The sequence below is a fragment of the Neofelis nebulosa genome, chromosome 10, assembly GCF_028018385.1.
Source record: "Neofelis nebulosa isolate mNeoNeb1 chromosome 10, mNeoNeb1.pri, whole genome shotgun sequence".
In the NCBI taxonomy this organism is placed as follows: domain Eukaryota; kingdom Metazoa; phylum Chordata; class Mammalia; order Carnivora; family Felidae; genus Neofelis; species Neofelis nebulosa.
In genome coordinates, this window is record NC_080791.1 from 22,506,531 (window position 1) to 22,576,404 (window position 69,874).

The 69,874-nt window shown below is 48.6% G+C and overlaps 3 protein-coding genes across 7 annotated transcripts; 1 reads left to right on the top strand and 2 right to left on the bottom strand.

The window, feature by feature from the left end:
- Positions 1 to 2,363: 2,363 nt before the first annotated feature.
- Positions 2,364 to 8,995, bottom strand: ACRV1 (acrosomal vesicle protein 1). Of its 2 annotated transcripts, XM_058687228.1 has the most exons (5): positions 8,854 to 8,995; positions 5,781 to 6,119; positions 5,544 to 5,705; positions 3,500 to 3,619; positions 2,364 to 2,747 (listed from the first exon to the last, which is right to left on the bottom strand). In XM_058687228.1, exons 1-5 carry the CDS (start codon positions 8,903 to 8,905, stop codon positions 2,623 to 2,625), a joined length of 798 nt encoding a protein of 265 aa, XP_058543211.1. In that variant the 5' UTR covers positions 8,906 to 8,995; the 3' UTR covers positions 2,364 to 2,622. The 2 variants fall into 2 exon arrangements, with proteins under 2 accessions (XP_058543211.1, XP_058543210.1); XM_058687227.1 differs by having other exon boundaries at positions 5,544 to 6,119.
- Positions 8,996 to 10,857: 1,862 nt separating this feature from the next.
- Positions 10,858 to 18,574, top strand: LOC131488534 (protein PIP-1-like). Of its 4 annotated transcripts, XR_009250237.1 has the most exons (4): positions 10,858 to 11,051; positions 13,687 to 13,963; positions 14,882 to 14,995; positions 15,558 to 16,075. XR_009250237.1 is itself a non-coding variant. In XM_058690414.1 (3 exons), exons 1-3 carry the CDS (start codon positions 10,859 to 10,861, stop codon positions 18,195 to 18,197), a joined length of 396 nt encoding a protein of 131 aa, XP_058546397.1. In that variant the 5' UTR covers position 10,858; the 3' UTR covers positions 18,198 to 18,574. The 4 variants fall into 4 exon arrangements, 3 of the variants coding, with proteins under 3 accessions (XP_058546397.1, XP_058546396.1, XP_058546398.1); XM_058690414.1 differs by lacking the exons at positions 13,687 to 13,963; positions 15,558 to 16,075 and adding an exon at positions 18,109 to 18,574; XM_058690413.1 differs by lacking the exon at positions 13,687 to 13,963.
- A 27,092-nt stretch (positions 18,575 to 45,666) lies between these two features.
- LOC131487017 (secreted protein of Ly-6 domain 1-like) lies at positions 45,667 to 51,689 on the bottom strand. Its single transcript, XM_058687229.1, has 3 exons — positions 51,548 to 51,689; positions 47,010 to 47,123; positions 45,667 to 46,258 (listed from the first exon to the last, which is right to left on the bottom strand). Exons 1-3 carry the CDS (start codon positions 51,672 to 51,674, stop codon positions 46,134 to 46,136), a joined length of 366 nt encoding a protein of 121 aa, XP_058543212.1. The 5' UTR covers positions 51,675 to 51,689; the 3' UTR covers positions 45,667 to 46,133.
- Between the last annotated feature and the right edge of the window lie 18,185 nt (positions 51,690 to 69,874).

Sequence of the window (69,874 nt, forward strand, 5' to 3'; positions counted from 1 at the left end):
CTAAAATTTGTATGGAACCAGAAAAGACCCTGAATAGCCAAAGCAATCCTGAAAAAGAAAACCAAAGCTGGAGGCATCACAGTCCTGGACTTCAAGATGTATTTCAAAGCTGTAATCATCAAGACGGTATGGTACTGGCACAAGAACAGACACTCAGATCTATGGAACAGAATAGAGAACCCAGAAATGGACCCACAAACGTATGGCCAACTAATCTTTGATAAAGCAGGAAAGAATATTCAATGGATTAAAGACAGTCTTTTCAGCTAATAGTGCGGGGAAAAGTGGATGACGACATGCAGAAAAATGAACCTGAACCACTTTCTTCCACCATACACAAAAAGAAACTCAAAATGGATGAAAGACCTAAACATAAGACAGGAAGCTATCAAAATTCTAGAGGAGAAAGCAGACAAAAACCTCTTAATCCTTAGCTGCAGCAACTTCTTACTCAACACATCTCTGGAGGCAAGGGAAACCAAAGCAAAAATGAACTATTGGGACCTCATCAAAATAAAAATTTTTTGCACAGCGAAGGAAACAATCAACAAAACTAAAAGGCAACCGGCAGAATGGGAGAAGATATTTGCAAATGACATATCAGATAAAGGGTTAGTATCCAAAATCTATAAAGGACTTATCAAACTTAACACCCAAAAAACAAACAATCCAGTGAAGAAATGGGCAAAAGACACGAACAGATACTTCTCCAAAGAAGACATCCAGATGGCTAACAGACACATGAAAAAATGCTCAATGTCACTCATCATCAGGGAAATGCGAATTAAAGCCACAGTGAGATACCATCTCACACCAATCAGAATGGCTAAAATAAACAACTCAGTCAACAACAGATGTTGGCAAGGATGCAGAGAAAGAGTATCCCTTTCGCACTGCTGGTGGGAATGTAAACTGGTGCAGCCACTCTGGAAAACAGTATGGAGGTTCCTCAAAAAATTAAAAAGAGAACTACCCTACAAATTGCACTACCAGGTATTTATCCAAGGGACACAGGTGTGCTGTTTCAAAGGGGTACTCCAGTGTTTATAGCAGTGCTATCAACAATAGCCAAAGTATGGAAAGAGCCCAAATGTCCATGGACGGATGAATGGATAAAGAAGATGTAGTATATATATACGATAGAGTATTACTCGGCAATCAAAAAGAATGAAATCTTGCCATTTGCAGCTACGTGGATGGAACTAGAGGGTATTATGCTAAATGAAATTAGTCAATCAGAGAAAGACAAATATATGACTTTACTCATATGAGGACTTTAAGATATAAAACAGATGAACATAAGGGAAGGGAAGCAAAAATAATATAAAAACAAGGAGGGGGACAAAACATGAGAGACTCTTAAATACAGAGAACAAATTGAGGGTTGCTGGAGGGGTTGTGGGTGGGGGGATGGGCTAAGTGGGTAAGGTGCATTAAGGAAGACACTTAGGATGAGCACTGGGTGTTATATATAGGGGATGAATCGCGGGAATCTACTCCTGAAATCATTATTGAACTATATGCTAACAAACTTGGATGTAAAATTAAAAAAAAAAAAAAAAAAAAAGACCACTCAGCTGATCTCAGGAGTTTTAAACAGAGGTTTGGGGGAGCAGTGGCTGAAAGGAGATGGGCTTGTGTAGGAAGAGAGGATTGATTTTGGTCTTGAAAGAACCATTCTGGCTAATATTTATAGTGTAGTGGAAACAACTCAAATTGACATCATGCAGATTTGGTTTTGAAATCTGGCCCTGGCTCACTGTAGCTCTGTAACCATGGCAAGTTTGGAACAACATGAAATATGAATAAATTCTGTTTGTACACTAAGGATGATGCTATCTTTTTTGTCTACCTTTCTGGGCTCTTTTCTGAGGATCAGATGAAACCATGTATGTGAAAACACACGGAAGAATATAACACTGATACAGGTAGGTGAGGGACTATTAATAGTTATTTCCACTCGCCCCTGTATGCTGATATGATCCCGTAACATTGTGTGAGAAAAATATTTAAGCGGTATGGCCTACTACATATTTATATAGCAAATTTTTAAAAAGAGTCATTTTATTGTTAAAATCAAGAGTAGACTCTTGAATACTGAAAATTCTCCAGAGCCAAAGAAGGTGAGTTTTAGACATCCTGACAAGTAGACAGGGGTGGGGTTCCTATTGAGATGGAAAGGTAGGGGGTTCAGAGAAGGTTCCACAGTGTTGTTTAAGCTACTTTGCATTTCTCTTTGTGGTCTCTGCCCTGGGGGACCCCTCCACTTTGAGGAAGGTGGAGTGATTTAAAATGCATCCACTTTAAGCTCTGGCTGACCCTGCAACTGGCTAATGGGAAAAGAAGTCTGTCGCCAGCCTATATTCTTTACCATACGGAATTTATTGAGAAAGAAAAGAATGTTGAGAGATGGGGTAAGGGAAGGCAGATGACCGAGAAGAATGGCTTACAGGGCATGGATAGGAGAGGAAAGGTGAGGGATTTGAACATCCTGTCTGACACTCAGGCGGAGACAGATGTGGTTAGTTATAGACTGGGGGAGAAACAATATAACTTGAGCCCAGTAGGGTAATGGAGAATTTTCGCTGCCTGAGTCAGAGCGGGAAGCAAGGGCACAGGCTTCTAGATCTTGTTGCAGAAAGATTGATTCTGACAGCATATAATTTGCATCCTGGTTCCATGGGAGAAGAGGTTCATTGATGGGCACATATTCTCACAACCCTGAACCATGAATTGGAGTTTTCCACCTGAAAGAAGTAGAGATAGACTATAGTGAGCAGAAGGCTTCCTTCTCCCACCTTAGCCTTCATCCATGGTCCCCAGTGTCTCCATACAGGCACGACCAAGGTCTCCAGCTTGTATATTCTTCCACCCCTTCTCTTTCCATCCGCCTTTTCTGGGCCCTTCCCCATATCTGTTGCCCACTGCCTCTATTGAGGGACTAGACAAACCACAAGGGAAATCAGGCAGTGTGGTTCACGGGAAATCAGGCAGTTTTGGTGATGAGGAGTGAGTATAAGAGTAGAGAGGTATGAGAATATACTAAGATAGTTCTGGCAACCTATGAACACTGACTGATAGACAATTCTTTATTCATTTATTCAATATTCACTAAATGCCTTCCATGAACTAAACATTGTGCTAAGTGCTAGGAATATATAGCCATGAACAAGACAGACATAGTCCTGAGCTTATGGTCAATGTGTCAACATCTCAAAGTGCAACTCACACATTTCTTTAATACAAAGAGATAGACAGTCTCCCTGTCTCCTTTTAAGACATCATAGGCTTGCTCTATGGAGGGCCTCTACCTCTCCATCAGTAGCTGGAATGCTGCTCTTAATTCTTGAAAGGATAAGGGTCTTCTGAATCTCCAAGTTTCTGGGGAATCACAGCTTGACCCCTCCTCAGACTCCCACCACTGCAACTACTCCCAAGAGTACTCAAGTTAGTGGATGTGTTTCCCTGGCAAAGATTGTATCATGAAATCCCCACATACCTTCAAAGATCTTCTTTAACATGCACTGCTGGGAATTCTGAGTGGAGCAGACTCCCTCTCCACGAAGACATTTTCCTTGATCATTCATATATGAGCATGTGTGGCAATTTAATATCGGGCCTGCCAATTTAAGATAAGCCTAATGAAATTCCCTGAGGTTCCTCAGAAAATTAAAAATAGACCTACCCTATGACCCAGCAACAGCACTGCTAGGAATTTATCCAAGGGATACAGGAGTACTGATGCATAGGGGCACTTGTACCCCAATGTTTATAGCAGCACTCTCAACAATAGCCAAATTATGGAAAGAGCCTAAATGTCCATCGACTGATGAATGGATAAAGAAATTGTGGTTTATATACACAATGGAATACTACGTGGCAATGAGAAAGAACGAAATATGGCCTTTTGTAGCAACGTGGATGGAACTGGAGAGTGTGATGCTAAGTGAAATAAGCCATACAGAGAAAGACAGATACCATATGGTTTCACTCTTATGTGGATCCTGAGAAACTTAACAGAAACCCATGGGGGAGGGGAAGGAAAAAAAAAAAAAGAGAGGTTAGAGTGGGAGGGAGGGGAGGGTGGGTGATGGGTATTGAGGAGGGCACCTTTTGGGATGAGCACTGGGTGTTGTATGGAAACCAATTTGACAATAAATTTCATATATTAAAAAAAAAAAAAATTCCCTGATGGTCCAGGTGTATAGCTCTGAGTCACAAGGGGTGGGATGATGGGTAGCAAGGAGCCTGGATACCACACATTTCATTGCTTGGCTCTCACTGAGCATCTGAGGGCCCTGCGTCTGATAGAGCATAGTCTCTGTTCTGTACCTGAGGAAGTGCCTTCATTCTTACTGCTTCATCTATGATTTTCAGTGCTGAAGAATCCCACACTGCTCCCTGTATTACTGATGTTTGCTCCATACCCCCACTGGCTTCCTGGATATTTAGTTAAATGCCCTTCTGCCACATCTGACTCCATAGGAGCAAAGTAGAACTTTTGTCACTTGACTGGCTCCCCTTTGTACTCCCCTGTCATGCTCTTACCCATACGGGACAAATGGAGTAAAAACTGATTAATAAGCTATGTTAGAATACTCTAATGTTGCAAACTCGGTAAAGGGTGATCAGTCTCCAATTTCAAACTGACCTTCAACAATGTCAATTTGTCACAAAGGGCATTATTTTCGAAATGCTTCCATTTTGCCTCTTTTGCTATCTCCATTCCCAATTCCCTAGTTGAGGAAGCACAAAGAAATCGGAAGGATGTGGGCTGAAGAGTCAGGCTGACCCAAGTTTGAATCCAAGGATTGCTCCTCTCTAGCGATGTGATGTTAGCCTTACTTCTTAGAAGATTTGGAATACTACTACTTATGCAATGGGAGGAAATATGAAGTACTTATATTTGGTAATATCTTGAGACATTAAACTCTGGGTCTTGTTTTCCTTCCTTGGACAACCCTTTTTAGTAAGAGTTAAAATATTGCAGTTTTACTGGGAACTTATTTGTGGATCTAACAGACAAAAGTGTGCTCATGCTTTATTGTCCATGTTCAAACAAAACAGAGCCACCTAGCCAGGGCTAGATATCCACTTACAGAGTTTGCAAAGCATTCTAACATAGTTTGTTGGGGCAGATTTAGCATGAAGGTCATGGAGCCTAGTCTTCCACGAGCCCCTTCCAAGGGAGTGTATTCATAGTTTCTTATGTAGAATAAAGATGGAGGGACTGCTGGCATTTTGTATTTGTGTGTGTGTGTGTGTGTGTGTGTGTGTGTGTGTGTGTGTGTGTGTGTTTTAAAGAGGGCCCTCAAAACTGCTTAGCTCTCAGGGCCCCACAAAACCTGTATCCTGCCTCCTGGTATTATTATCAAGAGACGTAAAGAGCGTCTTTGAGAGAGCTCTTCGTGAAGTGTTTGTGAATTAGTCTCTCTTCCATACCCTCTCCTTAAAGTTGGCTTTCTTGATGTTCTGCCTAGGTCACACCTGAAGTCAAGGACTAGTACCCATCCAGATGTGCCTCACCTGAAAAGGGGCCTCACCTGAAAGTGTGCTTGAAGGTGGAATGCCTGAAGGCTGTTCACCCGGTGGCTTTTCACCTGAAGCTTGTTCACCTGAAGCTTGTTCACCTGAAGCTTGTTCACCGGAAGCCTGTTCACCTGAAGGCTTCTCACTCAAAACTTGTTCACCTGAAGGCTTTTCAGCTGAAACCTGTTCACCTGAAGGCTTTTCAGCCAAAACTTGTTCACCTGAAGGCTTTTCACTGGAAGACTGTTCACCAGAAGTCTGTTCACCAGAAGTCTGTTCACCAGAAGTCTGTTCACCTGAAGGCTTTTCACCAGAAGTCTGTTCACCTGAAGGTTGTTCACCAGAAGTGTGCTCCCCTGTGGTGTGTTCACCTGACATGTGTTCACCCGCAGCATGCTCACCTGAAGTGTGCTCAACTGAAGCGTGCCCACCTGAGGTGTGCTCACTTAAACTGCTCTCGTCTGAAGAAGTTTCATACAAAGCCTCACCATCTGAAGGGTTTCCAAGTGAAAAGTACCCACCTGAAAATTGCTGAACGGAAGCTTGATGATCCATAGAACCAGGAGGTTCATCAGGCTGACCTGATGCTCCTGGGGTGGAGAAGGAACAGAAGAGAGAGTGAAGGTGAGAGAAAGAATGTCTGGGATAAAGACTGCTTTTCGTATGCAGTAAGGCAATGTTGTGGGATTCCTGGGTTTCCTGTGGGCCAGATCAGGCACCTGAAGATATTACAGATGTTGGGGGAACTCAGTGAATTACCCAAGAGACCATGAAGGTCAGAGGCGTTAGTAATGAAACACACAGAGACCAACCCTGGCATTTAAAGGAAGAATTTTAAGATCTGCGTTGTTAAGAAATGCACAGGGGGGCCCACTTGCCCATGTACCAAAAGCACCTAAAGGGAAAATAACATGCTCCCCCTGACAAAGCCAGCATTTGGAAATCAAAGTACCATCATCACTCACATAACCAGAAGTCCACCCCCAGCCCTCCCTCCAGTGTCTTTGTGGGTGAAAGGCAAGAAGGATGAAGATATGAAAGGGAAAGAGAAGCTAAGTAGTTCTGGCTGGAATTTAACGTGGGAGGTTTTAACCTTTAGACAGGATAAATTTTAAATTAGAGATGACAAATATCTAAGGAACCCACAAAAATTATGAGACAGGATTTAAGACACTTTTATTTGGCAAATTCAGGTTCTTGCTCACACTCAGTCACCAATCCATGTGGGTTGGAGACTCAAAGTTGCCATCAATTATTGAGGTAAGGGACACCTGGGGGGCTCAGTTGGTTGGGCATCCGACTTCAGCTCGGGTCATGATCTCACACTCTGTGAGTTTGAGCCCTGTGTTGGGCTCTGTGCTAACAGCTCAGAGCCTGGAATCTGCTTCACATTCTGTCTCCCTTTTTCTCTGCCCTCCCCCGCTCATGCTCTGTGTCTCTCTCTCTCTCCTTGAAAAATAAACATTAAAAAATTATTAAGATAAAAACATTCTTTGCTTATTTATTTCTGAATTGATACTCCTTGTGACATATACCATTTATATCCACTTCACTTCATGTAGTTGCCACGAGTCTTCAATAAGATAAATTGTGAAGTTCCTAGTTTATTCCTTAGGTGCTCAACTTATTTTTCTCTCCTTCCCACTTTACACTGGGACTTAACAAAACTCTTAACTGGTCATTCTCTTCTGGCCAATTTCTTCTATCTTTAATCCATTTCACCAATGACTATCAGACAAACATTCTTTAAGTATGATTTTCATTTTGTTGGAATGTAGCACCAAACAATTTGATTATTACTCTTTGACTAGACTGAGTAACCCAGAGGAGAGTGGGTAGGCTACTGAGTTATTAATCCCAGCCAAAAGCTGAGAGGAATTACAAGATCTTTTGAGGCTAAGGTAGCCTAAGTCTCTAAAATACCCTTATTTCTGCAAGAGTTCTGCAATTATATATATATATATATATATATATATATATATATATATATTCTGGGTGATTTGCAGTCCTTATAATCAATGACTTTCTGAAAGACTAGGATTAGAATACATTGATAAAGCAATGATTTGTTAAGGCTTTTGGGAGGTTTTTATTTTTATTTTTTAATTTTTTTTAATGTTTATTTTTGAGAGAGAGACAGAGAGCAAGCAGGGGAGGGGCAGAGAGAGAGGGAGACACAGAATCCAAAGCAGGCTCTAGGTTCCACACTGTCAGCCCAGAGCCTGACGTGGGGCTTGAACCCACAAACCGCGAGGTCATGACCTGAGTCAAAGTCACACTTAACCAACTGAGCCACCCAGGCGCCCCTTGGGAGGCTTTTATTTTTAAAAGTTGTTACTGAAATATCTGCTTTGCTGATTCTTCAATATTTAAAAAAAATTTTTTTTAATATTTTTTAGAGAGGCAGAGCACAAGTCGGGGGAGAGGAGCAGAGGGAGAGAGAGAATCTTAAGCCGTCTGCATGCTCAGCACGGAGCCCGACAGGCAGGACTCAATCCCATAACCCTGGGATCCTGACCTGAGCTGAAATCAAGAGTCAGGCACTCAACCGATTTAGCCATGCAGGCACCCCTTATTCTTCAATAGTTAACAGAAGTTTTAGTACAGAGATTTCTGATACAGAAAGGTTGAAAAAGCACACTAATTTCTTAGTCATTCTTATAGTTGATGACTTAACTGTTTCACCACGTGGCTGACATTTCTGAGTCAATTTTTGAAAGTCTAAGAAAGTAAAAACCAAAATTCTTTGAGAACCAACATTACATTTGTCATTTAATTGACACCTCAGAGCTCATGGCCTCTCTCTTCTCCTCTAGGAGGAATGAGGGAGCACAGCCCTTCATGAATGAGGATCCTGAAAGAGGAAATACAGACAATTGGATAGATAGAACATGGCCATGAAGGAGAGGCTCGTGAGGTCTCTGGCCCATAGCTATGCTCTGAGATGGATTTCTAGGTACATCACATTCCCGTCTCCTTGTATCTTTCCTTGCTACATCAACTACATAAGGATCCCTTGCACTCAGTTAATTGGGACAAACCTTCAATGGACTTCCACAGAACCCCTAGACTTATCTTCTCATCTCACAGAGCAACAGGTTCAAATGGTGAGTGGTTGAAAGAAGTAGGAATGAGACTGTGCCAAGCCAGTGGGCTTCTCTGGTGGTAAAGCCATAACTAGGAGGAATCAACGGACTCAGGAGCTCTCAGAGTTGAACTCGTTTAGCTCTTCCTGATTCTGAGTCAGATTGGTTTGGGTAACTTTCTTCTTCAAGGGCTAAAAGACCTTAAAGAGGCCTCCTAGAGCCAATATAAGGGACTCACCTCTGGCAGATCCAACCAGATAAAGACTCATTAGTAAGAGAAACTTCTTCATCTGGATTTTGGGGAAGAGGGGACCCTGGTGTGGGGCACCCAAGACCTGTGAAGTAAACCTGTGAGCAGAAGCTCCCAATACTAGGTTACAGCTTCTGGGAATTCTAGAATCTCAGAGACCACCCGTGTTGCCTCACAATGGGTTTGAGCTTTGAGGTTCTCCTGTAGGCTGCTCAGGCAGGAAGGCCCTCTAACAACCCACGGCAAATTGTGCCAATGAAGACTAATTTGCCATGTGTCAGGTGGTGTCTTGGGGCTCAATCTCTCTGCCCTATCTTTTTTTAAAAAACATCTTATTACCAAAATAACATACTCTCTTTGAAATAAAATTTAGAAGTTATTTACTCTCTTTCAAAAGTGTTCTTGACAATGAATTGTGATTGGCTGATTATTGTCTATTTGGTTCTTTAAATCAGCCTTTTTTGGCCCTGTAGGCTGACCTCTATTGATTTGATCACCTGAATACTAGCTGGGTTTGGCTGCAGACTAGATTTAGCCTTTGGAAGATTGGAGGGGGAAATACACACACACACACACACACACACACACACACACACACACACACAGATTGAGATTGAAATATTTCTTCTTTTCCTGCCACAGTTTTTTAAATTTTTTTTTTCAACGTTTTTTATTTATTTTTGGGACAGAGAGAGACAGAGCATGAACGGGGGAGGGGCAGAGAGAGAGGGAGACACAGAATCGGAAACAGGCTCCAGGCTCCGAGCCATCAGCCCAGAGCCTGACGCGGGGCTCGAACTCACAGACCGCGAGATCGTGACCTGGCTGAAGTCGGACGCCCAACCGACTGCGCCACCCAGGCGCCCCTCCTGCCACAGTTTTGACACTGGTTCGATCTTGACATGGCAAAGCTTCTACAGCTCCTGCTGTTCACCAGGCAGTGGTAACATGTTGGTTTTGGCAAATACATGATATGGGCACAAATAGAGATTGACAAGGGATCATTGAGAGCTGTGCCTTGAGCTGTAATTTCTGTCAAGGGGGTAGAAGATGGATGCAATGAGGCCTCCACCCGGTATATTGGGGATTGGGTGGCAGAGATCCCCTGGCCCTCACCTCCTACTTCTTCCCTACCTTCCTCCCTTGTAGCACTTTGTTACATGTACTACTGGATGCTGGACCCAGAATAGACGTATTTGTCACTCATAATTATGTGTTTAATATATGTCTCCTCCATTTGACTCTAAACTCCTTGAAAGCAGGGTCCTTGTCTGTCTTGATCACTGTAGTATCCCCACTACCTAGCAGCAGTTTGCCACAGAATACATACTTAATAAATGCTTCCTGAATGAAGGAATGGATGAATTGTCTTTCTAGACAAGCTCTTCCTCTTCATCCTACATCCATCCCAAGCCCCACCCATAGCCAACTTCTAGCTCTTCCCTGAATATGCAATGCTCTCTGCCTTTTCCTAGTGCTCCTCTCCACTTTTCCTGAAATTGTACTTCTCCATCCCGTCTTCCTGATGAGAATTCTTACTCTTTACACACTCCCTAAGAAGCCTTATCATGTCCACCACCACCTACAAATTGAGGGCTCCTCATATCTGCAAGCTGGCCCACAGAGCCTTCTCTCCTTAGTTCAGATCCAGATTTCCAACTACCAGCTGGACGTTTCTATCCAAGTATTCCCACAACATCTCAAACTCAGCATTCGTAATACTGAATTCATCATTTGTACCCCAATTCCGTTCCTGGGACCTTTGGTTCAGTAACGGGCTCCTCCTTCTCCCACTCCTCACACAATACATCAATTTTACCTCTAACTACTTCTTCAGTTTATCAGCCCTTCTCTACTCCCACTGACACAACCCAAGTTCAGGCTCATCCCTCCCCTGCACCACTGAAACAGCTTCTTCTCGGTCTGTTGTCCTCATCAGAATTTTCCTTTGTTCTGTCGCCATAACTGACTTCTAAAACTAAAATCCTGAGCAATGAAGTTCTTCCTAACCTGCTGCAGAAACTCCAAACAAAGATGTCCAAGATCAGGCTTCTCCAGCTTCGGTTTCCACAGCCTTACAGCCCTGCCAGTCGCACAGCACACAAACAGATGGTTAGACTCAGTCCTTTCGAGACCACGCATTCTTGAATATGGCACGAACCTGAGAAGGAGAGGCCTGTTCAAAGGTGGGGACATCCTCTGTTTGGCTGTCTGTATAGATTTGTTCCTTCTGTGATATAACAACTCAAGTCAGGGATGGGCTGTGTGATATTATCACTGGGAATTGTGTGAGTAAAGGGATACAGCAATTTCTACCTTTCACTTTACCAGCTTCTTTGCATGATGGTGACTTAACCCGTGGTGTGCTGGGAGCTGGCTTGAACTGGCGGATGAGAGCTGATGGTGAAAGTTCAGGAATTTTATAAGCTACTTGTCGAACACAGCTATTATTATTTTTTTCAATGTTTATTTACTTATTTAGAGGGAAGAGCACACACGAGTGAGCACAAGCAGGGTAGGGGCAGTAAGGGAGGGAGAGAGGGAGAATCCCAAGCAGGCTCTGCACTGTCAGTGTAGAGCCTGATGCAGGGCTCGCTCTCATAATCCATGAGATCATGACCTGAACTGAAATCGGGAGTCAGACGCTCAACTGACTGACCCACCCAAGCACCCTAAACACAGATATTATTAAAGTTAACATATAAACTGAGAAATCATATTAGAAACAGGTAAAAAATACTGAAAACCTCATCAATTCTTTATTATTTTACATTTTGCTATTATCTGTGCTCATAATGTTATTTAGTACCCTTGTTTGCTGGAAATACTATATAATGGTGGGCACGTGTCTTCTCAACTTCCGATTCAGCGATGTCAGGATGGTAGCTGGTCATTGCCATTTGCACCGTGGAAATCTATAAATGCTACAAATCGGGACCTTTCCCACTAGCCTCACCCCACGAGCACCCAGCACACTAGGAGGCTGGATCCATGTACTGTAACCTGGGGAAGGTGGCCAACTTTTCAGGACATTGACACTTTTCAGAACTTTTCAAGACATTGAAACCTTGCAAATTCCTTCAGCATAGGAACTCATATCTAACAGGACAACTGATAAGTATTTTTAAAACTAAAAGCCAGGAATTCTGTGGTTGAAGCCAGATAAGGAATGATAGTTTGTGCTAATCGTTGCATCCAATGGATGCAGTCTTTTGTCCCCACTGGTTATTGATAAAGGTTATTAGTAGCCATTATACAAGGGCCTGCTCTTCCCAGCCTGGAAATTCTGCCACTTATGTGACAAACTTAGGTCTTGCCCTGGTATGTTTCCTGAGGCTAGGACCCTGATGCCCAGGACTTCACCTTCACTGTATGCATCCACAGCTATTCTTCTGATTCCTTGGGAACCAGGCCACCTAATTTTTTATTTTTTTTTTAAATTTTTTAATGTTTATTTTTGAGAGAGAGAGAAGGTGAGGGGCAGAGAAAGGGAGACACAGAATCCGAAGCAGGCTCCAGGCTCTGGGCTGTCAGCACAGAACCCGACACTAGGCTCGAACCCATGAGCCGTGGTGAGATCATGAGCTGAACCAAAGTTGGACCATTAACTGTTAACCAACTGAGCCACCCAGGCACCCTGTGGCCACCTTCTTTTTAAATGTTTATTTACTTTTGTGATAGAGGGAGTACAAGCCAGGAGGGACATTCCTTGACAGTGTTCAGAAGGGGGTAGACTGCTTTCTGATACCACCATGAGCTGTGATGACTTTGTCAAGCTTTATGTAGTTTGTATTAAGAAAGCAAAACTTTTTTTTTTTTCCAGATCAGTGTTCTTCTTCTTATTTTTTTTTTTTTAATTTTTTTTTCAACTTTTTTTTTTTTTTTTTTTTTTTGGGGACAGAGAGAGACAGAGCATGAACAGGGGAGGTGCAGATAGAGGGAGACACAGAATCGGAAACAGGCTCCAGGCTCCGAGCCATCAGCCCAGAGCCTGACGCGGGGCTCAAACTCACGGACCGCGAGATCGTGACCTGGCTGAAGTCGGACGCTTAACCGACTGCGCCACCCAGGCGCCCCGTTCTTCTTATTTTTTAAGTTTGTTTATTTTGAGAGAGAGAAAACATGAGCAGGGGAGTGGCAGAGAGAATCCCAAGCAGGCACCTTGCTCTCAGCCCCCACCAGGGCTTGAACTCCCGAATTGGGAGATCACAACCAAGCCCACGAAAGCTTGGAAGCTTGATCCACTCGAGTAACCCAGGCGCCCCTCCGCATCAGTGTTTTAAAATTACACTCAGCCGGGCACCTGGGTGGATCAGTCGGTTAAGCATCTGACTTCGGCTCAGGTCATGAGGTCCTGATCTCACGGTTTGTGAGTTCGAGCCCTTCGACTCTGTGCTGACAGCTTCTGTGTCTCCCTCTCTCTCTGCCCCTCCCTTGCTCACGCTCTGTCTCTCACTGTCTCAAAAATAAATAAATAAAAAACATTAGGGGTGCCTGGGTGGCTCAGTCGGTTAAGCGTCTGACTTCGGCTCAGGTCATGATCTCACAGTCCATGGGTTTGAGCCCCGCGTGGGGCTCTGTGCTCACAGCTCAGAGCCCGGAGCATGTTTCAGATTCTGTGTCTCCCTCTTTCTCTGACCCTCCCCTGTTCATGCTCTCTCTCTCTCTGTCTCAAAAATAAATAAATGTTAAAAAATAAAATAAATAAAATAAATAAAAATAAAAAACATTAAAATTACATTCAGCAGTGTATAAATGAACAAAAATCTCTAGTCTGTCATGCAGCCTGCCTGAAAGATTACCCCAAATCTGCTTTTTCAGGTTTAGTGATTTATTTAGCACCAGTGCAGGCATGTATCCATCTCCGTGAAATCAGGAGATTCCCGAGTCTGCGCTCACACCGCATTCAGGGAAGTGGTCTCAAGTCGGGAAAATCCTGGCGTCACGTGCCCCACCCCTCCAGGTTCCTCAGCTCACCTGAATCTCAAGAATTCTTGGGCTGAGCAAGGCGGACACGATTCTCCCATTAAAAGCTAGGGGGGCATGTGACCAAAAGAAGCCGTGAAAGGACGTGGCTCCCCCAGCGTGGCCAGTGGAGGTGAGCGGAGACCCGGAGGCGGGCGGGGAGGCTGGGGCTCCCACCAGGTGCTCTGTTCACTCCAGGGTCTGTGGAAGCCCAGCCCTCAGCTCCCATTGGTGGCCACTCCCCGCCGGGGGCGGGGGGATAAAGCCAGATACTCAGGGGCTGACGCCAGTGGCTCCATCCCTCCTTCTGTGGCCTGGTCCGAGATGGGTGCGCGCCTCCTGCTGCTGGGCCTCTCCTTGTTGCTGGGCTTCCTGCAAGGTGAGCCAGTGTAGGGCCTCTGGAAGGACCTTGGGCACTGGGGCTGGGTGCTCTGTGCGTTGGTGGGTCAGGGGGAGGTGAGGAGCAAGGCACCAGGGCCTAACCTTAACCTCAGAGGCGATCGTGGTCCTTACCTCCTCGCCCCACTGTTTTTCCTCCGTCTCTGCCTCCCCTCTCCGATGCTTCCTCCACTTTTGTCACTGCTTTTTCCTTTCTCCTTTCTCCCCTCTTCCCACTTTTACTTCACCTCCTTCCCACCTCAGTTCTCATCCGATACTCCCCAGTTCCTCAAACTTTCTTGCCTTGAGCCCTACATTTGCGTAAAAGGGAGCAAAGAAGGTTCTTTGTGGGTGGCGAAAGCAGTGGGGGCCGTCCAGAAGGATTGGGAAGATCGGTGACGGGCCATGTGAGGGGGTTGGCGGAGCTGCGGTGTAGGACTTGGCCTTCAGCACAGTCCATCCCTGGGAGTAGAGGGGCATCCTGTCGTACTGGCCCGCTTGCCTCCTCCCAGGGGTGTGCCAAGCACCCAGGAATCCCCCGCTCTCAGCCCCCTCTTCAGGCCCCGGGAACCAGCCCCCTCCAGGCTGCGTGTGGCCCAGAAGGTGTGCTCCCTGCTGATCTGCCAGGAGGCAGTGGTGGCCGAGGCTCATCATGCGGGTTTTGACTTTCCAGCTCTACCGTGTTTCCAGTGTCCACGAGTCAACGCCAGCGGGGTTTGCGAGACTGGGGAAAGTGTCTGCGAGACTCAGGGCAGCCAGCGGTGCTTCCTGAGGAAGGTCTACGAAGGTAGGTGGGTCCTGAGAAGTCACCTGGGTGACCCTTGCCTGATCCTGTGGGAGGTGGCTCTCAGGAGCCCTGAGGGCAAAAGCAGAGAGTTTGGGAAGGAAGTTTTTCTTAAAAAGTTGGAAGGGGATTTCCTGGACCTGGTGCTGGACTGCCACTAGCCCTTGACTGGACCAGCAGACCTGTTAGGAGAAAAAGTGCTTGTTGAGGGGTCCCTGGGTCCTTGGGCCGTCCCCATGCTGCTCAGGGGTGGGAGGGACTGGCTAAGAAAATTCCAGGGGAGCTTGTGTGTGGTAGTGCTTTTGGGAACTGGTGGCCTTAGTTCAGGCAAGGTAAGGGGTTGGAGGAAGATGGCCCACGAGGGGCTCACCTCTGTCTTTGCAGGGTGGCCAATGTCCCTTATTACCTGGCAGCCCGACTCCTTAGGACTCTGTGCTGTTTCTCCTTATTCTCTGAATCCCCCATTCTTTCAACAAATGTTTATTGCTTTACCTCTTAAGTGGCAAACACTTTTGAACTTGGAAGTCACAAATCCGAGGTCCTCTTCTCTTGTCTTCCTCTCCAGATGACAGGCTCCTATATGGATACCAGGGCTGTGGGGACCTGTGCCTCTCCATGTCTTTCTTCAGACAAAGTGTCCAAGTGGATTTTGTATGCTGCAATGACACCCCTTTCTGTAACAGATTTTAGAGACTTGGCCCTTTAGCCCTTTTCTCCCATTTAGCCCTTTTCTGTACTCCTGCAGCCTCAAAGGACGGGGCCATCCTTCCCCAGCACTGTTCAAGCCCCGAAGCCTGCTCCCACTAAGCTACGGGTGGTGACATTTCCACAGCTTCACCCACCAGACCAATGCTTCCTGTTTCCCATCGCCCCTGCTGCTCTTTTTCTCAGATTCTGTCTCCCCCCACTTTCTCTCTCTGTACCCACATCCCTCCTCGCTTCCCCTGTCATTGGCTGGCATAAAACAAGCTCTCCCTCCTCCCCCTTTTCCTTCCTCTGACAAATATTTTCTGACGGCTAAGCCCGGGAGTTCGATGCTGATTAGAGAACAGTGAATAAAACAGACCTGATCTCTGTCCTCAATCAATGTGCCTTCATTTTAGTGGCTCCTTTTCTGCTAGGTGACCAGGGTCACAATAGCTCCAGTATCTTGCCTCGCTCTTACTCACAGGACGTAAGGCTGGAAGGGACTCCTTCACCAGCCCCTCTGTCACACACACACACACACACACACACACACACCTCTTTTTCTCTGTCTCCCTCAGTCTTCCCCCCTTTCCACTGTGTAGCTTTTTCTGAATAAATCTTGCATCGTGGTGTTGCTTAGATTTTTGTTTTTATGTTTAAATTATATGAGTAAATATTCAATTTAGGAAAAATATAAAATAGTGACCAGAATAGACAATCCCACCCTACCATGCAGAGACATCCCTTGTTTTAGGGCTTATGGTATACCTCCTTAAGTTATCACATTTGCTTAAAATAAAGTGCCTTTTTTTCCTGCTGTCTTCAAGATTTGCTCTCTATCTTTGGTTGTAAGCAGTTTGATGTTTGTGGTGATGTTGTTTTCAGTGTTCATCTGTTACAGATTCTTTCAGCTTCTTTGGGTCTGTGTTTTGCTGCTTTTCATTATTTTTCGGAAATGGTGCCTATTATGTTTTTAAGTATATATTCCACCTCATTTTCTGTTTCTTCTCTGTCTGGGCAACTAATTGAGTATGTTAGAATGTTTGGTATCATCCTGCAGCTCTTGGATGCTGTGTGCTGGTTTATTATTGTTATTATTTATTACTTTATTACATCTACTCATGTTTCAGTCTAATTTCTATTGCCCAATCTTCAAGTTCACTGATTTTTTCCTCCACTGTATTGAGTCTACCGATGAGCCCATGACAGAAATTCTTTACCTCTGATATTGTGTTATTTTATTTCTAGCATCTCCGTTTGACTCTTTCCTAGAGATTCTGTTTCTTCTTTCAAATCCTTGATCTGTTCATGTATCCTAACTTTTCTGTTCAATCTTTTTAACATATTATAGTTAATGTCCCTGATTAATAGTTCCAACAACAGGCCATTGCACAGTTCAGTTATGATAGTTACTTTATCTCTTAACAATGGGTTGGGTTTTTTTTTTTTTTTTTTGCTTTTTTGTGTTTGTAATTTTTATTTTATTTATTTTTTTAATGTTTATTTATTTTTGAGAGAGAGACAGACACAGAGACAGAGACAGAGTGTGAGCAGGGGAGGGGCAGAGAGAGAGAGAGGGAGACACAGAATCCAAAGCAGGCTCCAGGCTCTAAGCTGTCAGCACAGAGCCTGATGCTGGTTTTGAACCCATAAACTGCAAGATCATGACCTGAGCCAAAGTCGGACGCTTAACTGACTGACCCACCCAGGCACCCCTGTGTTTGTAATTTTTAAATCAAATGTTTGGCACTGGGGGTAGAATCGTAGAGCATGAGGTAACTATTACTGACACCTAGAAATGGACATGCTTATTTTTATAATTTTTTTAACTTTATTTATTTTGAGAGAGAGAGAGAGAGAGAGAGAGAGTATGAGTGGGGGAGGGACAGAGAGAGAGAGAGAGACAATCCCAAGTAGGCTCAGTGCAGAGCCTAACATGGGGCTCGGTCTCACGAATCATGAGATCATGACCTGAGCCAAAATCAAGTCAGAGGCTTAACCCACTGAGCCACCCAGGCGCCCTGGTGCTTCTTTTTGAGTGAGACTGTCATTGTGAGGGGCTGAGGCAATCTAGTCGGACATTGTGACAGGTTACATTTTATTGTTGCTATTGTTACTTTCCATGTGCCCCAGGCTTCAAACTCCTCCAGTGATGGAATGTTGTTTTCTTGTGTCAGGGAGGGTTTCTCTTTCTGTTCATGCCCTCTTCCCAGCTATTAGACATCCCTGTATTCCTGCACAACCAGGTCTCTCTCCAAGCTTATACTCTAATGTGGCAGAGGAAAACCAATTTTCCCTCTACCTATCTGGATTCTTGGCTAAGACTGCCCTGTAAGAAAAGATTAAAGAAAAACAGAATTTAATAGCATGCTTGCCTCTTGTATACATGGGAGATTCCCAGGCGAACTGAGTGACTCTTCTCCAAACAGGCTCAAGCCACCACCTTAAATACCATCCCCAGCGAAAGACAAAAGAAGACATTGCAGGGAGAGGGCGGCAGTTACCAGGAAAAGCATAATCAACAACGGTAAGGTTGTTGTACAGATTTAAGTCGTTGCCTTGTCCACTGTAAGACTTTCTAGAGATTTTAGTCATCTTCTTCCTGGTACACAGAGGGAGACCCCCTTACAAATGGAAATTTCCCTTATGAATGTACGTACTCAATCTTCAGAGCTTTTCCTATGTCTGCTGTGTCTTAAAAATAACCAGCTTAAAACAACCCTTATTCCAAAGACACTTATTTTAGGGAGCCATATTCTGCTCCCCCTTACTCCTCTTGCAGCATGATAATGCTGCTGCTTATCATTTGGTGCTGAATTTGTGGTTGTGAGTCTCTGTTTGCCTGGTTCAACTGCAATCTGAGCCTGTCTCAGAATGCCTGGGCCACTTTCAGTATGCCTGCCCCTCCTTTCTGTGGATTTCTGCCTTGTTCTAGGGCTAGTCTTAGGAGATAGTTTTTGGCCTTCTCAAAGAAGCAAAGATTTAAGAAAAAAAAATTTTAATGTTTATTTTTGAGAGAAAGAGAGAGAGACAGAGTGTGAGTAGGGGAGGGGCAGAGAGCGAGGGAGACACAGAAGCTGAAACAGGCTCCAGGCTCAGAGCTGCCAAGCACAGAGCCCGACGCGGGGCTCCAACTCCTGAAACTCGAGATCGTGACCTGAGTGGAAGTCCGATGCTCCACCGACCGAGCCACCCGGACACCTCAGAAGTACAGATTTGTAAAAAATTGTTGTTTTACTTATCCTTATCCCAGCCACAATAGGACTTTGTGTCCTATGGTCAGGATTTTCTGCCCTTCTCCCAGAAATGTAAAGCATTTGCTTTAGAGGAAAAAAGGTCAAAGAAAGTAAGGGGGGCTGTGTGTCTTTTTTTAGCAGCTGCCGATCAGGTCTTGCGAGTCTGCAAGGCCTTGGGGTGGAGGGTGGGTCCGCCTTGCTTCTGATCTTTCTCATTAGCTCTGGGTAGAGATCTCTGGAATAGAGGTTGTAAGCAAGTACAAAATACTATTAGGTCTGGGGACCTCATTTCTTTCCTACTGACACTTGAGTCCTCACTTGGTTTTTAATGCTTGTTAAAAGCTTAGCTAGTTGGGGCGCCTGGGTGGCGCAGTCGGTTAAGCGTCCGACTTCAGCCAGGTCACGATCTCGCGGTCCGTGAGTTCGAGCTCCGCGTCAGGCTCTGGGCTGATGGCTCGGAGCCTGGAGCCTGTTTCCGACTCTGTGTCTCCCTCTCTCTCTGCCCCTCCCCCGTTCATGCTCTGTCTCTCTCTCTGTCCCAAAAATAAATAAAAAACGTTGAAAAAAAAAAAAATTTAAAAGCTTAGCTAGTCAGTTCTTATGCCTTTTCTTTTCTTTTCTTTCTTTCTTTCCTTCCTTCCTTCCTTCCTTCCTTCCTTCCTTCCTTCCTTCTTTCTTAGAGAGAGAGAGAGAGAGAGTGAGATCATGGGCTGGGAAGGGGCAGAGGGAGAGGGAGAGAGAATCTTAAGCAGGCTCCCTGCCCAGTGCAGAACTCGATCTCTGACTGTGAGATCATGACCTGAGCTGAAATCTATAGAGTTGGATGCCCAACTGACTGAGCCATCCAGGTGCCCTGCTTTTGTGTTTTACTCAGCTTTTATGGAGGCTACTTCTTTCCTCTGTGCTCTGCCACAGGTAAGCCAGTTTGTGTGTCTACTCACAGCTACCACGACTACCCATTTAATCAGTCTGTTCTTAAAATTGGCCCTTAAAAAATGTGGGGTTTTTTTGAGGCTTTTTTAGGGGCCCCATTCTGGGTTCTCTCTTGTCTCTATAAGCAAATTGACAGAGAAGAACTATTTTACTCAAATCATTCTTCTAGACTGCTAGTTATATGATTTTTGGAGAACTCGGGCTCTGAGGCCAAAGTCAGCTCAGTCCTGAGAGATTCATTTCTTTGAAGTCTCACCCTGACTCTGTCTACAAAGGATCCAGTCCAGAGGACTCTCCCAGTTCATAATGTTTGCCTCCCTGGATTATGAGGGATTGAGAGCTGAACCTCTGGACATCAGAGCCTACTGCCTATGCAGTGGTTCTTTTGAGAAAGAAAATAAACATTAACTACCGTCATAACACAAACTACAAAAGTTAAACCATGACAAAAATCTCACTGTGGGACTATAGGGAAAGACTGCCACGGTTTCCCACTGGGTGAGTCAGGCCTGCAAACACAAGGTGGAAACCATACTCCTCTAGCATCTTGTTATCTTGATGGTATGGAAGCCAAAAGCCAGTTGCCCCAAGGTGTACCACTCCGGCATGCAGATTATTTTGAGCTGAAACAATCAAGGCCCAAAATACTCAGGAAGAAATTTTGATTTTCCTTCTAAATGCCTAAAAAGAATTTAGATAGAATACTTGTTCCAAGAAGAAAACTGTCACCATAGATAACTACATTATAATATGAACTAGGAATAGTAGGCAGGGAGGAATTTAGCAAAGTCTGTTTGCTAAAATTCCTCTCTACCTCCCATTGTTTCTGTATGGCCCAGCAATAAATTTGCTGATAAATCTGCTAATAAATTTGCTAATAAAACATTCGCTCTTTCTCAACTTCCTGTGAATTGTTTTCTTTCCCTTTGAAGTCCCAGACCCCTACTCCCTTCTCCTCAGTTAAGGATAACATAAATATGTCATTGTGCCTAACTATCCTTGAAATCTCATGTCTATGTGAACTCCCCATATGTACGTGAGTAAATTTGATTTTTTTCCTCTGTTAATCTGTCTCATGTCAACTTAATTCGTAAACCACCTATAAGAATCTTGAAGGGCATAGGAAAATTTTTCCTCCCCAACAGTGCATTTGGGGGAAGAGGCTCTGCAATGTGAAATATTTATGATTAGCAGAATGGGTGAGAAGTTCTGAAATAATGAGGAGACCAGCTAGCTACATGGCCTACGTATGTCGCTGACAGGAAGTGCAGGTGGCTGACGTGGGGACAGCTGCACAGGGTAAGTTCTCTCCCCAGGCTCACAGGGTCAGGATAACCTGAGATTACAAGTGAAGCTGGTAGACAGCAGGCTTTTCGTCCGGGTCCCACACACACATCAGCATCTCCCAAAGACCAGCTAGCAGTGCTCCCGGGAGCTCCCACCAGGCCTGGGTCTCTGCCCCACCAGGGGCTCTGCCCGGCCCCTCTCCTCTCACTGGAGCAGAGAGACAAGCCAGGGGTTCTGCCAGCGAGCAGAATCCTATAACCTGTTTTCCTTTTGTAGAACATTCAACTCTAGGACAAAAACTATTTTGTGGCAGGATACTTAGCTGGCCTGTGAAACTCTTTTTGTCTTTCCTCTCTCCCCTTCTCACATAGCTTCCACTTTCTTCTAAGAAGTTTCCAGTCCATTTTATGCCTGCCTTCAGGGAGGATTTTGGGGAAACACAAACCGAAGTATTTTGAGAACACACTTCTCTGCTGGTTTCTCTGGAAGCCTGAAGCCCTTGGCAGGATTGCCCAGATGGAGGGGAGAGGTTGGATGCCTGGGGGTCTTTAGGAGAATGGGGTCACTTCTCCCACCTTGTTTCTGGCAGTGCCTACAGGAGCGGGTGACCTCACAGGGGTATGGCTGATGGTAACTCAGAAGGTGGCCCCTCATCCCCATGGATTTCAGATTCGCCAGGAACCAGTGAGGCCCCAGCCTGAAACCAAAATGGACCGGGAGCATCAGCATGGGCAAATATTTCCTCTGTAAGTTCTGGCAAAAATTTATGAACTTCCAATTATGTGTCTCTTTAGACATTCTTCCCGGAGGAAATGAGAGGTGGGGTGAAGCCCCAAAATAACAGAGATGGAATTATTTACCATCCCGGCAGTTGGGTGGGTGTCAGATTAGAGATGACTTTAAGAGAATGAGAAATGAAGTTTCTCTTGGACACGAGATTATAGTAACAACACATCCATACTTACTATGCCTATACTTCTTGCTCTAGTAGACTTTCAGAGAGTCCTCAAAAATCACGTGTAAGTAAATTTATTTTCAATTCAGGTGAGTCTCAGCCCCCTCCTAGTTTCTTAGGTCTTATCATACCTCCCTTGAATGTTGGACAACTAAGGCCTTCACACAGTGCCATCCTATCCCTGGTCCTATATTTTCTGGTAAACAAGGCTGTGTGACTGGTGTGTGGGAAGGATGGGGACAGGGTAGGAACCTTCTCATAACTTCCTGCACAACTCAGATTTTATGCCTAAGGAATTAAGGAGGTGTGATCACTCCGATGCCTCAGATCCTAGGGGCAGCCGGTGTAGCACAGGTCTCCTGGTCACAGCCTGTGTGCTGGTCCTGCCTCCCTTACACTCAGAGATGTGCCAAGACTGGACTCACTTGTAGTGCAGGCTACTGGGGGGATGGTCTTCTTCCCACACAGTCTATCAAAGGAAATACCATCCAAGCCCGCTGCTGCCAGAAGCCCCCACTGCTCTCTGGGATGTTGAGGCAACTGGAGCCCAGAGAAGGAGGGGCCAACAAGAAAGTGCCTATGGCTCTGAGTGTTTCCTAAGGAAGGAACAGTAATGTTCCAAGTAGACAGTGATGTTGGTCCTAGTGTGCACCTGCTTGTAGAGGCAGCAGGATGCCCAGCCTCTGTTTATCTCCTCATGTTCCCTGTTCCTCCCAGATGCGGACAGGCTAGAAAGCAAGGGTTAGGGTGATGGTCCTTGTGGCCTTGGTCTCTGTGTTCCTAGTCCTGCTACCTGGAACTCATGTTGATCTGGGAGAAGCCCGAACATAAATGTTCTTTTCCTGATCCTGAGGGAGACAGCAAAGACTGAGAAGGGCAGAGAGTATTGTACCTCGTGGCAAAGATACCTTTGCCGACCAGAGGACCCAAATGTAGGCCTCGTGGCTGCAGTTGTCCGTGAAGGGTAGGTGGTCTTGGGGCAATGGGAGCAGGGTCCACGTTTTCAGTGGCAGAGGTTGGGAGATCCAAACTGACAAAAAGACGAGGCCAGTGGTGTCTAAGGCTGTAGAGAAATCACAGAAGAGTTGGGCCCTGCTGATGAAGTGGTAGAACAGCCAAGAAGGGGACAACCCTTCCCTTGTCCTTAAGGGGTCAGGAGTCAGCAGAAAGTGGAAAGGAGAAAATTCCACCAATGCTACAGAGAAGTAACAGAATGGCTTCATGTGCTCTGGGAGGCTCCTCCTCACAGGGCCTCCTGAGGCCAGAAAGGCGGAGAGTCCCGGGGACAAAGAGCAGGAAGGGGACATGAATTTCCCCTTGGCTGAATCCGCCACTGCTGTGTCAGGGGGGACCTGAGGAGACTTCTGGAGAAGTCTCCACTCTAGCCACGATCGGGGTGTTGGCTCAGGCTGTGGTGTGTGTGTATGTGGGTGGGGTGGGGGAGGCCAAACCCCAGGTGTGTCTGAGGGATTCACCACTTGGGGCGCTTCCATTGTTTATGTGACAAGTGAGCTGCACCTGGGACAAGAGCATTTTTGATAGGATCCGAAACTGTGGCCAGACAGAGCCCGTCAGGGCGCATATTCTCAGAGGCTGAGCTGCCCTGAGCTTCACGTGGCCACAGAGGGCAGGGCGTTCAGGACACTGGGCGCCAACGTCGTCCCCCCGTCTCTCCCTAAGTCCCCAGGAGCATTTGCGACTGGCTGTTCCCTCCTTCTTGAAAACCCCTTCTGGGTATTGTACCCTCCCCTCTCCTCTCCTACCTATCTGTGCCTTTCAATCTCCCAAAGCAGAGAAAAATGACAAGGACAACAAATGTATGAGGAATTCTTAGAGATGTGGAAGGTCAAACTAGAGTGCATACCAACCCACAGCATTCCAGAAAAAAAAAAAAAAAGATGAATAGGAAGAATTTAATAAGGAAATATGAAATAACAAAAAATTTCCAAATAATCTGAAATGAGACATAAATCTTCCAATAGCAGGTGTCTAGCAAGTGTCAAGGGAGAAAAACCCCACTGGATACATCACTGTGAAATTTAACAAGCGTATTTTATTTTATTTTATTTTTTTAATATTTATTTAGTTTTGAGAGAAGGAGGGAGACAGACGGTGAATGGGGGAGGGGCAGAGAGAGAGAGAAGAGACACAGAAGCTGAAGCAGACTCCAGGCTCTGAGCTGTCAGCACAGAGCCCAGTGAGAGGTTCGAACTCACGAACCATGAGAGCATGACCTGCCGAAGTCGGAAACTTAACCAACTGAGCCACCCAGGTGCCTCGAAATTTAACAAGTATACAGAAAAGACACTACTCTTTACTAGAGAGAAGAGCAGATCAACTTCAAAAAAGTTTAACTGACATTTTTCTTGTTAGTAGAAGCACTGGATGCTGGAGACAATGGAATAATGCCTTACAATTCTCAAGGGGTCTCCCAGGTTTCAGATGACAGAGGAATATTCAATCTTCTCCAGCCATCACTTCCTTCTGTGACTCAGAGGTGGGGGGATTGGGTATAAAGAATCTGTCACAGTGCCCAGCAGTTGGTGTGTGTGAGTAGTTAGTAATAAGTATTAGTACCCTCACTCACCCTGTACTTTGAGAATTCAGGGCTCAGGAGACACGCTCCCTGACCACCTTCAGCCCTGCCAGACCCCTGTCCTGCCTGTGAGCACAACCAGCACCTATGGCATGCTGTCCAGGTCTCCAAAGCTTTTGTTCTCTTTATGTGTCTAGATGTATTAGCATGTCCCTCGAGGATAAGAATCTGCCCCCAAAAGATCTACCCAGACTTGGAAGGCTGAGGGCTCAATAGCACTTGGTTAGGGTTGTTGTAACGACAGAAAGAACCATCCCTGGGCTCCCGGTGAGCCCCCTCGCCACCTGTACAAACCCCACCCAGCAGCTTGACAGCAACAGCATGAAGAAAAAATTCGGTAAATTGGACTTCGTCAAAATTAAAGACTTTTTGCTTTCAAGGACACTCTCAAGAAGGTTTAAGCCAAAGATGAGAGAAAATGTTTGCCAATTATACACCTGAGAAGAACGTAGCATCCAGAGTGTGTATACATATATATATACTATAAACTATTTTCATTACTTACTATAATAAACACGTAAAGAATACTTACTTCTGAACAATAAAAAAAATCCACTTCAAACTCAGGCAGAACACTTTTGAACGGGCGCTTCTCCAAAGAAGACACATAAATGCATAAAAGTCCAAATAAAAGATGCTGAGCAACATTAGTCATCGGGGATTCGAGTCAATAACACAACGAGATAGCAAGTTTACACGTGCCACAGGGACTAAAATAAACAGATGGGCAATAACATGTTGGTGAGAAGACAGAAAAATTGGAACCCTCGTTCATGGTTGGTGGGAACATAAAATGGTGCGGCCACAAGTTGTTGAATTCATTGTTGAATGAAGTACCATGTGACCGAGCACTTCGGGTCCCAGGCACATACCTGAGAGAGCTGAAAACAAGCCTGTGCAAACTCCCGCACACAGGTGTTGATGGCAGCACAATGCATAAAAGCCAAAGAGTAGGAAAAAACAAGATGGCTGTCAACTGAGGCATGACTAAGCAGAGTGTGCATATCCCTACAGTGGATACTAATCGGCAGTGCAGGGAAAAGAGGTCCCGATACACGCAACCACACGAACGAACCTTGGAAAGAGCTTCCTAAGTGAAAGAAGCCAGATTCAAGGCGACAACATTGCCTGATGTCATTTACTGAAATGTCCAGAGGAGGCAGATCCATAGAAAAGGAAAGTGGATTAGTGGCGGCCAAGGCCTGGGTGTAGGTGGTTAAGGGCAGTGACAGCTAATGGACACAGGATTTCTGCGGTGATGAAAATGTCCTGGGTTAGGTAGTGGCCGTGGTTGCCCGGCTGAGAGAGCACACAGGAACCCACGGATCTGTACACAGTGAAAGAGTGAACCATATGATGCATTAATAATATCCCAATGAAAAAGGAAGGAAGGGAGGGCAGAAGGAACGAAGGAAAGAAGGAAAGGAGGAAATAAAGACAGAGAAAGATGGGAGAAGTGGGGGAGAAAAGCAAGCCCAGGGTTTAAGTCCCATCCGAGGTAGGACAGGCAGAGACCAGGCTGAGGGAAAGAAAGGGCATCATGAATTCAGGACCCGGACGGGCTCAGGAGGGGCTGTTGCCCTGTTTCCCGGCGAGTCAGGGGAGACCCTGTGATGTCCTAACCAGGCGGTCCCGCTGTCTGTGCTCCTGACCGTCTTCAAAACCAGAGCCTCTGCCCCCAGCCCTCTTCCACCCGGAGAACAGTGATGTCACTGACACTGAGGAGCACGGGTCACAAGGCAGAGAGCAGCTTAATGGTTCACGTCCCTGCTGGAGAGACGGAGAAGACATCACGAGGTCGGAACAGGGATGCGTGCTGGTCAAGGTGCAGCACGTCCGCGCCCAGCAGGACTCCTCCCAGCAGATCGTGGCATAGGAGAGGGTTGTGTGTCTGCTTTGCCAGCAGACTTGTGCGTTCAAAACACCAACTCCCTGTCCCGAGTCACACTGCTTGTCAGAGACATCGCTTGTCACCTCCATTAACTCCCGGAGGGTGCCAACACGGGGTCCCCAGCACTGCCCTGCTTCCAGGTGGTTGGCAAACACCTGCACCTGCCCTACCAAGGTGATGTCACAGAGAGGACTGAGCCAGCTGGCCCCTTCCCTCCCCTTCCAGAAACATTCGCAGAAATTCAGAAACTGGTATCGACGGGACTCCTGCACTTAACAGACCATGAACAATCATGTGACCAGTGTGCAGTGAAAATAAGATCCCTGCTGGCTCGGCACCGGGAACCAGGTGGACCTGCGGCTTGCTCCCTGCTTTCCCTTTCCCCAGGGAGGGCCCAGTTCTCACTGCGTCGGGGGCTCTCAAAGGATTGTAAGTTCCTTGCCCTTCACCTTATTACCCAGCAAGCACGTGGAGCTCCCGGCCCCTTCTCAGGCCTGGCTCTCAATCTCCTGCTGAAAGATGCATGAGGGAAGCAGGATGGGGGTGCCATTAGGGACTGGGGTTCTGGAGGGTTCTGGAGGGAAAGTGCCCAGGTCTAATCCCGGGGCTGCCATGCATTAGCTGTGTGACTTTGGGCAAATTCCACAACCTCTCTGCCTCCAGGGTAACACGGGCATGAAACCCCCCACCCCCACCCCCGTGTGTCCTTAGGGAGTTCATATGAAACAGTGGCTGCCACCTGAGGTGCTCCTCACCAGTCACGGCCACCAGGTGGTGATGTCATGGGGAGTGTTTTTACCACTCCCCATGCCGATGCCAACTCTTGAGCTTAGCAAGTCTAAACAAGCAAATATGTAAATAAGTAAAGTACAATGAGACAAAAATCTTTCAAATGATTTCTGCTTCTTCAAAACACAACAGAAACAAAAACAGAGAGAGGTGAGACAACACAGAAGATGGCTGTTGGGCCACCACTCTCCTGATTGTGGCTGCCTGACTCACACCTGTCGTCCGGACGCCTGTCCGGGGCCCTCACTTAGGGAGCCCTCAGGAGGTGTCCGTGCCTGCATGTCCCTTGAGGGTCAGCATCTCAGGCTCCTCGAGTGTGAGCTGAGATGATTGTGTCTGTGCTGCATCCTGATGGCATAGGTGACCGTCTTCCCTGGCCACTCTCTGTCCTCACACATGGACCTCAGTGACCTGTGGATTCAGGTGGGGCAGGTGGAGGGGTCTTACCTCCTCCCGCAGTCAGATCATAGTGAGCAGGACTGCCCCCTGCAGGCAGCCTCTAGAAGTGCAGGCACACATTCAGCCTGGCCCTTGTCCAGCCACTGTGGGCCCTGGGCAGGCATCTCGGATCCCATCGTGGTTCAGAGACTTTCCTCCTTCCTGTGCGTGCAGAGTGCACATTGTGACTCGAAGGCACAACTCACGTGGATTTCCAGGGCGCCTGCAGGGCCTCCTTCCCCCTCTCCCGCAGACACCCACCAGTCCTGCCAGCTCTCCCTAGAGAGGTATGGTCTACTCAAAACCTTCCTCTCCAGGCCCTGGCTCTGTGGGTGCAAGGAAACCCCTGTTTCAGTGACTCTGTCCCCCAGCAGGTGCTGCTGGCTGGGATCAGTGTCCATGGAATTCTGTCTCTGCACTTTGAGCCCATTGGGAAACAGGGGCTCATCGGAGCACCTCTGCCCCCGGCCTGCTCTCTCCTCACCAGCAGGCCTCCAGGCCATGCGGAAATTCTGTGTCCACACATGTGGGGAGGAGATGCACGTGACTGTCTCTCGTGGTCACTGTGGGTTCCAAGGTCTGCCTTTCCCTGGTCTCGTGACCTCACAACACCTCACCTCCCACGGCTTCCCTCGTGCCTGAGCCCTCCCCACCCCCACCAGGAAAGTAGACCCTTTTCTGAGTTTCACCCCCGACCTTCAACGTAGTAGAGGGCATTTGTGCACACAGGGGGCTTTGAGGGTCTAGGATTTAACAGAGGAGTTGTACACAGCAAGGTGCTCGGCTCCCTCGGCACTCCTCTCGCCTCCTCCCTCCCGCTCTGTGCTCTTGAGCCCTGTAACCACAACCTGGCCAGGGGCTGGCTCCTAGGACAAGGAGGAACAGTTTCCTTCCCTTCCCCTCTGGCTCACCCTGGTCCTACCTCCCACATTTACCCACTCAGCCATCTCCCTACCAAAACTAAGGTCTCAGCTTTTAGGAATGGATACGATTGAAGGTGCCTTTCCTTCTTCCTCTTCAGCAGGGACCTCAATCCCTCTAAAGACAGTGTTTTCAAAGTCAGTGTTTTCAGTGATACTGTTTGTGTCTGTTACATGATTGTGTTCATGTGATTAATCTGTAACACACGCCTCTGCCAGCGTCTCAGGTCTCCCCCAAAGGCGTTTTATCAGGAGACGGAAGCCTACTTGGAAGGCTGTCTGAGAACCCGAGGTACAATGTGTGTGAGGGCGGACAGGACAGGGTCTGATCTTTGTCGCCACGGGACGAGCTCAGAGCCCAGTTCTGACCGAATTTTTCTTAAGCTTCTCAGGCCATTGCTGCTGAAGCCAGGCTCTAAGCTGACACACAGGCAGCCCTGTCCGTCCCTATCTGTACTCCCCATCCATCTGTACTTTCAACATTAAGCATGGACTCTCTGACCTGCCCTCAGGGGCTGGGCCAGACTTTGGTGCAGACACTGACGTGTGCGTGTTCCGAGTCGTCACAAGGGGGCGCCACCGACCGGCTCCTCCCGCCCTGATTAGGGAGCCTGGTCTCAGCAGTGATCTCAGAGTCAGTATTTGGAAAGTGTGCATTTTGCTTCTCTTGACTGCAAAACTAAGCGGAAAATGGAAACCACAAATGGTGGTACCAGATAAGAAATACAGTTTCTGTAACTTAGTGCCTGATTTTGAAAGTCAAAAGCGGCGACTTGGGCACAAGTGGCACCTGTGGCTTCCATTGGAGGCTCATGGGACCTCGTCCAGGGGCTTCATGAGCACTTGTGCAGATAATTGCACAGAAGGAATGGGATTGAGACACTGAAAGTAGTATAACAACTACATTGTGTCCAAGGGATGGCATTAACTTGGTATTTCCAGTTATGTAGGAATAGACACCTGGTTATAACGCGAAGCTACTTTTCACATTAGTTTTCATGTACATTTTCAGGATCCACTGTGCCTGGAGCCCGCCTGAGCTGGCGGGAGGATCTGCCCTGAGCTGAGCCCCTACCCTTTCAGACCACGTTTGCCAGGTTTTCGCTGGAAAACCCCCAGCCCTTAAGCCTGTCCCAAGACCCCAGGGGAACTGTCAGTGGCGGGGAGCGGTACCCGGACCACGTGGACGGGGCCCGTCTGCTAGTTTGGTCCTTTCCCCAGTCCAGGCCATGGGAATTAGGGGTGGTGCACACGGGCCGTCTCCCAGCCACGACCCAGTGCGTTCTCTGTTACTGCCCATAGATGCAGGTGCACCTGTCTGTCCCCGTTGGTGGAGATAAAGCCTCCACTAATAGGGCTCTAGGAGGCCAAAGAGCCACGAAAATTGGTGGGCTTTGGGTGAGCACTTAGAGCTTCAGACCCCTTGACACCAAACCCAAAGACTCCTGGGTTCGGATGAGCTGGTCGTGGCACCAGTCAGATTGGCAGGAGGGCACCGCCCCACCCCGACGTCTAGAGGACCTCCGTGCAGGGAGGTGCATGTAAAACACACTGCACGACCCACCCCGCGGCACAGGCCTTGTAGGTGATGAGTTGGGATCCAAGAAACCCAGAGGTTCCCTAAGTGGATGCTTAACTCTAAAGACTCACATGTGCCTTCTCCGGGCACACCTGCTTAATTTATGTCTCCAAACTGTAAGTCCTGGAAGCTATAAATATCTACCAAAATGACGCCATGTACTGTGGCCTGAGAACTCGTTTTGGGAGGCATCCCAGTAAGGGTCCCCAAAACGGTGCTCCCCACCCATTGAGGAAAAGATATAACCAGAGAGAAATGTGGGTTGAGCTGAATTTGTGGCTCAGCGTCCTGCCGAACTGCTGCTGGCCTTCAGGATAATGGCAACGGCCATAAGGAGGAACTTTAAATTAGACAAGAAAATGTAATAGGAGCACTTGAAAGACGGGGATTCAAAATTAAACACACAGGATGGGATACCTATTTTCATTGGCATGCAAAAGCCCCCAAAAGGCTGCAAATTCCAAAATAGCTTCCATGAAAGAGTTTTTGCAAAACACCAGTGAAATACACAGATGGTGGTTGTTGAACACTGCCCGCAACACTTCCTCTTTGTCCTGCCTATAAACTACAGAGTAGCTCTGTGATCAGAAATTGGCCAGATTGCACAGCGTCAAAGAATTAAAAAAATGTTTTTGATGCCTCCTCCCCGAAACTACAATGGAACTATGTACCCAGAGGGACACAAAAACCTCAAAAACCTCTGCAACCTTCCTGAATGTATTTACTTAAAAAGATAACGCACTTACAAGGTGGCTCAACCGTAGATAGCCTTTTAAGTGGCAACCCAATGCCTTGAGGAATTGGGAGTAACTGTCCTCATCTTGCAAATCTTTGCAACACTACAATGCAGCTCTAGAGGTAAGCCAAAGTTCACCGGTGCCTTTTTACCCATCCCCAAACCTCCCCTATTTCCCCTAAAGGGCTTGTAACTTGCATTCTTGCCTGGGCCTCTGAGATGTAAATGGTAGACAAACTTCAAGGTGGTAATTAAACCAGAAGTGGGAACTCCATTTGGAATGTGGGCTACTGGGAAATCCTAAGTGTATGGAGTCTGGAAGGTCTCTGTTTCCTCTGTCGGTATGGTCTATACACGCGCGGTGTGTATGTGCGGTGTTTTCTACCTCCGGATCGTATGGCTAAAATTCATTGTAAAAGAACTCTATGTAATTGATGTAAACAAAATCAAGCACACCCCTAAAGTAAGTATTCGTAGAACTTCTCAAAACAGTCGTAGGAGCTAACCCCATTACTTCTCAGGGTCATATGCTCTGGGATAATCTTTGGCAAATAAAAGCAAGTTTCACTTTGGTTTCATTAAAAGAGGCAGACTTGTCTTCAGACTTTCCAGCGTGAAGTATCCTGCAGATACACCACTTCTGTTCTACCTGGTCAAATAGGCTCATGTTCTTCTCACAAAATGTGTCAGCCAGAAAGACAGCTGGGAATGATGGCTCACTGTGTCTGATGTCTCGCGAAGTTGTCGTAAACATAAAAATTAAGAACCAGTAAACTAGGTAGGTAGAAATAGCATGAAAAGTTCTTCGGTGAACTTTTAAAAACTTTCTCCAAGTCTGAGAGAGCGTTTCTGAGTGCCTGCTCTGTGCCAAACACGATCCTGAAGCTTAGAATATGTAATTAATGAAGCGAATGCACAAAGGCCACCTGCTGTGTGCGGCCAGGCATCATGCTGGTTATTTGGATGTCAACCCATGTCATGTCATGGGGTACTCAGCTCCAAGACGGACATTGGCTTCAGCATTCTAAAGGTGAGGAACCTGACCAGAGAAGTGAATTTCCTAACAAGATTTTATCGTGCTACTAAGCAGCAATGCGTGAATTCACACTTAGATGTCCGTGCCTACTATAGTCCCGTTCTTTCTTCCACCCAGTTTCCCCTTTCTCAGTCCGCTTCTATGACCTCTTCTGGACTTGAAGGGATATGGCCATTTTGTATGTTGCCAGATAGTGCAATAATGATGCACCTAGTTGTGGAAAGGTTACTTAAAAAGAAAGTTTCTCCAAATCTCTTTGGTAATCTTAAGCCTTAGGTGTTTCTAAGTTAAATTAAATGATGGTCAGTCATTAACTGTCTCGGTCAATTCAAACAAGATGCAGGACTAAAACGTTAATTCCCAAACAGCAGCTTGCTTTTACAGGGACACTAAGGAGACCTTGTTTTTACATCGACACTGTTAGTAAACAAGCTACAAACTCTGAAAAAAAATTACCAGAAGAAAATATGTGCTCGTGATGTATCAGGAGCACTCTGCCTACAGGTGTGCAGGACAAACTGTAGCAGGGGTGAGGAGGGTGAGGAGGAGGCAGGGATGGAGGCAGGGAGTCCAGACAGGAGGCTGCTGTGACCTTCCTTCCTTCCCTCCTTCCTTCCTTCCTTCCCTCCTTCCTTCCTTCCTCCCTCCCTTTCTCCCTCCCTCCCTCCTTTCTTTCCTTCCTTCCTTCCTTCTGTCCTTCCTTCCTTCCTTCCTTCTCTTTCCTTCTTTTTCTTTCCTCCTTTTTTTCCTTTCATTTGTTTATCTGATAGACTTTGCTAAAATACAATCTTCCAAATTTCTATTAAATAATAAATTTCTATGATCATCTCTGAGCATACTAACAGTGCTGAAAGTCTCCTCTGTGTTTCTGTTTATTTAAGCTATCTTTAAAAAACTTAAGTGTGTGTTTGAATAAAGGCAGAAACATCTTTCCTCTGTCATCTGAAACCCAGGAAGACCGCTGAGAACTGGAGGCATGTGGCACCGTTGTCTCTGGCGTCCAGCACTACTCCTAACAGAGACGACATCAGTTCCATTTCTTTCTGCCATTTCTGCTTCTTTCTAGAAGGGCCTAGTACTTTCCTTATACTGTCATAGGTGCTGGAGTCTCACAAAGGTGGGTGCGGTGGGGTCTTCTGCTGATTTTCCTCCTTGACGCTTGCTAGACCCTTTCTACTAAAGATTTATGTCTCCTTTGAGGAAAATGAGAAAAATTTTTTCTTTGATAAATCCTTCCCATTTTTTTTTGCTCTGGAATGCTGAATGGATGTTGGTGTTGCCCTATGGGTTGACTTGCGCATGTGTAGGAATTCCTCATACAGGGGTGTCTGGGAGGCTCAGTCGGTTGAGCATCTGACTTCAGCTCAGGTCATGATCTCAAGGCCCGAGTTCAAGCCCCACATCGGGCTCTGTGCTGACAGCTCAGAGCCTGGAGCCTGATTCAGATTCTGTGTCTCCCTCTCTCTCTGCCCCTTCCCTGCTCACACTCTGTCTCTCTCTGCCTCTCAAAACAAATAAACATTTAAAACAGAGAGAGAGAGAGAGAGAGAGAGAGAGAGAGACAATACCTCTACATTATTTTTGACTTTGTCACTCTTCTGGGCCGGGGGAGATGGAAGGCACAGATAGGTAGGAGAGGAGGGGGAGGGTACAATACCCAGAAGGGGTTTTCAAGAAGGAGGGAACAGCCAGTCGCAAATGCTCCTGGGGACTTAGGGAGAGACGGGGGGACAACGTTGGCACCCAGTGTCCTGAACGCCCTGCCCTCTGTGGCCACGTGAAGCTCAGGGCAGCTCAGCCTCTGAGAATATGCGCCCTGACGGGCTCTGTCTGGCCACAGTTTCGGATGCTATCAAAAATGCTCTTGTCCCGGGTGCGGCACACTTGTCACATAAACATTGGAAGCGCCCCAAGTGGCGAATCCCTCAGACACACCTGGGGTTTGGCCTCCCCCACCCCACCCACGTACACACACCCCACAGCCTGAGCCAACACCCCGATCGTGGCTAGAGTGGAGACTTCCCCAGAAGTCTCCTCAGGTCCCCACCGACACAGCAGTGGCGGATTCAGCCAAGGGGAAATTCATGTCCCCTTCCTGCTCTCTGTGCCCCGGACTCTCCACCCCTCTGGCCTCAGGAGGCCCTGTGAGGAGGAGCCTCCCAGAGCACATGAAGCCATTCTGTTACTTCTCAGAAATTGACTCTGGTTTTCCTTTACGTGATTTTTGTGGGCCCTCTGAAATCTTACCAGGGCAGGAAACATAGGGGTAGAAAGAATGGATTCATTAGCACTGGACTCGGAGGTCCAAAAATGGCCTCACTTCTCATTCTCTTAAAGTCATCTCTGTTCTGATGCCCAACCACCACCTACCCGGGTGGTAAATAATTGCACAGCTGTTATTTGGGGGCTTCCCCCCACCTCTCATTTCCTTCGGGGGGGAGTGTCTGGAGAAGAGACACATCAGTGCAGCTCATGAATTTTTGCCTGAACTGACAGCAGAAATGCCCATGCTGAAGCACCTGGTCCGTTTGGTTTCATGCCGGGGCCTCACTGGTTCCGGCCGAATCTGAAATCCATGGGGATCAGGGGCCACCTCCGTGCATGAAATGCCAGCCTTCCCCCTGTGAGGTCACCCGCTCCTGCAGGTGCTGCCAGAATCAAGGTGGGAGAAACGACCCCATCTCCCAGAAACCCCCAGGCATCCAGCCTCTCCCCTCCATCTGGGCAATCCTGCCAAGGGCTTCAGGCTTCCAGAGAAACCAGCGAGTAGTGAAGGTTGTTCTCCAACTGCTTCTGTTTGTGCTTGCCAAAAAATCCTCCCTGGGGCCACGAATAAAAGGGACTGGAAGCTTCTTAGAAGAAAGTGGAAGCTATGTGGGAAGGGGAGAGAGGAAAGACAAAAGACTTTAGGAGGTCAGCCAGGTATCCTGCCACAAAATGGTTTTGTCCTTGAGTTGGTGTTCTCCAAAAGGAAAAGAGGTCCTAGGGGAGCTTTGGCCTGCTTGTGTCCATGCCCCAGTGAGAGGAGAGGGGCCGGGCAGAGCCCCTGGCGGGGCAGAGACCCAGGCCTGGCGGGAGCTCCCGGGAGCACTGCTGGCTGGTCTTCGGGAGATGCTGATGTGTGTGTGGGACCCGGATGAAAAGCCTGCTGTCTACCAGCTTCACTTGCAATCCCGACGCTGTGAGCCTGGGGGGAGCACCTGCCCTGGGCAGCTGTCCCCACATCGGCCACCTGCACTTCCTGCGAGTGACACAGCGTAGGTCACGTAGACGGTCTTCTCATGATCTCAGAACCTCCCACCCGTTCGGCTAATCACACGTATTTCACATCGTGAGACGCGTTCCCCACATACCGTCAGGATCACAAGCTGCCCAGGGGACTGTGATTCCACCTTCTGTCCCCAGGCCCCGATCCCCAGTGACAACCGGAGTTTATCTGTGAGTACATCCCACGGCCCAGGGGTTGTCGTGTCTCACCTCCTCCGATTCGTTTTATGAAAGTTATTAGCACCGATTTTCCTTTTCGGGACGTGAAATACTGTCCCCCACCCACTGCCTCCCACACGTGTGATGCTGGGAATGAATCACTGTACCCGAAGCAGACTCTGGGAGGGAGGTAGCCCTCGGTCCCCTCTGGGGTAAGTCCTAAATTCAGGTCCGGTATCATGTGCTGCCCCGACGTCGTGTGGAGCCTCGACAACCCAGCCCTAAATTTCCCACCTCGTCGTGTCCTGTGGAGAAGGTTCTGGTGAGCCAGCCCCTCATCAGGGCACCTGCTGTCGTCCTGCTCCTCCCCACGCGGCAGATTTCAGGTCCCTGACAGCCATGGTATTATTCCTATGGCCCGCTCACATCCTGTCTGCGAACTAGGGGTCACCTCGCCGCCTCCTTCTACAGAACCGCCCTCCACAGTCCCTCTGTGGTCACAAACCCATGTGCAGCCCGCCTAGGCTCCTCCATGCGTGTCCTGTGTGGCACGATCCGCGGGCAGTGCCATCCTCCTCCCCCTGCCTCGAAATACGTGACGGAAAAGTGTTGTCATCTCACCTGTCCCCTGTCACACGGTGAGCTGTGGCCACCTTCCTACCTGCGGAGCGGGACCCCTCCCTCCTCAACGGGGTGAAGGAGGCACACGCCACCTTCTGCTCCGGGGAAGGAAGCACCGTGGCCCGGGAGCCGGCAGGGTCCCCTGGACTCAGGTTTTGCAGACAGAGTCCGGGAGAAGCTCCGAGGGAATGTGTCCCTTCGGGCTGAGCCGAGCAGCTGGGTCCACTCCGTCTTCCTGTCAGAGCCTTTCAGAAATCACGTGAGTGACTTGACGGAGTGTAGGAAGAACCATTGGACCCATAACGGTTTTGAAGTCAATACGGCCACGGAGCCAGACCAGGGTCCCGAAGAAGGCCTCTCAGAAGCCGAGACTTTCACCAGAGAGACTTCTAGAAGGCGACATGGAGCAAAGTGGTGTCGGGGATTAGAGACAAACCATTTCTACTGAGGTGGCCACCGGCTCCAGGGACTGACTGGTCCTTCCCGGAGGAGTCAGAACCGCGTGGGACTGTGCGGAGCAGGGCCCGCGGGTGCTGTGTGGCCAAGCGCTGGAGCCACGTGTGGGAGAGAGATACCAGCTGTGAGCCTGGCCACATCGCTGACCCTCAGTCTTCAAATGCACAGAGTGGGAGTAAGGACACCTCGGGGACCGGAAGTGGGGGAGCAAAGGGAAGTGCTCATCCAGCTCTTGTCTCAGCGGCTGGTCCTGGGTAAATGCTCAGCGAAAGCAATTATCCTTACTGAATCTTCCAGAGTCCTTCGGGCACATGGAAAATAAGAAAGCTTCCTGGAATGACCTCACTGCTCTGGGGGGCTTGGCAGGCATCGGCTGGGGAGGAAGGACAGCAGGAATGTGTGTGTGGGTTTGGGTGTGCATGTATGCATGTGTGTGTGTGTGTGTGTGTGTGTGTGTGTGTGAACTTGCACTGACGTCCGGGGATAAAGAAGGGTCCCTCATTCATTCAGCCTAAAGCCAAGAAGGTGTGAGCAGACCATCCCAGTGGAAGGCATACGCATTCGGGACTAACTGTACTTGAATCTTACATTTGGCTCTTTCCCTGGGTGGGGATAAGCATTGGGACCCTCTCTCTTGAGGGGTGAAGGCGGCAAGCCCCGGTGGCAGTCAGCCCCATTGTCAGGAGGGCCCAAAACAGGGACTCGGACACCATTCTCTCCCCGGATCCATGCTGTTTACACCTTCATGACACCCTCCAATCAATCCATGAGATATTCACCACCCTCGCATAAAATAGGCCTGCGTGGATGCTTCTGCCCCACCATGGGCTGCTGTCAGTGTTCTGAACGGTCTAAGGTGGGCCAGGCTAAGCTATGGTGGGTAGCCGGTTAGGTGTGTGCTCAGTGCCCTTTTTCTTGACTTAGGATTTTTCCTACTCAGGATGAGTTTGTCCGGAAGTAATGTCATCGGAAGTCAAGGCAGATCTGCGTTAGTTTCCTGTTGCTGCTGAAAATCAACACCGCGACTTAGTGGTTGAAAGCAACACGTATTTATTTCTTAGTATTCTGGGGTTCAGAGAGTCTCGTGGGGCTAAAATGGAGATGTCGGCAGGGGTGGATCCTTCCGGAAGTTCTGAGAGAAAACCCTTTCCTTGTTTCTTTCAGCTTCTGGAGGCTGCTGGCATTCCTCAGCTTATGACCCTGTCCGTCATCCCAACCTCTTCCTTCCATCACCACATCTAACACTACTGACGGATGAAGGGGGCTCTGGGTGGCTCAGTTGCTTAAGCGACCGACTTCGGCTCAGATCATGATCTCGTGGTTCACAAGTTCGAGCTCTGCATTGGGCTGTGTACAGACCGCTCCGAGCCTGGAGCCTGCTTCAGATTCTGTGTCTCCTCCCCAGCTCGCACTCTGTCTCTCTCTCTCTGTCAAAAATAAATAACACTGCTGTCTGATGATCTGTCTTCCTCTGTAAGGAATCTTGTGATTACTCAAGTCCCACTCAGAAAATCCAGTCTAATATCCCCATCTCCAGAGCCGTAATGACAAGTGCAGATCCCGTCTTGGCTACAATAACAGTCACAGGTTCCAGAGATTAGAACATGGACACATTTGAGAGCCACCATGTGGATACTATATACTGTCCTGTATTTAGTACATATTATATACACTACACACACTCGCAGACACACATACACACATGTGTGTGTATACTAGCATGCATGTATATGTGTATATATATGCATATATATAAAGACTTCTAATATGTGTATGTGTTTCTTTATATGTGTGTGTATAGGTACACATATGTGTACACATATATATGTACACATATGTATACATATATAATTTATTTTCAGAAACGGACTCATGTAATCATGGGAGTGGACAAGTCACGTGTATAGGATGGGCCACCTCCAGCCGGGACACTCAAGCAGGGTCCACGCCGCAGGCTTGGACAGAATTTCTTCTTCTCCAGGAAACTGCTTTTGCTCTCCAGGCCTGCAACTGATTGGATGAGATGCACTCTTATTCGTGAGGGTGATGTCTCTTCCTCAAAGTCAACCGTCCACGTGTGCAAAATATCTTCGCGGTAGGACCCGGACTAATGTTGGCCTCGGTCACCGCAAACTGCAGCCTATCTAGTTGACACATAAAACCTTCCGTCACTGATGAGGAGATCAACGTTTTCCATCCAGTTGCGCGGCATTTTCAGCCCCTGTTACTGTGGATACATTTTCCCTCCTTTCTCTCTCCTCTCCTGAACCCCAATACACATCTGTGTATCTCTTGAGAATTTCTGATTGCTTCTTCAACCAAATGTACCCGCGACCCCTCGCAAGATGTTTTTCATGTAAGTTGACTTGTAAACTCCAGAATGTCCGTTCGGTTCTTTTTCACGATTTCTATCTCCTTGTTGGTTTGCTCTTTGATGAGGCGTCCGTTTCCTTTAGTTCTTGAACATGGCCACGAGGGCTGCCCGGCCGTCTTGGTTAAACGTGACACCAGACTGTCTCAGAAGTTTGTCTTCTCCAGCTTCATTGAGGGATAATTGACAATAAAAATGACGTATATTTAAGAGGTCCCATGGAGTGATTTCACACACACGTATATTGTGAAGTGGTCGCCACAGCAAGCTAATTAATCACTGCACACAGTTACCACTTGTGCGTGTGTGCTGAGGACACGTTAGATTCACTCTCGGCAAATGGCACGTGCACAGCACAGTGTTCCCTATGGTCACCATGCCCACACTGGTTCCTCAGAACTCCGTCCTCTTGGAACTGAGTGTTTGAACCCTTTGAGCCACATTTCCCCCCCACCCTCATCTCAGACGGATTCTGTTACCATTTCCTGGCTGAGAGTGGGTCACGCTTGCCTGTTGCGTTGATGCCTCAAAGTTTTTGGATGAAACTGGATACTTCAGGTAAATTATTGTCGCAGCGCCGGATATCGATTCCCACTCTTTCACCCCACCTCCAAACCAGGGCTTTTGGTTGTTGTTTTCTTGACTGGACTCAGTGACTTGCCTGGACGATTTTAGTGAGGCTGATTTTCCTTCGGTGAAAACGTCCACCTTCTCCCCGCAGAGGGACAGCTGTGTGCCCCCCGCAGTTACCTTACCGGGAGGGCGGTCTAGCAGGACCCTTCCCCAAGGTCTCTTTCTCTCTGCCTCCATGGCTTCAAGCAAACTGTGAGGCTCCAGTAATTACTGGTTAATGGCTGAGAGTTTTCCACCAGGCCCTGGGGCAGAGAGAGCTCCCCAGTTTGAATTTGCTGGTTGTCTTCAGGGCTATTTCCAGAGATTTGAAAGGATGGTTTACAAAAGTATTTTTCACCAGTTATGAGTGTCTCACTGGGCAGGGTGAGGTGGGTCAGCAGTTCTCATGACACCATCTGGAATGGAAACCCTGCACTCACTGTAATCCAGCATCCCGAAGAATAAGAAAATGTTAGTAAAAAAGAAATAGTGAGGGGCGCCTGGGTGGCTCAGTCGGTTGAGCGGCCGACTTCGGCTCAGGTCATGATCTCACGGTTGGTGAGTTCGAGCCCCGCGTCGGGCTCCTTGCTAACAGCTCAGAGCCTGGAGCCTGCAGATTCTGTGTCTCCCTCTCTCTGCCCCTCCCCCATTCATGCTCTGTCTCTCTCTGTCTCAAAAATAAAAATAAACAATAATGAAAAAAAAAAAAGAGAGAGAAATAGTGGGGCTGCATGGGTGCCTGATTCAGTTGAGTGTCTGACTTCGGCTCAGGTCATGATCTCATGGTTGGTGAGTTTGAGCCCCACATTGGGCTCTTTGCTGTCAGCACAGAGCCCGCTTTGGATCCTCCCTTCCCCTCTCTCTCTGCACCTGCCCTGCTCATGCAGGCTCTCTCAAAAATAAACATTTAAAATAAAATTTAAAAAAGAGTGAGATTTAAAAAACAAAAAGAAAAGAAAAACCAACTACGGGTTACTTGTAGCATAATACTTAAAGACTTGGGGAGAAATACTTCCCTCTGTACCAGTCTGTCCAAACAGGACAAAACAATGCAGATGTGTTTCGTTTCCAAGAACTGAGTCAACACCACCACCACAATCTATTGTGTTCTGGCCTGCACGTTACAAAAGTCTAAGCATGTGTTTATTTCTGTCTTTATTGAATAGGAACGAATCTTTAGAAGGGTAAGTATCTTTACTCACACCGTGCTTCAACACTTCCCTTAAATACGGCAAACTTCTTTAGAAGGGGACTCACTCCCTAATTCACTTGAATTTCTCAAATTCTTAAGTTATGTAAGCAGGCTGTATTATTCCATTTTGAGATTGGGAATCTGAGATAGAAATGAGCGATGTCCTCTTATCCAACTCGGTGCCCTGAGTTGGACCCGTGGAGGGAGCAGGGCCAGTATTGCTGGGGGGCAGGCAGGGCCCGGGCTCCTCAGGCACTGCGTCCTCTCTGTGTCCCGGGGAAGGGCGGCTTCGCCCGGCTGCCACTGGCCGCTCCCCCAGCCCACAGGTATAAAGCCCGCGTCCTCGCAGATGCTGGGCGCCTGCAGTCCTGCCTTGGTCTGCCAGTCGTCGGGGCTGGGGCCAAACGGAGAGATGGGTCACTGCCTGTTGCTGCTGCTGCTGCTGGTCCTGTCCTCACAGCTGGGCTTCCTACAAGGTGAGTCCCTGGGGAGCACACGGGAGGGCAGTGAGGACGACGAGGATCGGGTGAGTGGCAGACTCCAGCTCCAGGGGTGACCGCTCTCTCTGACTCTCTGTCTGCCCGTCTCGTCATGACTCGACCCAACGGGGAAGGTTACCATGTGAGTTATCATCGAACTGGGGACATCTGGCTTTTGTAGGGATACATGTCTGTGTCTTTCTGCTCGTACCTTTGTTTGTCATAATTTCATCTAGTTCAACACTTTTCAGGCTGAGATGCGCTGGGACTCCCTTTCTTGAAAAGTTTAAGATTTCGATCGTCGGGTTATCCTGTGGAGTCAGGATGGTCCCTCGCCCCAAACGTGGTCCAGATGTCCGGACACGTGATGCCACATCGCACCCAGAGGGAATGGCAAGGCTTTTCACTTGCCACCTGAGGCTTTCTGGGGAGAGCAGGGCCCGAGTCCCACTGGTGTCTCAGTGGCCAAGGAGCAGGGAAGGGAGACTGGCTTGGGATTTACATGGCACTTGGGAGAGGGCAGGAGAGGGTTCCAGGATGCAGTGAGGTCTGTATGGTTGGAACCTCCCGCCCATGCCAATGCAGAAGCCCCAGGACCCATGTGTGGGGCAGAAGGCGTGAACCCGGAGAGCTGTCAGCTATCAAAGATCAAAAAATGGAGCCAGATATTTTGTTAATGGGAACAAAATTTAGGGTTCAGTACCACTGTGGGACACTTAGATTGAATCATAAATTAGCCATTCAGAGGCTCGATCATTTTCCACAACTGCTCGCTGACAGGCGTTGCTGAAAGCAGTGTGGGTCTCATATCACCTTCGATGCAAAACTCTATTAATTCAGCTATTGCCGCTGTGGGTGTCGGCATACGTACATATTAAAAGCCATTTATAGTTGACGCACATACACACACACACACACACACACAGACTATGACAATTGTTCAAACACAATTAAGATACAACTAATTTGTTTTGTAGTCACATTATCACCACAAAATAAATGAGTTTATGTTCCATGTAAATAGTAACACTGAATTTATCATAGCATTCACAGAGTCAGATGTTTTACCTTCTACAGAATAGTGCCCACAGCTTTCATCTGACCCTGTGGATTGACTGAAAAGTGCAATGGTCGCTGGCAGCATTTCTTTGCAATGTTCTCCGTCTGCAGGTGGAATCAGCCTATTAAGAGTCCACGTTTCTTTTTTGGCACGTGCACTGGAAGACTCAGAATAAAAAACATGCCAAACTGAGGCGCCTGGATGGCTCAGTTGGTTAAGCATCCGACTCTTGACTGAGGCTCAGGACGTGATCTCAGGGTCGTGACATCCAGCCCTGCATCGGGCTCTGCCCTGTGCCTGGAGCCTGCTTAAGATTCTCTCTTTCCTTCCTCCCTCCCCCACTCGCGCTCTCTCTCTGTCACCATCAAAAAAAAAAAAAAATGCTGACTGAATTCTGACAACACTCATTTCATGAATCACAGGGCCAGACTGAATGTGTGCCTGCACTTTTAGAGGCTGCCTGCAGGGGGCAGTCGTGCTCACTATGATCTGACTGCGGGAGGAGGTAAGACCCCTCCACCTGCCCCACCTGAATCCACAGGTCACTGAGGTCCATGTGTGAGGACAGAGAGTGGCCAGGGAAGACGGTCACCTGCTGCCATCAGGATGCAGCACAGACACAATCATCTCAGCTCACACTCGAGGAGCCTGAGATGCTGACCCTCAAGGGACACGCAGACACGGACACCTCCTGAGGGCTCCCTAGGTGAGACCCCAGGACTGGCCTCCGGATGACATGTGTGAGTCAAGCAGCCCACAAACAGCAGAGTGGTGGCCAATAGTCATTCTGCATTTTCTTCCCTTGCGCCTCTTGTTTGTCAAGGAAGCTATAACCCTGAACACAAAAGCACAGCTAACACTTTAAACCGCTTCTCCATTTCATTTTGCTGCTGCTGTCGTTGTGTGCTGAGTGCCGCGTAAGGCTAAGATTGGACCTGATGGCTCCTTGCTTTGGTAAAGTCATTCCCCGTATGAGAAAATTAGTCTGTCACATCTAATAGGAAATTCCTAGGGAAGAGAATTCATTAGCCCAGTTGGGTCAAATGTCCACCATGTTTACAGTCAACTCAGACCAGAGAAGAGAGTCTTGTAAGAATCACATGGTTTGGCCTTTGAGGAGATGTGTCCACACCCACCCCCCAGCCCATGGCAATTGTGAGTCTGTGACAAAGCCGCACTGTTGCCATCCTGAGATCATTAGCAGGTGACGACCAGTTAGAACCTGTCTTTTCTGAGGAGGGAAACCTCATGAGTAAAGGAAACTCCCAGCGGATGAAAATCCTGCCTCCATACAAGTGCCCGGGGTCATCAGAAGGTGTGGCTTAGCATCAGAGCGTCTTTAGCGTCTATGCGGGATGGACAGGAAACTGGATCAACGAATGCGTCACAGGTCCTCTGCCGAGCCTGACCAGAACTGGGCTGCCAGCTAATGACTCCGCTCCATCCCCAGCATCAGAACTCATGCATAATTTGCATGTGTACAGAGGAGCCCTGGGACAAGGAGGTTTGGGGGACAGGCTAGGGTCCTAATGATGAAAGAAGCCAGATAGACAGCAGTGGGATTTCTGACTGTCCAGCCCTTGTGGATGGATTTGAGTTGAACGGGTTCAGAGTCCGCCACCCCAAAATACATCAGGTGACAAAGGATTATTTTGAGCTGAAAGCAATTTCTGAGAGCAGATACAAGAACAACTCTCTGCCCTCTAGGGAGGGCAGGAGGATGCTTGGTCACTAGGGGAGACCTTAGACGCCAGCCCTGAGGAATCGACATAAGGATCTTTACTAAGCAGCCCTTCCATTCTTTCCCCCATATGGTTACCTTCCCATATTTGGCCGCCTGGGGAGGTATAAACCCCTTTTCTTTCCTTTTGTCACTTCTGAACAAAGTGGTTCTTTGTTAAGATGCTGTAGGAGCGCCAGTGGCGATCATTCACTCAAGTTACTCATCCCTGGCTATGCTCGTGCATACACATGAGTGATGCTGGTGTCAACACACTCTGTTTGGTTTTCCTCTTCTTCTTCCTTTTTTTTTTTTTTTTTAATGCACGTGGTACAAAGAAATGTCAGGTTAAAAAAAATAGTTTATTTAGGGGTGCCTGGGTGGCTTGCTCAGTTAAGCATCTGACTCTTGGTTTCGGCTCAGGTCATGATCTCACGGTTCATGAGTTCAAGCCCGATAGTGGGCTCTGTGCTGACATCTGGGAGCCTGGAGCCTGCTTCAGATTCTGCGTTTCCCTCTCTCTCTCTCTCTCTGCCCCTCCCCCACTTGCACCCTTTCTCTCAACAATAAATAAACATTTTTTAAAAAATGGGGCGCCTGGGTGGCTCAGTCGGTTAAGCGTCCGACTTCGGCTCAGGTCATGATCTCGCGGTTTGTGAGTTCGAGCCCCGCGTCGGGCTCTGTGCTGACAGCTCAGAGCCTGGAGCCTGCTTCGGATTCTGTGTCTCCCTCTTTCTCTGGCCCTTCCCCTCTCGAGCTCTGTCTCTCTCTCTCTCTCAAAAATAAAAAATAAACATTAAAAAAAAAAAAGAGCTCAACTGACTGAGCCACCCAGGTTCCCCTGGTTTTCCTCTTCTTGATCTGCCTTTCCCAGGTAGCCACTGGCGGCATCCAAAGGTGTTCCTCCCTACGGAGTCCTGTGAGGAAAGGAGCCACAGGCAGAAGTGGAGAAGCTGTTTCAGGACAGCGTGTGAAGGGGAATCTGGGGACCAGCGCCTCTCCTGCCGGCTGGCTCTGTGGGGAAAAGGAGGACCCGACTCACTGGTAGGCACACTGGGGTTCCCAGCAAGGGGGACACAGCAAGAGAGCTCTGAGACCCCTGGAGCAGCACTGAGGAAACAGCGAGGACACAAAAAGAAAAAGAGCACTGGGTATCACGGGCAGGCTCCTGAGACGTGCTGGGCCCCAGTCTCCATGTGGGGGAGACCGAAACGCGGAGCACAGAATACCTGGTCAGGTCACAAATGTTTTACTTTTAATCAGTATATGGGGCTTTGTGGTCCTCATTTGCTGGGTTATTCTTTCCTTTGTAACAGAGGTCAAATGTGGGTGCAAATTGAGGTGTCTGATGGGGGGCAAGTGGGGGGCAGGGTAGGGGTCAGGGGATGGAACCGGACTCCATCCACTGAGTTCATCAGACCATCCGGATCTTGGGCACATGAGATTGCAAGATCACATTTCTTGCAATTTGTTTGGAGTCAAGGGACAGCGGAGTGTGGGAGAAATTGTGTACAACGCTTTGAGCTCCGGCCCTATGAATCTCCATGTTCATTTACCTTTCCGTAGAGACCTTGGAGACTATGTTAAAGACAGTAGCATAAAAACTTGAAAGGAGCTAGGATCCCTAAATAATCACCACCACCTCGTTGAACTGTGCCATGGGTGAGCATTCATTTTTTATTGTTTTAGGACACCGCCATTTCAGAGATTTTTGTCACAGCAGCCCGCCTACACCAACTAATGCATCATTTATGGCCACCTCATTTCCTATCCTTTTCAGCATCTCAGGACTCTCCCTCTTCCTTCAGCTGGCTGCCTCCAGAACCACGCAGAATCACAAAACCCAGACCTTGCCTTTTTAAAGTGCAAATCAGTGTGGTCCTCGAAAGGAAGAAGGCACGCCTGGACCCACCTATGCCCACCACTCTTCACCCCGGTTTGATTTTAAAATATCCCAGTGGCATCTCATAAAGAGGAAGAGAAAAGGTGGCTGGGCCTGACACAGACCTAGTTTGCGATTTCCCCCCCTATTCAGTGCACGTAGTCTTAAAGCTCATGAGAGTTGAAAGGTATGTTGAGTCAGCTTTATCCACCAGCTCAGGGCAAAGCTGGGCCCCATCTTTAGAACTTGTTGCAGAAAGGTGAGTCATTACAACATCTCTCCTCCAAAGTAACAGCCGGATTAAAGAGCATCAAAGGGAAACACACACTGCTACAACCTTGGTATCCATATGAAAGGGTGTCATCTGCGGAAGGGCAGAGAAGAGGACAAATGAGACCCCTGGACTGCAGACCCACGGCTGTGGGGTTCAGCATGTCCCGGTGAACAGTGTTCATTAAATATTGCTGAATGAACCAGTAGATCTTTGCATCAACAAATTAATCAAGGAATGAGGAGCAAATGGAAACATCCTTCAAGGATGCCTGCTCTCTGCCTCCCAGGATTGAGATATTTGAGATAGAGCCCCCTAGTGTATCCTTCGTAGGCCAGCTCTGGGGGCTCTGTGTCCTAGGGTTCAATCCCTCCCCACACAGGAGAGGGCAGGAAGGGGTGAATAGAAAATGGCCTAATACCCTCTCCACCCCCCACCCCGCACATGTCTGCTTCTGGTAACACAACTCTCTACCACACTCAGGTCAGGGTCAGTGGGATTTTAGCAGCCCTTCCAGTCACCTCAGGAGCTAACAGAAGATCCTGTCTTCTTTTCTTACAGGTATTGGCCCAATTAGTGGCCACTGGCAGCTGAGTACCAGAACTAGGTGACACAGCTTCACAAGCTTAGTGACAAAAGAAAATCAACCCCTGCCTATACTGCTGCTACTCCCAGGGTTCCTAAGGCCCCAGTTCCCTGGGTCCTAGAGTCACTTGCCTTGTCCTGGGAGCCCCAGCTCCATTGGTCCCATGAGGGATTCATACCACTCCCAACCCTGAACCTCCACTCCTAGCACTTAACTTCAGGCAAGGGTCACCCAGGTGACTTCTCAGGACCCACCTACCTTCGTAGACCTTCCTCAGGAAGCACCGCTGGCTGCCCTGAGTCTCGCAGACACTTTCCCCAGTCTCGCAAACCCCGCTGGCGTTGACTCGTGGACACTGGAAACACGGTAGAGCTGGAAAGTCAAAACCCGCATGATGAGCCTCGGCGACCACTGCCTCCTGGCAGATCAGCAGGGAGCACACCTTCTGGGCCACACGCAGCCTGGAGGGGGCTGGTTCCCGGGGCCTGAAGAGGGGGCTGAGAGCGGGGGATTCCTGGGTGCTTGGCACACCCCTGGGAGGAGGCATACGTGAGTATGGACAGGATCCCCCTCTACTCCCAGGGATGGAGGAGGATATGGGAGGGTCAGAAGGAGGGAAGGAGGCAAGTCAAGGAGGGCAGAGGAAAGGAGAAGAAAGGAAGGAGGAGGGAGGAGCTGCGGGTGTCACCGGCAGACGTCTCACCCGCAGCCCCAGCTCTTCACTCGTCTCCAGCCTTAGCATGGGCAGCTGCTTGCCCCACCCTCACTCTGCAACTACGAGCGCCTGCTATGTGCGAGGCACTCTCGCAGATGTTGGGAACAGAGTGACAGGAGAGAGACATGAAACACGCATGTCACTTAGGCACTAAGTCAACAAATAAATAAGAGAAATGACTCACAGAGGACAAGGGAGAACTTCGGGTCCTGGTGACAGAGGAAGAACATGGTCCTGAGTGAACGTGACCTAGCAGGGTGGGAGGCAGTAGGACTGTTTCCTCATCTGAGGGCTCAGAGGAGTGTTCGGAGGGGTCACTTAGCTCAAACATGAGCAACTGAAAGAAAGAAACGCTGACTCTTTAAACACCTGGGAGATGTTGGGACACCGGTTCCGGGAAAACACATGGGCAAGTGCAAAGGCTCAGAGACAACATTGGTCTGGCCAGTTCTAGGAAGGAAAAAGGCAGCAGAGGGAGAGGGAGGGGGAAAGGCTGGCAGACTGGGGAAGTGAGACTGAAGGGGTCCCAGGGACCAGATGCGACGGGCTCTTCTTGGGGCTGCAGTGTCCACTCAGGGGCCCCACCATCGTGGTTGCTGTCTGTGTGCAGGGTGACTGGTCCCACATGGCCCCCAGCATGTTGGCCAAGTGTCCAAGGACTCCTTTTCTTCTTGCCATTTTGATCCTGTTTTGCTGGTTTTTTCCTGAATATCAATGAGCCTGGTGCTGAGACCCCTTCACTGCCACAACGTCAAGCCAACACACGATCCTTTCTACTCGAGGAGACTCTCCTATGTTACCAACTCCAGACACGGCTGCCTCGGCCTTGCATGAGTCCTATTAAATTCTCAACTGACCAGTCTTGACCCACAGGGAGGGTCTTGTCTATGCCCCTATTCAGTAGGAAGAAGTTATAGAAGATGAGACCTTCCGTCCTCAGCAACCTTAATGATTTAAGGGTCAAGTTTGTTCAGGGGGCAAAATGGTGGGAGAAAACAACAGAAGCGGGACACTGCTGTGGTTCACAGTCTCGGGCAGAATTCCTGAGGTTCCTGCAGCCACGTCAACGACTTCTTTTAGTGTTTTACCACCATAGCTTTGCTCTTGTTACTGTTAGTTCCCTCTGCTAACCATTGACAACCCCCCGCCCCCGAAAATATATGTTAGCAATCACCTTGCAGACATATGGCCCAGCTGCTACACATTTGAAGGTCTTGTGACTAATGTTTTACGAGACAACAATAAAAGCAGCCTTATCTTAACAACAGCTAGCGCTCCAAGGTCCTGGACAACTTGTCTTTACCATGTACAAATTCCTTGGAGACTAGACTATCCTTCACTCCCTAACTAACAAGTACATATTCAATCACTTCTCACAATCCCAGGGCAGCTCTTTCTGCCCACAGGTCCCGTCCCTGTACTATAACAAAAACACTTTTTTGCACCAAAAAAACCAAAAACAAAAACCATAAACCAAAACCAAAAAACCCAACAAACCCAACTAGATGGGCCCTAAGTGGATTTCCCACACGTCGTACAAGAAAACTCTTTTAATGCTGATGAGTAAGTGCAATGTTGATTATGTGCCCTGCTAGTATTTCAGATATTTGGGGGTAAATAAAATGCATTACTAAAATTAACTTTACACATTTATTATTTTTTGAACACGTCTACTCAGAAATTCGGAATTACATATGTAGCGGGCCTTGGGACCACCGTCTGGGCCACCGTAAGAATTGGGATTTTACTCTACAAGAGGAGGCCGCTGTAGGGTTCAAAGTGGGGAGTGACATGAACGGTTTCTGTGTTGTGAGCATGATGCACTTTAAGGAGGAAAGCAGGAAAGAGGCCCTGGGCAGGTGAAAGATGGGGACACAGGAAGTGGGAGAGGAGCCACTGGTCAGCAGAGTCGCTGCAGTCGGCGTCGCCCAGCCTCGGGGCCTCAGCCTTCCCCTGCACATGATGACGGCTACTGCTGCACACACACACGGACTCTGGGGGTCACACTCACACGGGGCTGCTGGGGTCTACAGAGACACGGTCCCTGGAGGCATCCCCCTCCCAAGAGCGGGCGGGGAATCAGTGGATAGACACTCCAACTGTCTCACACTTGCTCTGGGACGGCTGGTGGCCTGAATCACACTGTCCTCCACAACGACCTGGCACGACTGGGCTCCACATGCCCACCATGAAGCCAGCCTCATGATGCGTCTTCTAACAGCTTCATCCCTTCCGTGTCTCACTTCCTCCCTCCCCTGCTAGTATTTCCCGGGGTCACTTACGGGACAAATGATTTGTACTCATTTCCGTCCCTGAGAGTCAGCTTCTGAGGGAACACAAGTCAGGATGATGAATTTTCATTTACATGGAATGAGTGTTGTCAGAATTCAGTCAGCATTTTTTTTTTTTTTGATGGTGACAGAGAGAGAGCGTGAGTGGGGGAGGGAGGAAGGAAAGAGAGAATCTTAAGCAGGCTCCAGGCACAGGGCAGAGCCCGATGCAGGGCTGGATGTCACGACCCTGAGATCACGTCCTGAGCCTCAGTCAAGAGTCGGATGCTTAACCAACTGAGCCATCCAGGCGCCTCAGTTTGGCATGTTTTTTATTCTGAGTCTTCCAGTGCACGTGCCAAAAAAGAAACGTGGACTCTTAATAGGCTGATTCCACCTGCAGACGGAGAACATTGCAAAGAAATGCTGCCAGCGACCATTGCACTTTTCAGTCAATCCACGGGGTCAGATGAAAGCTGTGGGCACTATTCTGTAGAAGGTAAAACATCTGACTCTGTGAATGCTATGATAAATTCAGTGTTACTATTTACATGGAACATAAACTCATTTATTTTGTGGTGATAATGTGACTACAAAACAAATTAGTTGTGGGGCACCTGGGTGGCTCAGTCGGTTAAGCGTCCGACTTCGGCTCAGGTCACGATCTCACTGTCCGTGAGTTCGAGCCCCGCGTCGGGCTCTGTGCTGACTGCTCAGAACCTGGAGCCTGTTTCAGATTCTGTGTCTCCCTCTCTCTCTGACCCTCCCCGTTCATGCTCTGTCTCTCCCTGTCTCAAAAATAAATAAAACGTTAAAAAAAAATTAAAAAAAAAAAACAACAAATTAGTTGTATCTTAATTGTGTTTGAACAATTGTCATAGTCTGTGTGTGTGTGTGTGTGTGTGTATGTGCGTCAACTATAAATGGCTTTTAATATGTACGTATGCCGACACCCACAGCGGCAATAGCTGAATTAATAGAGTTTTGCATCGAAGGTGATATGAGACCCACACTGCTTTCAGCAACGCCTGTCAGCGAGCAGTTGTGGAAAATGATCGAGCCTCTGAATGGCTAATTTATGATTCAATCTAAGTGTCCCACAGTGGTACTGAACCCTAAATTTTGTTCCCATTAACAAAATATCTGGCTCCATTTTTTGATCTTTGATAGCTGACAGCTCTCCGGGTTCACGTCTTCTGCCCCACACATGGGTCCTGGGGCTTCTGCATTGGCATGGGCGGGAGGTTCCAACCATACAGACCTCACTGCATCCTGGAACCCTCCCCTGCCCTCTCCCAAGTGCCATGTAAATCCCAAGCCAGTCTCCCTTCCCTGCTCCTTGGCCACTGAGACACCAGTGGGACTCGGGCCCTGCTCTCCCCAGAAAGCCTCAGGTGGCAAGTGAAAAGCCTTGCCATTCCCTCTGGGTGCGATGTGGCATCACGTGTCCGGACATCTGGACCACGTTTGGGGCGAGGGACCATCCTGACTCCACAGGATAACCCGACGATCGAAATCTTAAACTTTTCAAGAAAGGGAGTCCCAGCGCATCTCAGCCTGAAAAGTGTTGAACTAGATGAAATTATGACAAACAAAGGTACGAGCAGAAAGACACAGACATGTATCCCTACAAAAGCCAGATGTCCCCAGTTCGATGATAACTCACATGGTAACCTTCCCCGTTGGGTCGAGTCATGACGAGACGGGCAGACAGAGAGTCAGAGAGAGCGGTCACCCCTGGAGCTGGAGTCTGCCACTCACCCGATCCTCGTCGTCCTCACTGCCCTCCCGTGTGCTCCCCAGGGACTCACCTTGTAGGAAGCCCAGCTGTGAGGACAGGACCAGCAGCAGCAGCAGCAACAGGCAGTGACCCATCTCTCCGTTTGGCCCCAGCCCCGACGACTGGCAGACCAAGGCAGGACTGCAGGCGCCCAGCATCTGCGAGGACGCGGGCTTTATACCTGTGGGCTGGGGGAGCGGCCAGTGGCAGCCGGGCGAAGCCGCCCTTCCCCGGGACACAGAGAGGACGCAGTGCCTGAGGAGCCCGGGCCCTGCCTGCCCCCCAGCAATACTGGCCCTGCTCCCTCCACGGGTCCAACTCAGGGCACCGAGTTGGATAAGAGGACATCGCTCATTTCTATCTCAGATTCCCAATCTCAAAATGGAATAATACAGCCTGCTTACATAACTTAAGAATTTGAGAAATTCAAGTGAATTAGGGAGTGAGTCCCCTTCTAAAGAAGTTTGCCGTATTTAAGGGAAGTGTTGAAGCACGGTGTGAGTAAAGATACTTACCCTTCTAAAGATTCGTTCCTATTCAATAAAGACAGAAATAAACACATGCTTAGACTTTTGTAACGTGCAGGCCAGAACACAATAGATTGTGGTGGTGGTGTTGACTCAGTTCTTGGAAACGAAACACATCTGCATTGTTTTGTCCTGTTTGGACAGACTGGTACAGAGGGAAGTATTTCTCCCCAAGTCTTTAAGTATTATGCTACAAGTAACCCGTAGTTGGTTTTTCTTTTCTTTTTGTTTTTTAAATCTCACTCTTTTTTAAATTTTATTTTAAATGTTTATTTTTGAGAGAGCCTGCATGAGCAGGGCAGGTGCAGAGAGAGAGGGGAAGGGAGGATCCAAAGCGGGCTCTGTGCTGACAGCAAAGAGCCCAATGTGGGGCTCAAACTCACCAACCATGAGATCATGACCTGAGCCGAAGTCAGACACTCAACTGAATCAGGCACCCATGCAGCCCCACTATTTCTCTCTCTTTTTTTTTTTTCATTATTGTTTATTTTTATTTTTGAGACAGAGAGAGACAGAGCATGAATGGGGGAGGGGCAGAGAGAGGGAGACACAGAATCTGCAGGCTCCAGGCTCTGAGCTGTTAGCAAGGAGCCCGACGCGGGGCTCGAACTCACCAACCGTGAGATCATGACCTGAGCCGAAGTCGGCCGCTCAACCGACTGAGCCACCCAGGCGCCCCTCACTATTTCTTTTTTACTAACATTTTCTTATTCTTCGGGATGCTGGATTACAGTGAGTGCAGGGTTTCCATTCCAGATGGTGTCATGAGAACTGCTGACCCACCTCACCCTGCCCAGTGAGACACTCATAACTGGTGAAAAATACTTTTGTAAACCATCCTTTCAAATCTCTGGAAATAGCCCTGAAGACAACCAGCAAATTCAAACTGGGGAGCTCTCTCTGCCCCAGGGCCTGGTGGAAAACTCTCAGCCATTAACCAGTAATTACTGGAGCCTCACAGTTTGCTTGAAGCCATGGAGGCAGAGAGAAAGAGACCTTGGGGAAGGGTCCTGCTAGACCGCCCTCCCGGTAAGGTAACTGCGGGGGGCACACAGCTGTCCCTCTGCGGGGAGAAGGTGGACGTTTTCACCGAAGGAAAATCAGCCTCACTAAAATCGTCCAGGCAAGTCACTGAGTCCAGTCAAGAAAACAACAACCAAAAGCCCTGGTTTGGAGGTGGGGTGAAAGAGTGGGAATCGATATCCGGCGCTGCGACAATAATTTACCTGAAGTATCCAGTTTCATCCAAAAACTTTGAGGCATCAACGCAACAGGCAAGCGTGACCCACTCTCAGCCAGGAAATGGTAACAGAATCCGTCTGAGATGAGGGTGGGGGGGAAATGTGGCTCAAAGGGTTCAAACACTCAGTTCCAAGAGGACGGAGTTCTGAGGAACCAGTGTGGGCATGGTGACCATAGGGAACACTGTGCTGTGCACGTGCCATTTGCCGAGAGTGAATCTAACGTGTCCTCAGCACACACGCACAAGTGGTAACTGTGTGCAGTGATTAATTAGCTTGCTGTGGCGACCACTTCACAATATACGTGTGTGTGAAATCACTCCATGGGACCTCTTAAATATACGTCATTTTTATTGTCAATTATCCCTCAATGAAGCTGGAGAAGACAAACTTCTGAGACAGTCTGGTGTCACGTTTAACCAAGACGGCCGGGCAGCCCTCGTGGCCATGTTCAAGAACTAAAGGAAACGGACGCCTCATCAAAGAGCAAACCAACAAGGAGATAGAAATCGTGAAAAAGAACCGAACGGACATTCTGGAGTTTACAAGTCAACTTACATGAAAAACATCTTGCGAGGGGTCGCGGGTACATTTGGTTGAAGAAGCAATCAGAAATTCTCAAGAGATACACAGATGTGTATTGGGGTTCAGGAGAGGAGAGAGAAAGGAGGGAAAATGTATCCACAGTAACAGGGGCTGAAAATGCCGCGCAACTGGATGGAAAACGTTGATCTCCTCATCAGTGACGGAAGGTTTTATGTGTCAACTAGATAGGCTGCAGTTTGCGGTGACCGAGGCCAACATTAGTCCGGGTCCTACCGCGAAGATATTTTGCACACGTGGACGGTTGACTTTGAGGAAGAGACATCACCCTCACGAATAAGAGTGCATCTCATCCAATCAGTTGCAGGCCTGGAGAGCAAAAGCAGTTTCCTGGAGAAGAAGAAATTCTGTCCAAGCCTGCGGCGTGGACCCTGCTTGAGTGTCCCGGCTGGAGGTGGCCCATCCTATACACGTGACTTGTCCACTCCCATGATTACATGAGTCCGTTTCTGAAAATAAATTATATATGTATACATATGTGTACATATATATGTGTACACATATGTGTACCTATACACACACATATAAAGAAACACATACACATATTAGAAGTCTTTATATATATGCATATATATACACATATACATGCATGCTAGTATACACACACATGTGTGTATGTGTGTCTGCGAGTGTGTGTAGTGTATATAATATGTACTAAATACAGGACAGTATATAGTATCCACATGGTGGCTCTCAAATGTGTCCATGTTCTAATCTCTGGAACCTGTGACTGTTATTGTAGCCAAGACGGGATCTGCACTTGTCATTACGGCTCTGGAGATGGGGATATTAGACTGGATTTTCTGAGTGGGACTTGAGTAATCACAAGATTCCTTACAGAGGAAGACAGATCATCAGACAGCAGTGTTATTTATTTTTGACAGAGAGAGAGAGACAGAGTGCGAGCTGGGGAGGAGACACAGAATCTGAAGCAGGCTCCAGGCTCGGAGCGGTCTGTACACAGCCCAATGCAGAGCTCGAACTTGTGAACCACGAGATCATGATCTGAGCCGAAGTCGGTCGCTTAAGCAACTGAGCCACCCAGAGCCCCCTTCATCCGTCAGTAGTGTTAGATGTGGTGATGGAAGGAAGAGGTTGGGATGACGGACAGGGTCATAAGCTGAGGAATGCCAGCAGCCTCCAGAAGCTGAAAGAAACAAGGAAAGGGTTTTCTCTCAGAACTTCCGGAAGGATCCACCCCTGCCGACATCTCCATTTTAGCCCCACGAGACTCTCTGAACCCCAGAATACTAAGAAATAAATACGTGTTGCTTTCAACCACTAAGTCGCGGTGTTGATTTTCAGCAGCAACAGGAAACTAACGCAGATCTGCCTTGACTTCCGATGACATTACTTCCGGACAAACTCATCCTGAGTAGGAAAAATCCTAAGTCAAGAAAAAGGGCACTGAGCACACACCTAACCGGCTACCCACCATAGCTTAGCCTGGCCCACCTTAGACCGTTCAGAACACTGACAGCAGCCCATGGTGGGGCAGAAGCATCCACGCAGGCCTATTTTATGCGAGGGTGGTGAATATCTCATGGATTGATTGGAGGGTGTCATGAAGGTGTAAACAGCATGGATCCGGGGAGAGAATGGTGTCCGAGTCCCTGTTTTGGGCCCTCCTGACAATGGGGCTGACTGCCACCGGGGCTTGCCGCCTTCACCCCTCAAGAGAGAGGGTCCCAATGCTTATCCCCACCCAGGGAAAGAGCCAAATGTAAGATTCAAGTACAGTTAGTCCCGAATGCGTATGCCTTCCACTGGGATGGTCTGCTCACACCTTCTTGGCTTTAGGCTGAATGAATGAGGGACCCTTCTTTATCCCCGGACGTCAGTGCAAGTTCACACACACACACACACACACACACACACACACATGCATACATGCACACCCAAACCCACACACACATTCCTGCTGTCCTTCCTCCCCAGCCGATGCCTGCCAAGCCCCCCAGAGCAGTGAGGTCATTCCAGGAAGCTTTCTTATTTTCCATGTGCCCGAAGGACTCTGGAAGATTCAGTAAGGATAATTGCTTTCGCTGAGCATTTACCCAGGACCAGCCGCTGAGACAAGAGCTGGATGAGCACTTCCCTTTGCTCCCCCACTTCCGGTCCCCGAGGTGTCCTTACTCCCACTCTGTGCATTTGAAGACTGAGGGTCAGCGATGTGGCCAGGCTCACAGCTGGTATCTCTCTCCCACACGTGGCTCCAGCGCTTGGCCACACAGCACCCGCGGGCCCTGCTCCGCACAGTCCCACGCGGTTCTGACTCCTCCGGGAAGGACCAGTCAGTCCCTGGAGCCGGTGGCCACCTCAGTAGAAATGGTTTGTCTCTAATCCCCGACACCACTTTGCTCCATGTCGCCTTCTAGAAGTCTCTCTGGTGAAAGTCTCGGCTTCTGAGAGGCCTTCTTCGGGACCCTGGTCTGGCTCCGTGGCCGTATTGACTTCAAAACCGTTATGGGTCCAATGGTTCTTCCTACACTCCGTCAAGTCACTCACGTGATTTCTGAAAGGCTCTGACAGGAAGACGGAGTGGACCCAGCTGCTCGGCTCAGCCCGAAGGGACACATTCCCTCGGAGCTTCTCCCGGACTCTGTCTGCAAAACCTGAGTCCAGGGGACCCTGCCGGCTCCCGGGCCACGGTGCTTCCTTCCCCGGAGCAGAAGGTGGCGTGTGCCTCCTTCACCCCGTTGAGGAGGGAGGGGTCCCGCTCCGCAGGTAGGAAGGTGGCCACAGCTCACCGTGTGACAGGGGACAGGTGAGATGACAACACTTTTCCGTCACGTATTTCGAGGCAGGGGGAGGAGGATGGCACTGCCCGCGGATCGTGCCACACAGGACACGCATGGAGGAGCCTAGGCGGGCTGCACATGGGTTTGTGACCACAGAGGGACTGTGGAGGGCGGTTCTGTAGAAGGAGGCGGCGAGGTGACCCCTAGTTCGCAGACAGGATGTGAGCGGGCCATAGGAATAATACCATGGCTGTCAGGGACCTGAAATCTGCCGCGTGGGGAGGAGCAGGACGACAGCAGGTGCCCTGATGAGGGGCTGGCTCACCAGAACCTTCTCCACAGGACACGACGAGGTGGGAAATTTAGGGCTGGGTTGTCGAGGCTCCACACGACGTCGGGGCAGCACATGATACCGGACCTGAATTTAGGACTTACCCCAGAGGGGACCGAGGGCTACCTCCCTCCCAGAGTCTGCTTCGGGTACAGTGATTCATTCCCAGCATCACACGTGTGGGAGGCAGTGGGTGGGGGACAGTATTTCACGTCCCGAAAAGGAAAATCGGTGCTAATAACTTTCATAAAACGAATCGGAGGAGGTGAGACACGACAACCCCTGGGCCGTGGGATGTACTCACAGATAAACTCCGGTTGTCACTGGGGATCGGGGCCTGGGGACAGAAGGTGGAATCACAGTCCCCTGGGCAGCTTGTGATCCTGACGGTATGTGGGGAACGCGTCTCACGATGTGAAATACGTGTGATTAGCCGAACGGGTGGGAGGTTCTGAGATCATGAGAAGACCGTCTACGTGACCTACGCTGTGTCACTCGCAGGAAGTGCAGGTGGCCGATGTGGGGACAGCTGCCCAGGGCAGGTGCTCCCCCCAGGCTCACAGCGTCGGGATTGCAAGTGAAGCTGGTAGACAGCAGGCTTTTCATCCGGGTCCCACACACACATCAGCATCTCCCGAAGACCAGCCAGCAGTGCTCCCGGGAGCTCCCGCCAGGCCTGGGTCTCTGCCCCGCCAGGGGCTCTGCCCGGCCCCTCTCCTCTCACTGGGGCATGGACACAAGCAGGCCAAAGCTCCCCTAGGACCTCTTTTCCTTTTGGAGAACACCAACTCAAGGACAAAACCATTTTGTGGCAGGATACCTGGCTGACCTCCTAAAGTCTTTTGTCTTTCCTCTCTCCCCTTCCCACATAGCTTCCACTTTCTTCTAAGAAGCTTCCAGTCCCTTTTATTCGTGGCCCCAGGGAGGATTTTTTGGCAAGCACAAACAGAAGCAGTTGGAGAACAACCTTCACTACTCGCTGGTTTCTCTGGAAGCCTGAAGCCCTTGGCAGGATTGCCCAGATGGAGGGGAGAGGCTGGATGCCTGGGGGTTTCTGGGAGATGGGGTCGTTTCTCCCACCTTGATTCTGGCAGCACCTGCAGGAGCGGGTGACCTCACAGGGGGAAGGCTGGCATTTCATGCACGGAGGTGGCCCCTGATCCCCATGGATTTCAGATTCGGCCGGAACCAGTGAGGCCCCGGCATGAAACCAAACGGACCAGGTGCTTCAGCATGGGCATTTCTGCTGTCAGTTCAGGCAAAAATTCATGAGCTGCACTGATGTGTCTCTTCTCCAGACACTCCCCCCCGAAGGAAATGAGAGGTGGGGGGAAGCCCCCAAATAACAGCTGTGCAATTATTTACCACCCGGGTAGGTGGTGGTTGGGCATCAGAACAGAGATGACTTTAAGAGAATGAGAAGTGAGGCCATTTTTGGACCTCCGAGTCCAGTGCTAATGAATCCATTCTTTCTACCCCTATGTTTCCTGCCCTGGTAAGATTTCAGAGGGCCCACAAAAATCACGTAAAGGAAAACCAGAGTCAATTTCTGAGAAGTAACAGAATGGCTTCATGTGCTCTGGGAGGCTCCTCCTCACAGGGCCTCCTGAGGCCAGAGGGGTGGAGAGTCCGGGGCACAGAGAGCAGGAAGGGGACATGAATTTCCCCTTGGCTGAATCCGCCACTGCTGTGTCGGTGGGGACCTGAGGAGACTTCTGGGGAAGTCTCCACTCTAGCCACGATCGGGGTGTTGGCTCAGGCTGTGGGGTGTGTGTACGTGGGTGGGGTGGGGGAGGCCAAACCCCAGGTGTGTCTGAGGGATTCGCCACTTGGGGCGCTTCCAATGTTTATGTGACAAGTGTGCCGCACCCGGGACAAGAGCATTTTTGATAGCATCCGAAACTGTGGCCAGACAGAGCCCGTCAGGGCGCATATTCTCAGAGGCTGAGCTGCCCTGAGCTTCACGTGGCCACAGAGGGCAGGGCGTTCAGGACACTGGGTGCCAACGTTGTCCCCCCGTCTCTCCCTAAGTCCCCAGGAGCATTTGCGACTGGCTGTTCCCTCCTTCTTGAAAACCCCTTCTGGGTATTGTACCCTCCCCCTCCTCTCCTACCTATCTGTGCCTTCCATCTCCCCCGGCCCAGAAGAGTGACAAAGTCAAAAATAATGTAGAGGTATTGTCTCTCTCTCTCTCTCTCTCTCTCTCTCTCTCTGTTTTAAATGTTTATTTGTTTTGAGAGGCAGAGAGAGACAGAGTGTGAGCAGGGAAGGGGCAGAGAGAGAGGGAGACACAGAATCTGAATCAGGCTCCAGGCTCTGAGCTGTCAGCACAGAGCCCGATGTGGGGCTTGAACTCGGGCCTTGAGATCATGACCTGAGCTGAAGTCAGATGCTCAACCGACTGAGCCTCCCAGACACCCCTGTATGAGGAATTCCTACACATGCGCAAGTCAACCCATAGGGCAACACCAACATCCATTCAGCATTCCAGAGCAAAAAAAAATGGGAAGGATTTATCAAAGAAAAAATTTTTCTCATTTTCCTCAAAGGAGACATAAATCTTTAGTAGAAAGGGTCTAGCAAGCGTCAAGGAGGAAAATCAGCAGAAGACCCCACCGCACCCACCTTTGTGAGACTCCAGCACCTATGACAGTATAAGGAAAGTACTAGGCCCTTCTAGAAAGAAGCAGAAATGGCAGAAAGAAATGGAACTGATGTCGTCTCTGTTAGGAGTAGTGCTGGACGCCAGAGACAACGGTGCCACATGCCTCCAGTTCTCAGCGGTCTTCCTGGGTTTCAGATGACAGAGGAAAGATGTTTCTGCCTTTATTCAAACACACACTTAAGTTTTTTAAAGATAGCTTAAATAAACAGAAACACAGAGGAGACTTTCAGCACTGTTAGTATGCTCAGAGATGATCATAGAAATTTATTATTTAATAGAAATTTGGAAGATTGTATTTTAGCAAAGTCTATCAGATAAACAAATGAAAGGAAAAAAAGGAGGAAAGAAAAAGAAGGAAAGAGAAGGAAGGAAGGAAGGAAGGACAGAAGGAAGGAAGGAAGGAAAGAAAGGAGGGAGGGAGGGAGAAAGGGAGGGAGGAAGGAAGGAAGGAGGGAAGGAAGGAAGGAAGGAGGGAAGGAAGGAAGGTCACAGCAGCCTCCTGTCTGGACTCCCTGCCTCCATCCCTGCCTCCTCCTCACCCTCCTCACCCCTGCTACAGTTTGTCCTGCACACCTGTAGGCAGAGTGCTCCTGATACATCACGAGCACATATTTTCTTCTGGTAATTTTTTTTCAGAGTTTGTAGCTTGTTTACTAACAGTGTCGATGTAAAAACAAGGTCTCCTTAGTGTCCCTGTAAAAGCAAGCTGCTGTTTGGGAATTAACGTTTTAGTCCTGCATCTTGTTTGAATTGACCGAGACAGTTAATGACTGACCATCATTTAATTTAACTTAGAAACACCTAAGGCTTAAGATTACCAAAGAGATTTGGAGAAACTTTCTTTTTAAGTAACCTTTCCACAACTAGGTGCATCATTATTGCACTATCTGGCAACATACAAAATGGCCATATCCCTTCAAGTCCAGAAGAGGTCATAGAAGCGGACTGAGAAAGGGGAAACTGGGTGGAAGAAAGAACGGGACTATAGTAGGCACGGACATCTAAGTGTGAATTCACGCATTGCTGCTTAGTAGCACGATAAAATCTTGTTAGGAAATTCACTTCTCTGGTCAGGTTCCTCACCTTTAGAATGCTGAAGCCAATGTCCGTCTTGGAGCTGAGTACCCCATGACATGACATGGGTTGACATCCAAATAACCAGCATGATGCCTGGCCGCACACAGCAGGTGGCCTTTGTGCATTCGCTTCATTAATTACATATTCTAAGCTTCAGGATCGTGTTTGGCACAGAGCAGGCACTCAGAAACGCTCTCTCAGACTTGGAGAAAGTTTTTAAAAGTTCACCGAAGAACTTTTCATGCTATTTCTACCTACCTAGTTTACTGGTTCTTAATTTTTATGTTTACGACAACTTCGCGAGACATCAGACACAGTGAGCCATCATTCCCAGCTGTCTTTCTGGCTGACACATTTTGTGAGAAGAACATGAGCCTATTTGACCAGGTAGAACAGAAGTGGTGTATCTGCAGGATACTTCACGCTGGAAAGTCTGAAGACAAGTCTGCCTCTTTTAATGAAACCAAAGTGAAACTTGCTTTTATTTGCCAAAGATTATCCCAGAGCATATGACCCTGAGAAGTAATGGGGTTAGCTCCTACGACTGTTTTGAGAAGTTCTACGAATACTTACTTTAGGGGTGTGCTTGATTTTGTTTACATCAATTACATAGAGTTCTTTTACAATGAATTTTAGCCATACGATCCGGAGGTAGAAAACACCGCACATACACACCGCGCGTGTATAGACCATACCGACAGAGGAAACAGAGACCTTCCAGACTCCATACACTTAGGATTTCCCAGTAGCCCACATTCCAAATGGAGTTCCCACTTCTGGTTTAATTACCACCTTGAAGTTTGTCTACCATTTACATCTCAGAGGCCCAGGCAAGAATGCAAGTTACAAGCCCTTTAGGGGAAATAGGGGAGGTTTGGGGATGGGTAAAAAGGCACCGGTGAACTTTGGCTTACCTCTAGAGCTGCATTGTAGTGTTGCAAAGATTTGCAAGATGAGGACAGTTACTCCCAATTCCTCAAGGCATTGGGTTGCCACTTAAAAGGCTATCTACGGTTGAGCCACCTTGTAAGTGCGTTATCTTTTTAAGTAAATACATTCAGGAAGGTTGCAGAGGTTTTTGAGGTTTTTGTGTCCCTCTGGGTACATAGTTCCATTGTAGTTTCGGGGAGGAGGCATCAAAAACATTTTTTTAATTCTTTGACGCTGTGCAATCTGGCCAATTTCTGATCACAGAGCTACTCTGTAGTTTATAGGCAGGACAAAGAGGAAGTGTTGCGGGCAGTGTTCAACAACCACCATCTGTGTATTTCACTGGTGTTTTGCAAAAACTCTTTCATGGAAGCTATTTTGGAATTTGCAGCCTTTTGGGGGCTTTTGCATGCCAATGAAAATAGGTATCCCATCCTGTGTGTTTAATTTTGAATCCCCGTCTTTCAAGTGCTCCTATTACATTTTCTTGTCTAATTTAAAGTTCCTCCTTATGGCCGTTGCCATTATCCTGAAGGCCAGCAGCAGTTCGGCAGGACGCTGAGCCACAAATTCAGCTCAACCCACATTTCTCTCTGGTTATATCTTTTCCTCAATGGGTGGGGAGCACCGTTTTGGGGACCCTTACTGGGATGCCTCCCAAAACGAGTTCTCAGGCCACAGTACATGGCGTCATTTTGGTAGATATTTATAGCTTCCAGGACTTACAGTTTGGAGACATAAATTAAGCAGGTGTGCCCGGAGAAGGCACATGTGAGTCTTTAGAGTTAAGCATCCACTTAGGGAACCTCTGGGTTTCTTGGATCCCAACTCATCACCTACAAGGCCTGTGCCGCGGGGTGGGTCGTGCAGTGTGTTTTACATGCACCTCCCTGCACGGAGGTCCTCTAGACGTCGGGGTGGGGCGGTGCCCTCCTGCCAATCTGACTGGTGCCACGACCAGCTCATCCGAACCCAGGAGTCTTTGGGTTTGGTGTCAAGGGGTCTGAAGCTCTAAGTGCTCACCCAAAGCCCACCAATTTTCGTGGCTCTTTGGCCTCCTAGAGCCCTATTAGTGGAGGCTTTATCTCCACCAACGGGGACAGACAGGTGCACCTGCATCTATGGGCAGTAACAGAGAACGCACTGGGTCGTGGCTGGGAGACGGCCCGTGTGCACCACCCCTAATTCCCATGGCCTGGACTGGGGAAAGGACCAAACTAGCAGACGGGCCCCGTCCACGTGGTCCGGGTACCGCTCCCCGCCACTGACAGTTCCCCTGGGGTCTTGGGACAGGCTTAAGGGCTGGGGGTTTTCCAGCGAAAACCTGGCAAACGTGGTCTGAAAGGGTAGGGGCTCAGCTCAGGGCAGATCCTCCCGCCAGCTCAGGCGGGCTCCAGGCACAGTGGATCCTGAAAATGTACATGAAAACTAATGTGAAAAGTAGCTTCGCGTTATAACCAGGTGTCTATTCCTACATAACTGGAAATACCAAGTTAATGCCATCCCTTGGACACAATGTAGTTGTTATACTACTTTCAGTGTCTCAATCCCATTCCTTCTGTGCAATTATCTGCACAAGTGCTCATGAAGCCCCTGGACGAGGTCCCATGAGCCTCCAATGGAAGCCACAGGTGCCACTTGTGCCCAAGTCGCCGCTTTTGACTTTCAAAATCAGGCACTAAGTTACAGAAACTGTATTTCTTATCTGGTACCACCATTTGTGGTTTCCATTTTCCGCTTAGTTTTGCAGTCAAGAGAAGCAAAATGCACACTTTCCAAATACTGACTCTGAGATCACTGCTGAGACCAGGCTCCCTAATCAGGGCGGGAGGAGCCGGTCGGTGGCGCCCCCTTGTGACGACTCGGAACACGCACACGTCAGTGTCTGCACCAAAGTCTGGCCCAGCCCCTGAGGGCAGGTCAGAGAGTCCATGCTTAATGTTGAAAGTACAGATGGATGGGGAGTACAGATAGGGACGGACAGGGCTGCCTGTGTGTCAGCTTAGAGCCTGGCTTCAGCAGCAATGGCCTGAGAAGCTTAAGAAAAATTCGGTCAGAACTGGGCTCTGAGCTCGTCCCGTGGCGACAAAGATCAGACCCTGTCCTGTCCGCCCTCACACACATTGTACCTCGGGTTCTCAGACAGCCTTCCAAGTAGGCTTCCGTCTCCTGATAAAACGCCTTTGGGGGAGACCTGAGACGCTGGCAGAGGCGTGTGTTACAGATTAATCACATGAACACAATCATGTAACAGACACAAACAGTATCACTGAAAACACTGACTTTGAAAACACTGTCTTTAGAGGGATTGAGGTCCCTGCTGAAGAGGAAGAAGGAAAGGCACCTTCAATCGTATCCATTCCTAAAAGCTGAGACCTTAGTTTTGGTAGGGAGATGGCTGAGTGGGTAAATGTGGGAGGTAGGACCAGGGTGAGCCAGAGGGGAAGGGAAGGAAACTGTTCCTCCTTGTCCTAGGAGCCAGCCCCTGGCCAGGTTGTGGTTACAGGGCTCAAGAGCACAGAGCGGGAGGGAGGAGGCGAGAGGAGTGCCGAGGGAGCCGAGCACCTTGCTGTGTACAACTCCTCTGTTAAATCCTAGACCCTCAAAGCCCCCTGTGTGCACAAATGCCCTCTACTACGTTGAAGGTCGGGGGTGAAACTCAGAAAAGGGTCTACTTTCCTGGTGGGGGTGGGGAGGGCTCAGGCACGAGGGAAGCCGTGGGAGGTGAGGTGTTGTGAGGTCACGAGACCAGGGAAAGGCAGACCTTGGAACCCACAGTGACCACGAGAGACAGTCACGTGCATCTCCTCCCCACATGTGTGGACACAGAATTTCCGCATGGCCTGGAGGCCTGCTGGTGAGGAGAGAGCAGGCCGGGGGCAGAGGTGCTCCGATGAGCCCCTGTTTCCCAATGGGCTCAAAGTGCAGAGACAGAATTCCATGGACACTGATCCCAGCCAGCAGCACCTGCTGGGGGACAGAGTCACTGAAACAGGGGTTTCCTTGCACCCACAGAGCCAGGGCCTGGAGAGGAAGGTTTTGAGTAGACCATACCTCTCTAGGGAGAGCTGGCAGGACTGGTGGGTGTCTGCGGGAGAGGGGGAAGGAGGCCCTGCAGGCGCCCTGGAAATCCACGTGAGTTGTGCCTTCGAGTCACAATGTGCACTCTGCACGCACAGGAAGGAGGAAAGTCTCTGAACCACGATGGGATCCGAGATGCCTGCCCAGGGCCCACAGTGGCTGGACAAGGGCCAGGCTGAATGTGTGCCTGCACTTCTAGAGGCTGCCTGCAGGGGGCAGTCCTGCTCACTATGATCTGACTGCGGGAGGAGGTAAGACCCCTCCACCTGCCCCACCTGAATCCACAGGTCACTGAGGTCCATGTGTGAGGACAGAGAGTGGCCAGGGAAGACGGTCACCTATGCCATCAGGATGCAGCACAGACACAATCATCTCAGCTCACACTCGAGGAGCCTGAGATGCTGACCCTCAAGGGACATGCAGGCACGGACACCTCCTGAGGGCTCCCTAAGTGAGGGCCCCGGACAGGCGTCCGGACGACAGGTGTGAGTCAGGCAGCCACAATCAGGAGAGTGGTGGCCCAACAGCCATCTTCTGTGTTGTCTCACCTCTCTCTGTTTTTGTTTCTGTTGTGTTTTGAAGAAGCAGAAATCATTTGAAAGATTTTTGTCTCATTGTACTTTACTTATTTACATATTTGCTTGTTTAGACTTGCTAAGCTCAAGAGTTGGCATCGGCATGGGGAGTGGTAAAAACACTCCCCATGACATCACCACCTGGTGGCCGTGACTGGTGAGGAGCACCTCAGGTGGCAGCCACTGTTTCATATGAACTCCCTAAGGACACACGGGGGTGGGGGTGGGGGGTTTCATGCCCGTGTTACCCTGGAGGCAGAGAGGTTGTGGAATTTGCCCAAAGTCACACAGCTAATGCATGGCAGCCCCGGGATTAGACCTGGGCACTTTCCCTCCAGAACCCTCCAGAACCCCAGTCCCTAATGGCACCCCCATCCTGCTTCCCTCATGCATCTTTCAGCAGGAGATTGAGAGCCAGGCCTGAGAAGGGGCCGGGAGCTCCACGTGCTTGCTGGGTAATAAGGTGAAGGGCAAGGAACTTACAATCCTTTGAGAGCCCCCGACGCAGTGAGAACTGGGCCCTCCCTGGGGAAAGGGAAAGCAGGGAGCAAGCCGCAGGTCCACCTGGTTCCCGGTGCCGAGCCAGCAGGGATCTTATTTTCACTGCACACTGGTCACATGATTGTTCATGGTCTGTTAAGTGCAGGAGTCCCGTCGATACCAGTTTCTGAATTTCTGCGAATGTTTCTGGAAGGGGAGGGAAGGGGCCAGCTGGCTCAGTCCTCTCTGTGACATCACCTTGGTAGGGCAGGTGCAGGTGTTTGCCAACCACCTGGAAGCAGGGCAGTGCTGGGGACCCCGTGTTGGCACCCTCCGGGAGTTAATGGAGGTGACAAGCGATGTCTCTGACAAGCAGTGTGACTCGGGACAGGGAGTTGGTGTTTTGAACGCACAAGTCTGCTGGCAAAGCAGACACACAACCCTCTCCTATGCCACGATCTGCTGGGAGGAGTCCTGCTGGGCGCGGACGTGCTGCACCTTGACCAGCACGCATCCCTGTTCCGACCTCGTGATGTCTTCTCCGTCTCTCCAGCAGGGACGTGAACCATTAAGCTGCTCTCTGCCTTGTGACCCGTGCTCCTCAGTGTCAGTGACATCACTGTTCTCCGGGTGGAAGAGGGCTGGGGGCAGAGGCTCTGGTTTTGAAGACGGTCAGGAGCACAGACAGCGGGACCGCCTGGTTAGGACATCACAGGGTCTCCCCTGACTCGCCGGGAAACAGGGCAACAGCCCCTCCTGAGCCCGTCCGGGTCCTGAATTCATGATGCCCTTTCTTTCCCTCAGCCTGGTCTCTGCCTGTCCTACCTCGGATGGGACTTAAACCCTGGGCTTGCTTTTCTCCCCCACTTCTCCCATCTTTCTCTGTCTTTATTTCCTCCTTTCCTTCTTTCCTTCGTTCCTTCTGCCCTCCCTTCCTTCCTTTTTCATTGGGATATTATTAATGCATCATATGGTTCACTCTTTCACTGTGTACAGATCCGTGGGTTCCTGTGTGCTCTCTCAGCCGGGCAACCACGGCCACTACCTAACCCAGGACATTTTCATCACCGCAGAAATCCTGTGTCCATTAGCTGTCACTGCCCTTAACCACCTACACCCAGGCCTTGGCCGCCACTAATCCACTTTCCTTTTCTATGGATCTGCCTCCTCTGGACATTTCAGTAAATGACATCAGGCAATGTTGTCGCCTTGAATCTGGCTTCTTTCACTTAGGAAGCTCTTTCCAAGGTTCGTTCGTGTGGTTGCGTGTATCGGGACCTCTTTTCCCTGCACTGCCGATTAGTATCCACTGTAGGGATATGCACACTCTGCTTAGTCATGCCTCAGTTGACAGCCATCTTGTTTTTTCCTACTCTTTGGCTTTTATGCATTGTGCTGCCATCAACACCTGTGTGCGGGAGTTTGCACAGGCTTGTTTTCAGCTCTCTCAGGTATGTGCCTGGGACCCGAATTCGCGGTCACGTGGTACTTCATTGTTGAACTTGTGGCTGCACCATTTTATGTTCCCACCAACCATGAACGAGGGTTCCAATTTCTCTGTCTTCTCACCGACATATGTAATTGCCCATCTGTTTATTTTAGTCCCTGTGGCACGTGTAAACTTGTTATCTCGTTGTGTTATTGACTCGAATCCCCGATGACTAATGTTGCTCAGCATCTTTTATTTGGACTTTTATGCATTTATGTGTCTTCTTTGGAGAAGCACCCGTTCAAAAGTGTTTTGCCTGATTTTGAAGTGGATTTTTTTTATTGTTCAGAAGTAAGTATTCTTTACGTGTTTATTATAGTAAGTAATGAAAATAGTTTATAGTATATATATATGTATATGTATACACACTCTGGATGCTACGTTCTTCTCAGGTGTATAATTGGCAAACATTTTCTCTCATCTTTGGCTTACACCTTCTTGAGAGTGTCCTTGAAAGCAAAAAGTCTTTAATTTTGACGAAGTCCAATTTACCTATTTTTTTCTTCGTGCTGTTGCTGTCAAGCTGCTGGGTGGGGTTTGTACAGGTGGGGAGGGGGCTCACTGGGAGCCCAGGGATGGCTCTTTCTGTCGTTACAACAACCCTAACCAAGTGCTATTGAGCCCTCAGCCTTCCAAGTCTGGGTAGATCTTTTGGCGGCAGATTCTTATCCTAGAGGGACATGCTAATCCATCTAGACACATAAAGAGAACAAAAGTTTTGGAGACCTGGACAGCACGCCATAGGTGCTGGTTGTGCTCATAGGCAGGACAGGGGTCTGGCAGGGCTGAAGGTGGTCAGGGAGCGTGTCTGCTGAGCCCTGAATTCTCAAAGCACAGGGTTAGTGAGGGTACTAATATTTATTACTAACTACTCACACACACCAACTGCTGGGCACTGTGGCAGGCTCTTCACATGCTTGATCATGCCCAATCCCCCCACCTCTGAGGCAAAAAAGAAATGATGGCCAGAGGTTAAATATGCTTCCTGAGATCCAAGATGTGACAATGTGGTACTGAGCCTGAGTTCAAGAACTTTCTAGTATGTCACAGTGTCCTTAATATCTCTAGAGCCTGGGAAAAGTAGCAAAAAGCCAGCACAGTGGGGTGGGGTGGTGCAGAATTAGTCTTCCCTCTTTGGTTACCTGATGTTGAGGTGTTCCTTGTCTGCACTACACTTTGGCTGTTCCTCCATGTTGGAAAGTCAAAGGCCAGGGTGTTGCATGTAGGTCTGAGGCAAATCCTTCCATCAATGTTTCTGCTTTCTGCCTAACACATGGCTTATCTGCTTCTAGTGCCTCCTTTTCTTGTTCCTCTTCTCTTTGTCAATTTACTCTGAGTTAGTACCAGGTAAGGCACAGGAAGGGAAAGAAGAATGGTTGGGACTGAAAACTTTGTCCGCCATTGTGGCACCGACACCACTGACTAGAGACAGCTGAGGACCATCAGAGGCTTAATCCATAACCTCTGCCACACCGTCTACTACATTGTGGGGAATAAGGGTAGGAATTCCCTGAGCCTTGCACCAGGGTGGGTTAACAAGGCATAAAGAATTAGAAAGCCATAGGATGAACACACCCAGGTTTGGGTAAACAAGATTAGGTAAATAAGATTAGGTAAACAGGGCAAAGGCCTCCAGTATAGGACAAAAGTATAGGACAACAGCAGAAAGCTGCTTCACAGGAAGGAAGCACCAAATTGGGTCCAAATTAGGTAAACAGGTATAAATAGGGCTATAGACTGCTGAGGGGGCTGGGGAGGAGTGATGTTGCCCAGAGGGTAGCTAATTAGCAAAAGAAAGATGCCTTGTTGACCCTGAGGTAGAATGCTCAGTCTTACTTGTCCCCTAGGCCAGTTTAGGTAAACAGAGGTGGGGACTGTTTGCTGTAAACAACCTTCCACCCAGCACCAGAATCTTGTTTTGTATTGACCCAAATCCCTAACACCTCTTTTCTCCAAAACCCCCTTTTCCCCATGCCCCTGAATTAATGTTCACGGTTTCATTGTCTCTCTGTGCACGCCCATCACCCATCACGCTTGTAAGCCTTCTGATCCTAATAAAAACAGAGCAAGGACCCTTATTCGGGGCTCTTACCTCCTCCCGGACATTAATCTCTCTTGCATTTTTTTGTTATTTAAAAATTTTTCTTAAATTAATTAATTAATTTTTAAAGATTCAAGTATAATTAACATACAGTGTTAAATTAGTTTCAGGTGTACAATATAATGATTCAACAATTTTATATAGTACTCGCTGCCCATCAGTGTAGTTTTTCTTTTTCTCTTCAAGATTTTTATTTTTAAGTAATCTGTATACCCAACATGGGGCTTGAACTTACAACCCTGAGACCAAGAGTTGCATACCTTACCAACTGAGCCAGCTAGGTGCCCCTGTAGGTTTTCTTTCTTTTTTTAAAAAATTAATTAATTTTTAAATTTACATCCAAGTTAGCATATAGTGCAACAATGATTTCAGGAGTAGATTCCTTAATGCCCCTTACCCATTTAGCCCATTCCCCTTCCCAGAACCCCTCCAGTAACTCTCAGTTTGTTCTCCATATTTAAGAGTCTCTTATGATTTGTCCCCTCCTTGTTTTTATATTATTCTTGCTTCCCTTCCC

What these genes read in the sequence shown, in the direction of transcription:
- ACRV1 (XM_058687227.1), bottom strand. Translation starts at nt 8,905, where the DNA reads ATGAAGAAGTTTCTCTTACTAATGAGTCTTTATCTGGTTGGATCTGCC. An exon ending in TCTGGTTGGATCTGCCAGAG is followed by an intron (nt 6,120 to 8,853) that starts GTGAGTCCCTTA and finishes TCTCCACCCCAG; the next exon opens with GAGCATCAGGTCAGCCTGAT. An exon ending in GTTAAAGAAGATCTTTGAAG is followed by an intron (nt 2,748 to 3,499) that starts GTATGTGGGGAT and finishes TACTTCTTTCAG; the next exon opens with GTGGAAAACTCCAATTCATG.
- LOC131488534 (XM_058690413.1), top strand. Translation starts at nt 10,859, where the DNA reads ATGAAGTTCTTCCTAACCTGCTGCAGAAACTCCAAACAAAGATGTCCA. An exon ending in AAGGAGAGGCCTGTTCAAAG is followed by an intron (nt 11,052 to 14,881) that starts GTGGGGACATCC and finishes TTGACTTTCCAG; the next exon opens with CTCTACCGTGTTTCCAGTGT. An exon ending in CCTGAGGAAGGTCTACGAAG is followed by an intron (nt 14,996 to 15,557) that starts GTAGGTGGGTCC and finishes CTTCCTCTCCAG; the next exon opens with ATGACAGGCTCCTATATGGA.
- LOC131487017 (XM_058687229.1), bottom strand. Translation starts at nt 51,674, where the DNA reads ATGCTGGGCGCCTGCAGTCCTGCCTTGGTCTGCCAGTCGTCGGGGCTG. An exon ending in ACAGCTGGGCTTCCTACAAG is followed by an intron (nt 47,124 to 51,547) that starts GTGAGTCCCTGG and finishes TTGACTTTCCAG; the next exon opens with CTCTACCGTGTTTCCAGTGT. An exon ending in CCTGAGGAAGGTCTACGAAG is followed by an intron (nt 46,259 to 47,009) that starts GTAGGTGGGTCC and finishes GCCCTTCCGCAG; the next exon opens with ATGACACCCTTTCATATGGA.